Genomic DNA, 72,089 nt, shown 5'->3' with positions numbered 1-72,089 from the left:
GGGATATGTGTAAGGAGGAAGATTTGGGTTCTTCTTTGCAAATTTGGTGGCTTCGTCCACAACCTACATAGCAGCTTGTCTTCGAATTTTGTGGTTTATCCATAACCTATATGATAGCTGGTCTACAAATTTGGTGGCTTCATCCACATATATGTTGGAGTGTTTGGATGGATGAGTTCTAGGGAATTCTTTTTTTAGTGTAGCAGTTATAGGTGGGATGTTTTCAAAAGAATTGCATAATTGTTTTACAAAAATTGTACTGCCATGATCATGTGCATAAATATTGGTTATTTTGAATGATAATATGTTATTATTGTTATTTGAAATGTTATAAGACTCACACTGAGCTTAAAAGCTCACCCCTTTAGTTTCATAACCTTTTCAAGTGATTCATGAACATAGGACTTGAATTCAGCTTATGAAGGAGCCTCTCAGATGTATTTTTAATAAAAGGTTTATGAACTATTGGGTTGTTATTTTAGACTTTGGACATTGGACTTTCATTGGGTTATTTCTTTTACTTTTTAATTTTTAAATTGCCACGCATGCATGTTTGATGAACTTACATGTATTTTGAATTATTGTTATTTAAGTTATTTATTATTTTTATTCTATTTTACATAAACTTATAAACATATAATTGTCTAAGTATTTTCAAAAGTTCATTGCGAAAGATTTTTACCAAAATCATTTTTTAGAATTAATTAATAATATTGTAAATTCCTTGTTTTAATTACTTAAGACAATATTTCAATAAAATAATGAACTTTTCAATATCCGTGTTTTAATAAGTGTTTTTCAAAAACAAAATTACTTAGTATTTAAATTTTAGAGATTGCGTAAAACAATTAAAATTAATTGTTTTTAACAAATAAATGTTTTCAACAATTTTAATGTGGCTTCTGGAATTTGGCCATAATGTCTAGGCTGGGTTTTTGGGGGGTTACATGTCCTTTGTACTCATTGGCCTGAAATGACACCCTACACACTCATATAGGTTATTAGTTGTTCTCAAGGCCCGAGTTAGCCTAAAAGGTCATCGGAACACTAAAAAGTGCGTAAAAATGCTTATTTTGTAATAATTTGAATATAGACTAATAAAACTGATAATGCATTAAACGATACTAAAATGGCTAGAAAACAAGTTTGTTAAGTGCCGAAAAATACTTAAATTGCCACTAAAATTTGTGGCAAGTTAGTGGCTATGTAATCCTTCCTGATAAGGACATAAGCGAAACGGGATCGTAAGTTTCTCCAAGTCGCGGATTTGGCCTAGGGATCTAAACAAATGAAAGAGGACTTGGAGTTTGATACAACCTGAAACACAAACACTAGGTTAGGTTTAAGAATTAAAAAGCGTAGCAATTAAAACAAGTAATAACAGATAGAAAAAGAACAAGGAATCCATGGCAAATATTAGAAATAATTAAGCAAGAAAATAGCATAATAACAAATAAACGAAACAAGATAGATGAAAAAGACGAAAGGTAGCGTGTAGAAGTCCTAAGGAGCCTTGAAAACCAGTTGAATCCACAACCCTTCAAACAACTCTAATTTGCCCTGCAAGAAAGAAAACTTTGCTAGAAAAAACTTGAATATAATCCCCGCAATCTAAAAAGATTGTTAACTCTTTTAAAAGAAAACTCAAAGAGAATTTTATTAACTCAAAATGAATAATGAATGAATTGATTAATTGTGTAAACGAAGAGGCCTTTATATAGGCTAGCTAAGTATATTAAAGTAAAACTCTCAATTATATTAAAACACTAATTAATCTAAATAAGAAGCAATTTTAAACTAAACTTTCTTGACATAAAACTCCTAAAAAAAACCCAAAATTTGGAATAAATAAATAATAAATTAATAAAAATTAATAAATACAATATTGGGCTCATATATAATAAAAATTAAGCTTAAAAATCAAACCCAATATTATTTAAACTTGAATTAAAAGTCCAAAACTCATAATTTTCGTAATAATCTTGTCCAAAAATTTTGCATGCCTAACCTTTACTAAAACAATCATAACTTGAGTTGCCGAACTTGAAATCGAGTGATTCAAAATGCATTGCAAAAATAAGAGACTGATATTCAATCTATATGCAAACATATTGACCCGTAAATGCCTAGACCCCTTCCAAAAATGCATCACAAGTCAACTAATTATAACATGGCTAGGCATGAAGGCTTGAATGGTGTCCTTGAAGTGTATCGCATAAGCTTGTTAACATATTCCATATGGCTTGTCATCATGGATTGAGATTTTAAGTCCATGAACAAAATTGGTCCATTCTAATTCATCCTTGCTCCGTATTGAACTCCAAATCCTTTGTATTGGATCTTTAACGTTTCTTCTTAAAATTTCTTCGTGATAAAGTCTTGAATGAATAAGTTGAGTTTGACTTCAATTGTTTGGATTTAGATCTCGTGATTGGGCCTTGAGGGAAACTAAGCCCATCATGTCCATGGGCCTAAAATTGGGCCTTGAGACTCGTATAACTTCCATTCTTTATAGTTTGCCTTGAAGTGTTCTTTCTTTCTGTAGAAGAAACATTTAAACTTAGATAAGTCTTTCGGCTTCTTGGTTCTCTTACTTTCCACTTGAGGTGGCCCAAAGGGTGTTTCTTTTAACGTGTTTTCCCTTCCCTTTAGAGGAAGAAGCAATAGCTAAGTTTGCTTTTGCTTTTCGGACTGACTGATCAGTATTCAACATCAACTCATAGGATTGTAATTCCTTCATGAGTTATGTAAGCATCAGATTTTTATTCTCAAGGATAAATGTGGCCTAAAAGTTTGCAAAATCCTTGGACAAGCTTTTGAACACTATCTATATTTGCATAATCTAATTCAAATTGGCCTCAATATTCACAGCCCCTACAAAGTATCCTATAAGAGTGGTCTTATGGTCTTTGACTGATTTTAAGTTTTTGTTGGGCATTCATCAAACTAGTAACAGCCGATTGTCGAGCCAAGATAGCTTGGCATCCGAACATGTCTTCTGTAACACCCCTATCCCGTATCCATCGTCGGAATAGGTAAAGGGGTATTACCGGACTTGAAACTCATATCCGAACAGTAAAAATTTTGAATATTTTTTTTATAAAGAACGTTCCTTTAGGTAAATACTAAAGACAGTCAGGGATACAATTTAACTTCTATAAGTACACATTCAAAAGATGCCATTTTCGCATGGCTTATATACATTAACCAAAATATTCTTCGGCCACTGGTCTATTCTTTACATGCCATAAAATAATTCAAAACATAACAGTAACAAGCAGTGGATAGTGATAGTGTGACTAGTTGCTGACGATCCCTGAGCCTGTAGCTTCCAAATGAGATCTATAAAACAGAGGAAACAAAGTAAACGGAGTAAGCATTACAATGCTTACTAAGTTTTAAGCAATGTCAACAGATAACAATCAAATTATAACATAGTTGTTCGTATTTTTATTTCACTCTTCCTTCGGGCATACCATCCCTTTACCGAATATGCACATCTCATCATATATAATAGGCAGATAAATTCTCACTTGATAGTGATCTCTTATAAACATAGGTACATTACATGTTTTCACCTAACTTTCCACATTGACCAAACGCACAATAATCATAGAACAGTCTTATTGCTTTACTCACATATGCATCACATAACGACCTTGTGATTTAGTCCAAATCAAGCTTAAATATAATCTCAAAATACATACCTGACCAACTTAACGCATTGAACGTATTTATTACCAATTGTTACTGTGAAGTCATATAATCTTATGCTTTACTCGAATCTTTAGTGAAACCTTTAGCTCGAATAGTCCCCACACGTAGTTATCGGGTCTTACCCGGACAAAATCTACACACGTAGTCATCGGGTCTTACCCGGACATAATCTCCACACGTAGTCATCGGGTCTTACCCGGAATATATTTCCAAGTTTCATGTACATTTAATCACATGTTACAACATTCACATCGACTATCATATTTGTAATTCATTTGCCTCATCAAATATCTAATAATACACACCTTTCACATTTGGTCATTCGGCCACAATATACACACATCTCCTACATATTTCACACTAGCCATTCGGCTTTACCACATACATATCTCATATATATTTCACATTAGCCATTCGGCTTTACCACATATACATATCTCATACATATTTCACATTAGCCATTCGGCTTTACCACATATACATATCTCATACATATTTCGCATTAGCCATTCGGCTTTACCACATATACATATCTCATACATATTTCGCATTAGCCATTCGGATTTACCACATATACATATCTCATACATATTTCGCATTAGCCATTCGGATTTACCACATATACATATCTCATACATATTTCGCATTAGCCATTCGGCTTTACCACATATACATATCTCATACATATTTCGCATTAGCCATTCGGCTTTACCACATATACATATCTCATACATATTTCGCACTAGCCATTCGGCTTTACCACATATACATATCTCATACATATTTCACACTAGCCATTCGGCTTTACCACATATACATATCTCATACATATTTCACGCTAGCCATTCGGCTTTACCACATATACATATCTCATACATATTTCACACTAGCCATTCGGCTTTACCACACTAGCCATTCGGCTTTACCACATATACATATCTCATACATATTTCACATTAGCCATTCGGCTTTACCACATATACATATCTCATACATATTTCACATTAGCCATTCGGCTTTACCACATATACATATCTCATATATATTTATCTTGTACATCACTTTCAGCAATATCTTATAAGCAACTCAAACAGTTTCATCAATGTTTACAACAAATTCACATATTCACTACAAGCTATTTTCCTGAGCAATAGTCACTAAATTATTTGTAACTGGAGCTACAAAAATCAAAATTAATTGCCGTTAATTTTCCCTGAATATAGAATCATATATCTTCCATCCATAAAATTTTCAGAATTTTAGGTTTAGCCAATCAATACCAGATTTTTCTTAAAGTTTCCCCTGTTTCACTGTTTGACTAATCTGACCACTCTTCACTACGAATCAAATTTCTCATTGTACAGAATTCAAAATATGTTCTATTTGATTTCATTTGAAACTAGACTCATTAAGGAGTCTAAGCATATAAATTTTATCTTATAACCATTTTTGTACAAATTATAATGATTTTCTAAAAACAGAACAGGGGATTTCGAAGTCATTCTGACATTGTCTCACTCAACTTTAAATATCTCTTTATAGGAAATTTCTTTGCTTACACGGTCTCTTTTATAAGAAACTAGACTAATTAAGCTTTGAATACATATTTTATTCAGCCTATAATTCCACACCAACAATTTATAGTGATTTTCTAAAATCACGTTACTGCTGCTGTCCTAAGCAAATTATTACAATTTGCTCTTAAATTTCCAAGTCCAAACACTTATGAACTTACCATTTGAGTTTAAGACATATCATGGCCACATCATATCTTATTAAATCAACTCATTATGTCCTATTATGATTGAATTTACTCAACGTTTAATCACTTAAAACTTACCTCAGAAGTTGCCGAACGATTACGACGGCTATTCGATCACTTTTTCCTTTCCCTTATCCAACTTTGATCCTCTAGGCTCTTGAGCTAAATCAAACAATTTACTTCCCAAATTAAACATAGTCATACGACATCCATATACATTTTATACTAGCCGAAATGTACCATCAAGATATACTTTACTCAAATAATTTACCTTGGCCGATCATGGATAATGTTTTGTAGCTTAATAAATTTAACATACATTATGTATTTATAATATTTGTGCAGCCAATTATCCATGGTCATACACACACAATCAAAAATAAATACCAAATTTTCATATCCTTTATGCCCTAAGCCGAATACTCTTGTCATGTTCACCTACATTTTTCAAGTACAACATTCTCATATTCGGCATTAGTATCAAGCATAATAGCCAATTCTTCCCACCTTGAATCTATGCATCTATTTAATCATAGTTTGTTCAAGCACTCATACAACAAGATACATCCAATTTAACAAGAAACAAAAACCTTATTTCTCCATAGCTACTATGGCCGAAAGTTCTAGGCATCTCAATACCGAAATTTTTAACATGGGTTGCCTAAAGAACTTGGTGATGAGTTCAAATTAATCTAACATTTCAAGCAACTTAACACATCCATATAACTAAAAATTCTAAGTTTAAACACAATACAACATTTTAGCACCATGGCCGAATACTTCATGAAGTTGTTAAGACCCATCCTTTTTATTAAGCACTCAAACTCAATCATCTTCATGCCTCATCACCACAACATCAAACACCAACCAAGAAGACAACACCCATGGCCGAGTATCATCTCCATCAAATAGCAAAAGAATTTAAACCAACATCTAGAAATATGCATGAATTTCATGGAATAACATCAAACATACCTCTTCCTAAACATCAACCAACCCAACATGAAGCAAGAGAATCCTCTTATTCTTCCTTCCTCAAGTCACGGCAATGGGGGAGCATGGATGAGACAACTTTGTTTTCATCACCCCTCCCTTTTCATTACTTTATTACTAACCCTTTTATTTTATTATTTCTAACATAAAACATTAACACAAAATGTTTATAATATGCTTTAACCCATGGCATGGCCGGCCATTACCTAAAGTTTTGGGTAATTTGACATGCAAGGACAAGCATTTTCTAACATGCATCAATAGGCCACTTTAACATTTGCCTAGCACATTTCTAAATTTTCTCACACAAGTCCTATTTAATAAAATTCACTTACAATTAACAAAATTCAAACATGAAATTTTTATGACTCGGTTTTGTGGTCCCGAAACCACTTTCCGACTAGGGTCACATTAGGGGTGTCACATCTTCTACTTTGTCTAGAACCACTTTGTCATTCTTACAACTCTTCAGTTGCTTATATAGGGTGTTGGTCATGTTTACCAGCATATAGCAACAAGATATCATTAGACTCTTCCCAGAGTTTTCTAGCCTCAACTTGATTGGTTGGAGGGCACTTATTATCAAGGATTATTTTTAGTTTCTCAAATCTCAGGACAACCATAAGGTTTCTTTTCCATTCCTTATAGTTATTTTCGTTCAGTTTGTTCTTAGTGAGTATATTTAATAAGGGAGTAGGTGTCATTTTCAAATTAAAAATAAAATATACATTCATTAATATCTCTGTATTGAACAAATATTTTGAAAAAAAAATTGCATCTTACGATATGCATTAAGATGATGCATGGGTCTAACATTAAACCTTGAAAACATTTGTAATTTTTTGCAACGATAATTCCTACACTAATTGAATCAAGTCACCATAGGGTAATCTTGATCTACTAGTAAGAAAATGGATTTCTATTCAATTAGAACATGAACTTAATTCCTCGAGTATTCACATGTACTAATTATCATTTAACATTTGGCCATCATTCTAAATTAAGTAGAGCTTTGTGGGAAGTTACTTAACTAGAAGATCTTGAGTGTATAATCATCAACTCAACACCTATCACATCATGTACATCAAATAAGTCATCATGAGACAATCTCACTGAGTAACATGATGTGACTAGTTGTCCTCTTTGAAGAAAAACTTCTTGTTATATTGCATAATAATACCTACAACAAGGTCGACCAACTATCATATGATTACAAGATAATTCTTCTTACTTTCATGAAATCTCCTCAGTGAGATCCACATGACAATCCTATCGTGGGGTACTTAAATTTTCATGCCATCACAAGAGACCATTGATGGAGGCTGTAGGTCTTGTCTAGGTACCTTCTCCCACTCAATCTTTTAAAAACATGCAAGGTTTTTTTCCCTAAACTATATGGCATGCTTATCATACATATGCATGAACATACATTTACAGTCAAATAAATATCATCATGCTATCATAAATAAAAGCATAAAATTAAAATGACCTTGACCAATTAAAGTTTCCATTATTCCATTCTAGAAAAATAGTAAAATTACAAAAATCACCCCAAAGCGTACTTTGGATTTTTTTTTTGCCACTACAGGTTTTCATTGTCATACCGGTCCATGTCGTCATGATCATTGTGTCATCTTCGTCACCACTATTAGGCTACCTTTAAACTGCCTTCGACCATCGTCAGACCATCGCCAGACCATCGCCAACCACTGTCGACCGCCATTGGCCATCGTTATCAACCACCATCGTCAGCATCTGTTGTAGGCCCCTACCATCGATCACCACCGGTAGCCTCTACTGTCGGACCACCTTTAGTCTTTTGCCAGTTTGTCTAGGTCGAAATTGCATTATCACGATCAACCTAGATGCATCTCAGTTCTCAGGATTCCGTCGAAATTATAGGTTACATAAATCTTATGTTCGTTTCCAAGTCACATAAATTATTCAAAAATAATCCTGCATAAATATAATAGTCCACGATCTAATTACATTCAAATTTCTAGGAATCATAATTTTGGTAAAATTAGTTTATCATATAAAAATAATAACATACATTCATTCACATACATACCCCTAAGCATGCTGATAATTACAAGAATGTTACATCTTATCAAAACTTAATCACCTGAATAAGAGAGAAAATTTCAACATCGGTTTATACTATAAATATAGCACAAGCTAGCTCTAATACCAATTATTGAAAGAAATCTCTGTTCAAAAACGGTTTTCTTGCTCAGTAGAAAAATAAAAATTTGAAAATCGAGCCTATTTGTCATATTTATAGCAATAAACATTTCCCGAAATCACAGTTGTGTTTTGGGCTAGACGAATCCTTGTTGTTCCTGACTTTCAACTGAACATCCTTCTTCGCTAACTTCATATCACGAACTACTTCGAGTGAGGACTCGAACAACAAGAACCAAAAATAATTTATTACTTTCATTAGTAAAATAATTCTCTTAATAGAAACCGATAGAAATTATTGTTCCTAGAAAGTATAATTTATTCTAATAAAATAAATTTTCACTACTTTCTTGCGAAATAAAAAATTATGAAACTTATGTGGTAATAGCTCTACCAGTGCCATCTATTTATAAAAAAACAGAGAGATAGTCCTGATTGAATAAGTATAACACAAAAAATATTTATTTAATAGAAAAGCACTCTCCTAGTAGAGACACCCTAGATAAAAACTCTAGGGTTGTAATCTAACATATGCAAAATGAGGGGAATTGGGCCTCTCATTTATTGGGTCCAATTATTTGTGCCTCCTAGACTTTTGATCTACCACTTTATAATTTAATCCAACCCAATATTTGTTTTTAATTCCCAAAATAAATATTAATTAGTTAATTAATTTAATTAACTAAATTACTTTCTCAATTAAATAATTTTCTCATTCCAATTCTAATTTCGTTAAAATCATAACGACTTTACCGTAAAATAATTTATGAGGAAATATATTTAATTTTTGTATTTAATAGATCTAATGACTAATTACTTTAGTTTCATTTCTAAACTTCAATTATTTAATTAAAATTAATTAAATAATAATTCAAAAACCTTAAATTAATTATCAACTCATTTTTATACTCAGTGAGAAAATGCATTCATTTGTGAAAGCAATCCATTTCTCTAACTTTATTATTCCTATTCATTTTTGTTCATTGGTTATACATGCAATTTATTTATGGTTTCAATGAGCTAATGGAAAGACAGTTTGGACATATATAATTAAGGCTCAAATAATTTATAGTTAATTTGCAACTTTTCGCCTATTAATTATAAACTTATTTAGTCAAAAAGTCATTCTAGTATAGTATCGTGATTAAGCTCTCCCTAATTACTTACCATTATGAAAGTTACTTAATCAGTTCTCGTCCAATGACCTTATCATTACTGTGTTACCCTTATAAGATATCTTTAATCTCTTTGAGATAATCTATTTATCTCGCGGTAATCATTACATCTTCTCTCATGAAAAGTCAATTACTATCAAATAGTAATTAAGTCATTTGTCACAAAGACAAACGACTCGTGGCCACGTTTGCTTTTCATTTATCATGTAATGCTAATGAGAGGATATCATTTACCTGTTAGTTGGACTATGAATCCCACTATTGTGAATGATGCTACATACTTCAGAAGTCATATACCTAATCCACAGTTTTCGGTTCTTTATCTATTTGAACTCAGGCTTTTACTTACATCAAAGTATACGAGTCACGTATACATAGTTCATCATTCACACAGGATTACGGTATGTCACACTATGAATGTCACAAGTGAATAAATCCATAAATAGATCTAAGATCTATTATACTTGGGTCATGTTCGATGTACTGTTAGTCCAATCAATCACATTTATGTCTCTATCTTTTAGGAGTCATCCACTCTAATGCTCAAGACAAAGTATCTCCATAATTGGACTTTATAGATGACATATTAGTCTTTGAATTAATTTGCGCATTTCTAATTAGACTAAGGACATATTTAGGTTTATCTACTAATGCAAGTTGTCTTTTTGTATTACGATCCGACCACGTAATACCACTTAGTTTTAGTTAAACATTAGATAACCAGTGAGCTAATATTTGCTTCCATTTTACTTTACGTGCAAAAACATTGAAGGCAATATAAAAATGTATTAATATAATTCATGGATGGTATTATTAAACTAATTTTTTCAAAAAATACAAGTATACAAAATGAATATACTACAATTAGGGCACCAGATCCAACAGTTTAGAGGTAACTTCTTAGGCAATTGATTCTGCCTCAGTAGATACCTTATCGATAAATCGTCCCTCAGTGGATCTTCTCCACGAAATAAACCTCTCCTCGGTTTGTTAAGAGTTCTCTCCAGCTCAGGATCGAATGGCATGAATGCATTGTTGCTTCGAGTCATACACTGAAAAAAGAACAACAAAAGAAACAAGAACAATTAAATAAATTAAATAAAAAAATGAACTGAACATAAAAGAAAACAAAGTGTCATATCTATAAATTTATGTTTCACTAATTAGCTTCCCTAACTAAGCATGCAAGAATCATAAAAAACCAATCGCCGCACACAAAATCTCCTCGTCAACAGTGCCAACAACTTGATCGCACCACGGTGTTCCAACATTGAGCACAGAAATTTACACAAAAGATATAAGAATTGAAATGCAACTTTCACTGCAAGTGTCAAAAATCAGTTGTAATATTTCTAGTGTTTACAATGGAAGATTGAGTATTCTGAGGATCGAACCCAAAGAAGACTGGGTGACAAAATTGACCAACAATGATCAAGAATGCAACAAGAAAGTGTAGCTAGTTAAATTCTAAATACCATAGTAAGGCAAATCATAAATGAGTAAATTATGCTAAAATATAAATTAGGACTAATTTGCAATTAAACCAATTTCAAAAAATTACCAAATAAGCAAACGATATGGTTGACTAACATCCATGTAAACAATTAATTCTTAACTTAAGGATCTAGAAAATCTAATATTTCTAATTGGTCCAATTTTACCTCTCAGCCACCATTTCGCCTAATTAAGAAATTTAATCGAGTTTATCTCTCGACCTTACCAAATTAAATTAGGCTAATCGAATTAATACTCAATAGGATATCCTCTCGGTCTCACCTATCTAGATAATTCCTTAGAGTCGTCAATTCTAGGTTTTCAATTTCATTTGATTTAGTCCAAATTTTATGATCTAGTCCCTAAACCTTAAATTAATTGATTAACACGTCAATTATCAACCACAAACAAAATTAGTTCATACCTTTAATTGATTGAATCAAACTAATCAATTTCATGCGAAATCAACCAAAAAAATAATAGAAAATAGGTAAGGTTTAGAAATACTCAATAAAATTGATGAAACCCTTGAATTGACAGAAGGATAATGTTTTGAATCCACGAATATTGATAGCTCAATTGAAAAATGTGAAATCAAATAAAGAAACTATGGAAAATCTATTGAAATATTACAACAATTGCAATAGATACAAGCAGGTCCGTATACTTTTTGCCAAGAAAGGTAAAAGTGCAAAATATTCTAAAATAGTATTTTCTAAAATCTAACCTAAAAGAGATAGTACTAAGAATCTATCAAAAATTCTCCCAAAAATGTGACATGAAGTATCTTTTATAGTTCGGCACAAATTGACTTCTAATTGACAATTTTATCCTCACTTAACACTTGACTTAAGCTTTATTGGGCTGGAAATTGCCCATTTGGTGTAGCGACATTGCCATCAGGTGACTTGATTTCTTAAACTTTGGAGACTATGATCGATGTTACAAATTGCTAGATCAGTGTTGTAACCACAAAGGTTGGTGTCGCGATATCATGTCCTTTATGTTACGACTTTGGAAGGAGTCCCCTCGATTGTGAATTTCGTTTAATTCCAACTCTTTGATGGATGGTGAAGGCATTTGTTTCGTGACATCAACAACTTGATGTTACGACCTTGATTCTAGTTTAGGCCTTTCTTGTAACACCCCCAACCCATATTCGTCGCCGGAATAGGGCTACGAGGCATTACCGATCAAATACAACATACGACATACATTTCTCATACATGAATCCATTATCACATAAAAATTAAACAAACATAATCATAATGTCCCTTATAAGGCTCTACGAGACCTTAAAACATGCTTGGAAAAGGTTCGAGACTAAACTGATAACATTTGAAAATTTTGGGAAATATAGAAAATTTTCAAGCATAACGGGATCACACGCCCGTGTAAACAGGCCGTGTGCCTCACACGACCACCAGACATGCACGTGTCACAGGCTTATTCCCACCTATCATTCATATATCTAAAAGCATTCATTTGGCATCATTTTCACATGCAATAAGCAACCAAAAATGACCATTTCATGCACATTTCATGCCATTTAAATCAATTCATTTCATTACTCAAATCCATAACCAAAATCATGCCAAAACAATATACCATAACCTTAACTTCTATATGCATTTTCTCACCATCTTATCAACTAAATCATGCCACAAAATATACCAATTCATCATCTTATAACTAAGCCACAACATGCCATTTCTCAACCATTATACATCATTGATAATTTGCTAATTGAGCAACCATATAACCATCACAATATTCATACCAAACATGCTAAAACACAAGGCAATATATATACATCATATATAACTTATCAAACTTATGATTTAAGCCAACTTAAAAGGTTATATACACACCAACATTTACAAGCCAAATCTCATGGCTAATATCATCATATCACTAGCCTATACATGCCATATACCATAATTACAAAGCATCCAAAAATACCAACAAGTAGTCGATAGTGTGATGACGATTCCTGACGATCCCCGATGTTCGAGCTAGCTTCGATAATCTATAAAGTAGGGAAAGAACACACAAAGTAAGCTTTAAAAGCTTAGTAAGTCATATACAAATAAAATTACCAAATGATTCAACACTATTTCCATCAAATAGGTAAACTATGAATAAACACATATAAGTTCACAAACCTTCCCAAATGTATACATACTCAATTTCATAAGTGAATTAATCAAATAATTCCCTTTTCAATACTTGTATGAATCTCATACGTACCTGAGTCACTTAACTCATTTACTCATTCCTTCTTGACTTGCGTTTGTCCGTTGAACCTTTCAGAATCATTAAGGATACTCAGAAATCGCACATAGCTCGTACAATGCCATATCCCAAATATGGTCTTACATGTTATCACATATTGATGCCAATGTCCCAAACATGGTCTTTGTAACACCCCAAACCCGGCCCAGACGTTACAGCCGAATTCGGCGTGTCACATTGAAGTGTTTTTCGAAAACCATATTTTTATTGAAAACCCTTCTTGATTAAAACTCATTGGAGCGTTATTGTTAAACTCATGTTTTAATTAAAAATCTTTGAGAAGAATATTTTCGTTATAGATTAAAGTGAATGGAAGCTGTGCACCAGGTAGGAAGCCAGAAAAGAGGAGGTGAGTCTATTGGACTACTTAAGTACCAAGCTCTTCATGGATCCAATCCTAGACATGCACACATCCATTGCCACACTTAAAGCATATTACTTGTCCACGAACAACAAATTAAGTTTAAGTCCATTTAAAATATTTATTTCCTTTGAAAACATTTATGTTGCGGAAGCTTTACTCGGTAATCGTGATATTTTGAAAATAAGTAACTTTTATAAAACGCGCCCTAGAGCTAACCAATTTAATAACCCAAAATATTAAAAAAATAAAAATAGCGACCTTATTACAACTTAAACCAGAATAAAAATAATCAAAATAATAAATGCGAAACTTATTTTAAAGAAAACAAAAACTTAATCTTCGTGGCCACTCTGAATCCCGCCCAGCTCCAAGTCCACCAACTAGGGCTCACCTGTAAGGATGGAAGAGAAAGGGGGTGAGTTTGGAAAACCCAGTGTGTAAAGTATCCCAACCAGAGCCCAAATTAGTTCAAGCTTTACTGGGCCTAAACCCTATTCAGAAATCAGTGTTAACTGGGCCTTAGCCCATATCAATATTAATCTGGGCCATAGCCCCTTATAGTATCAGAGTATATTGGGCCTAGCCTATATCAGTATCAATCTGGGCCGTAGCCCTATTACAAGTCGAGATATACTGGGTCTTGCCCATATTAACACAGTTGGGCCCATTTCAATATAGTTGGCCCATAACAAAACAGTCTCATATGATTAATGCATGATAACCCCATCCAACCCTGCACTTGCCTCCGTCCATCCTTACACTTCCTGTGGGGAATAAATCACCCACGCCATCCCTACACTTATAGTGTTAGCACCGGTTGCGGCATTAACTATAATCCGCAGCAAAGCTGCTTATATTAGAATATGTGGCACAGCCACCAGAACGGGTTCTTCCTCCATAACAAAACCCAACCCCATGCAACAGATATACATGTCATGGCATATAACAAACAGAATCAGAATATCATGCATTTCAGTCAAAATTAACCCTAGGGGTATAACGGTTATTTTGCACCTAGGGGTAAAATGGTAATTTTCATACTTAAGGGTAGTTTAATAAAATTTACTATTCTAGAATTTACATACATATTCTAACCATTAACATATTAACAGAAGCACTTACCGAGTGTTTTTACCGAATTGGGCCCGTTGGCCCACTAACTCGTTTACAGCCCATTAAGCCCAAATATACCGAAGTGCACGAAATTGCGCACTCTGCAATCATACTGCGTGCGATTACCAAAATTAACAACCAAACCACCTCACAAGCGCTCGCACGCTCGCAAGTTCACAAATGCCAGCTTTTCCACTTTTCCACTTTTCCGCTTTTGTCGATCTAGTCTATGAGTGGGTGTCGTTTACACACCTATTTTTTGACGAAACGTTGACGAGTTCCACACACGAGTTGCCTACAATCAGTTACTAACACGTTAAACTATGAATCCATAACAACTTAACACATCAAACCCTTACCATATTTGGCCCTTAACACCTTAGGCACTAAAGTTCTTACCTTTGCCTGAAAAATGGAATAGATCTAATTCTGGTCGTTCCAAATATCCAAGCCCTCGATTAGTAGCCTTTAATCCACACTAGAGCAAAACAAATCAAATAACACCACTAAACCCTTTTAGTTTAGTCGACAGGCACCCTTTGCATATAGGGGTTTTCGGTTTTTCTTTAAATCCCGAAATAAAGAATGAAAGTAAGATTCTGAGTACTTACCACCAATGATGTACTTGTCAAGAGCGTTTCAAACACTTCCCCAATCTCAGATCCATAGTGAATCCAATCTTAGAATGTGAGTAGAGAATAGAACTAGATATTAATTCCCGAATCACTAAAATATGAGGCTTTTCGGCTTTTGGATCTATCCTAGAATAAGGCTATTGCGATCTAAAAGAAAAAATAGGTAACGATAAGTTCACCATCGAAGAGACAATCAGTAGAGGAAGAGATGTAAGATTAGAGGTTCGGTCTTTTGAAAGATTAAAAGGAAAGGAGATATAGTTTCAACCAAAGGAGTAATCGGCAACCAATATTTGAGAAGAAAAAGTTGTTTTAAAAAGAATTTGGCTTCGAGGAAAGAAAATAGAAAATGAGAGAATTGTTCAGCTTTTGGGAAAAATAGAAAAGAAATAAGATAAGATTAGAATAAAATAAATTGCTTTTCCAATTTTAATTCCTTCCTTATCTCCTTCACTCATGGCCAAATTCAAAGTTTGAATTTAATTCAAACTCTCTGCTGCTGAGCAGCAGTCCGCCGCTCAGCCGACTCCTCCTGTTGCTGTAAGCGTTTCAATCTCGTACGGCCCTTCCCACGCACGTACAGCAAAAAGAAGCACCCTCCTGCACATAACACTGCTCGAACCTAGGACTTCCAGGTTGCCCAACATGCTGCTGGCCACTGGGATTTCCGCCTTCCACGCAACTCGAGCCATCAACCTCCAGAACACTCACCCACCCTGCTTGCCGCTGCGACACACCCTCACTTTTGCTATATTTCGACTGCATTTACTTATAAACCTTATCTGCTTCAGTCACGGGCTCCTTAAAAAAAAAAAACAAGTTTCGCTGCCCCCTACCTTCGAACTCGTGACCACTGGGTCTCCTCAGCTCGCTGCTGCCACTGCACCAAGGTGCTCTTTATGTTAAATTATACTCATAACTCCTCTTAACCCTTATTCTAGGGGCGATCTGCATATTAAAAAAAACCCAAATTGCGCACGCCGCACCTTGAACCCAGGCACCTCCCACACCTTCCTACTGTGCTTAGCCACTAGGCCAAGAGCTCCTTCATGCAGTAATGCAGCCCAAATTATTATTAAGGCCTACTGCCCAGATTCCCTAAGGTAGCATAAAATTAAAATTTTTCTAGAGTCTTAAACACCAAAACAACAATACTTTTATAAATATATATATTTTATATTTTTTTTCCTATCTAATAATAATAATTATAATAATTTTATAAATATATCTAATAATAAAAATTTCAAATATCAATACTACAGTAAATAATAATAATAATTTTCATAAAAAATTTTCAAACATACATGCAGTAATATTTTTCTAATAATAATAATTTTATCTCATAATACTAATTAAAATTTCTTAAAAATTTAAAGTATCCATAATAATAAATATAGTAAAAATTTTCTGGTAGTAATTCAAAATTTTTTTCTTAAACGGTAACATTTAAAAATTCCTAATTATTCAGGTTTCCTTCTATCCGAATCCCAGCCTCAAAGCCTAACTCTTCTAGGCCCCAAAAATCGGGGTGTTACAGTCTTACACGAAATCATATAACGATGCCAATGTCCCTGACATGGTCTTACATGTAATCACATCTTGACAATCCTAATGTCATGACATTTGTATCCTATACTATTCCTAGGGTTCGTACGGGACTTTCGATTAACATTATTTTGTCGATACTTGCTTGTATTTGCTCGTTCAACATTCATAGCAATTCAATGACAAATAAACATTTATAAATTAATTTAAAGACATTTATTTGTATATGAACTTACCTCGTATATACGATGAACGGATCAGATCGACTACTCGACAACTTTCGATTTCCCCCCGTCTAAGTCCGATTTTTCTTTCTTGATCTATATGAACTCAAAATTAGCTTATTTAATCACTTATTCATTCAATTTCATCCAAAAATACCTATTTGGGCATTTTTATACTTTAGCCCCTAAAGTTCCACATTTTTACAATTTAGTCCTTGCTTAACAAATACACAAAATTCACTCAATTCAATTTAACCCATGCTTGGTCGTGTAACATCCCAAAAATCAGGGGTTAGTAGAATCGGGTTTGTGAATCGAGGGAGAGTGGTCATGCCTTAATTTTTTAAATTTATCTATGCATTTTTTGGAAATAAATGGGGTATTGATTTGTTGGTCATTAGTGAAATGTTCCTTGAAACCCATGTTCAAATCCCTTCTCTCTCACAATTTTTATTATTTTGTAAATTTTGCCTTAAACCCTAGTATGTGACATGCCTTGTTTTTAAAATAAATATTGCAAAATTATTTCAAGAATGAGGAAAAATCCTAATGGTTAAAAGAAATATGAGAAAACATGGAAACTAAATGAGGTCCCAAGTTCGAATCCCTTCCCTTACGAAATAATTAAATTTTGCAAAATCCCTTATTTTTTAATGTGTGTGTTATCCATACCCTTGAACCCTAAGTATAAATATAACTTTTTATTTTATTTTTCAGCCTTTAATTCAAATTTTACCTACCCAAGCTGTTCACCCTTTTCCTCTCCTCTTTTCTTTTCAATTTTCTTTCTTTCTCTCATTGTTGTCGTCACCTACACTTAGTTTTACCATCTCTTTCTTCTTTTTCTTTTTGCCACAAGATTTTTTTAACATATTTTCCACCATATTAGTGTCATTTTTCCTCATTAAAATCAGCCCCAAATATGAAATCTTGAACTCCAAGATCGATCCCGAACATTGCCAAGAAAGTGCCATTGTCGTTTCTCTCGACTAGTTTAGGTAAAGTCTCTTCTCTCTTCAATTTCTTAGTTAATCTTGTCCATTCAAAACCTAAATTTCCAGATCTATAATTTGGGGAATTTTAAATGATTTCAAAGGTATTTTTCCAGATTTTAATGCGATCTCAAACCTTTTAAAATTCAGCCCCAATTTTGGCCATCGCGAGTGGTGGTGCATGCACTTATGGGCAAGAAAAGGGGCTGTTTTGTTTCTTGGTTCTTGCCTATATTTTTCCAGGATTAATTTGAGTTATTTAACCCTTCTAATCAGATTTTAAACCCATTTCAATTATGGAAAAACGTTCTTTATCGATTGGCCATTCGGATCCCACAAATCATAAAATGTAAGTGCAATTAAGGGTAACTAGTTTGCTATTTCGACAAAGTTGTTGGGTAAAGGTTATGATTTGATTAAATAAAGGAATCTAATCATTAATTAGCTACTGATTTTCCAGTATATTATTGAATTAGGTGCCAACCCAAACGACTCAAATCATCCGTAAAGGTGAAGAACGACTGTACATACAGTTTGTATCGATACAGTGTAAGGAATCTAACTAGTTTGGATTCATAAAATAGTTATAATTTCAAAAATTGGTTTGAACTCATAAGTGGGTTTTTTGGGGCTGGTTTAATGGTAAATTTATTGAATTCATACTGAATTTTGGTTTAGGTTCATTTAAGGAATTATTAAGGAAAATTGGAAGATTTGCTAGTGTGCTGTGAGGAAATGAAAAATAAGGTGTGGGTCCTAAATTCATAATTTTTTTAAAAAATGTTAAATATCATGTTATATATGATAAATTAGCTTGCTGATGGGATTGGCTTAATATCCAAATTATTGATTTCGTGAGTGGCCGAACCAGGTATGTTTCGAGCCTTAAAAGATTGAAATGTTGGAAAAATTGCTAGTTTGATAGTATGGATGTTTAATTGAGTTTATAATTGCATAGTTGAGTTATGAGATATGAGAATGTTTAACTGAATGATATAATGTGTTGAGATATTAAGCTTATGTATGATTTAAATGCATGAGATATTTGTTATATTTTGTATTGAAAAGGGTGTTATTTATGCACAATGAAAATCTGTAAAGTATGTGAAATTGAACAATATTGATTGATACGAAATTGAACGATATTGATTGATACCAACTCAATGGTAATTTGAAAGATTGGAACATTTTTTCCATTTACTGAAAGTATGTGATTATGTATGAGATTGTGTTACATATTGCATATGTATTGGGTTGGGATTTTGTGGTAGACAAAGGAGTTCCGTGGAGTATTGGTGGCATATTAAGTCCACATTATTTGTAGTCAGTGCACTGCACTTGGAGTACCGAGGGGATTGGCGATTTTATCGCATATTACATGTTATTAGCGATTGTATCACACTATTTGATATCCGGTAGATTTTTTGTATTATTGATTAATTGGTGGTTTTACCACATCGAGCTATGCTCATAATGTTTTGGAGTTTGGCAGACGGATTCTGGGGAACTCGTGGTGTGTAGCGAATGGTATGGGTAGGAACCTTGTTGCATTGCATCATGTGCATGACATATTCAAATGTTATTGATTTATGCTATGTATTGTATTTTGTTGTACTGAATGGTGATTGTTACTCGAATGAATGATGTCCCATGTTCATATATCATTTGACATCAATTTGATAATGGTTATGTAATGATATGAAATTCAAATGATGGTTTTGTGTTCTTCTGTTAATGCTAATATGTTTCAATGTATTCGGTATTTATGTTTTTTTCCGTTTAAATAATTATTCGACTCACACTGAGCTTTTCATAAGCTCACCCCCCAATAGTGATTAACTTTTCAGGTAAACCTCAAAATTAGGATAGGACTTGGCATCCAGAAAATCACCTTGGACCTCAAACTATTTTTGATAAGTATTAATCAGTTTCTATTGATTTTGGTTTGTAATTTTTAATGACTTCTGGTCTATGGCTTGCTAACTTTTTTTCTGGGATTTTTGCATGCATGAATTACTCAAGCATAAAAACCGGATAATGCATTATATCATGCTTAAGTAAAATTTGATATTGTTCCTTAGTTTCCACTACATTGCAAATGAACAGTTTTTGAAAAACAAATCGATAAGGCTACTACTTTTCCAAAATGACTTGAAAAATGGTTTTTCCGTTGCAATAATTTAACATCGAGTTTGTTTTAAAGAAGAGCAACAAGCAAACGATTTTTCTAAAACAACTCTATCAACAATAAAATGAATTCTAAGCATACACGACCTAATTAATGAATGTTTTTAAGCTAACTCAAAGTACAACTACAATTTTCTCTAAAATGAGTTTATTTAAGGTCTTCAAAAGTAACGTAAGTTAGCTTAGCCATTTCGGTGGCTAATGTAGACTTCTCAATCTAGCCATAACGTCTAGGCTGAGTTTGGGAGGTTTCAGGCTGATTTACCATAGTGCCCCTAGCAACCCATATTTTTCATTTATTTTACATTTCAACCCCTCAATTTATAATTTTCACAAATTAATCCCTAATTGGCATTTTTACTCAAAATCACTTAATAAAACTTGTATAACTATCAACAAATATTCATTTTTCATCATCAATCATTCAAAAGCTCGAGCATTCATCAATGACAATTCAAAAAATCACCAACAAACTCAAAAATTAAGGCACAGGCTAGTAAGAACACGAAGCAACGATTACAAAAACACAGAAATCATCAAAAATCAAGCTCGAAACATCCTCAATCAAGAACAACAAGGGCCGAACCCTAAAATGCTTCCAAAGCTTCTTTCTCTTTTAATTTTCGGTGAAGATGATGATATTTAGGCTTATTTTAACTTTGTTTTTATTTATTATTACCTTATTAATCAAATACCAAATTTATCCCTAATTAAAACCATTCATTTAATGGCCATTTATGTCAAATTCCACTTTCAATGGTCTAATATCATCATAAGGACCTTTCATTTAATCAACCTTAGCAATTAAACACAATTAACATATAGAATGCAACTTTTACATTTTACGCGATTTAGTCCTTTTCTCAAATTAAGCATCCAAACGATAAAATTATTTCACGAAACTTTCACACATATATAATCACATGCTATAAACACCAAAAATAATTTTAAAATAATTTTTTCAACCTTGAATTTCGGGTTTCGAAACCACTGTTCCGATTTAGCTAAAACCAGGCTGTTACATTTCTACTCATTTTCACACTAACCAAGTGCCTGAAACAAGCTCAGTTTAAAGGTTAAGATCCTAATGGCATAAACTTGCCATTTTTTCCAAAAAATATATAAAAACACAATAAAAACTAAAACTAAACATGAAATCTAATAAGTACAAAAATGTAATAAAAAACACTATTAAATTCTTGAGAATAAACTCTTCAAGCATTTAAAGAACTTAATTAACATTTATAAATACGACATATAACCCAACATTAAGGGTGTTCAAACAGTTGGTTTAGTTAATAACGCAATTGAATTACTATTAATCGAATTTCCCAAAATGTAAAAATCTTTAAATGTTAACAGAACCGAATTTTTTTTCAAATACATTAACCGAACCAAAATATTTCGGCTAATTTGACCGATTAAACAAAATTTATATGTTTTTGTCTTTTGGTTAAAATAAGTATAAAACATATAAAAAAATACATTGGTAATATAAAAATTATATCATATAATATATATTATTTATTTTAGTTAATTCGGTTAATTACTTAATTTCAAACCGAATTAACTGATAACTGAAATTTCAAAAACTCATTAAGCAACCTCTGACCGAACTAAATTTGGCCACCAATCGATTAATCGCATTAGGTCGGTTCGATCAGTTTATTCGGTTTTAACCAAACTATGAACACCCCTACTCAACACCAAGATGCCTCAAAAGCATTCAAAATGATAATAATAATGTGTATAAATGGAATGTGAATTAAACTGACTCGTAATCCAAATGTAGCATCACTTATTCGGGTTATTGGATTAATTTGCGTAAGAGGGTGTTAAATCTAGGAGCCAACTATGTTGTTCTTGACCATGTATGCTTTCAATTGGAAGGGGAGAATAAAGCTTGAGTAGTTAATTTTTTCCATGAGGCGAAGTTCATTATTCTCAATGCTATAGCACCCCAGAATAGCTTGTGGACTTGGTTAGACTTTGGTGTCAAATGGATTGTGATGTAGATGTCTCGAAGATTGAAAATAAGAACTAGACGATGTGTTTGATCAAATAGTTTGATCTTTGCTCCCGAATGAAGAACAAACACCAACACAAAGTTTCAAGTACTGGTTAGAAGTTTTTCTATAGTGGTGACATTGATCGCTCAGTTATGTAGGATTTGCATAATTTTTTCTTCGTTCTTTTGATTTTAATTGTTGTCATTTTATTTTCTATTATTCTATGCGTTATATTTGTTATTTTTCCATTATAGGTACCCAATAAGGATGAGTAAAGAAAGACAGATCAAAATCGGCCAAAGAGACGCCATGCCACAATACTACAACTTGGGGGCATGAGGTCGTGACATGTTAGTGAGGGCACATTTCAAATAGTGAGTTAAGTCGCAACTTGAAGGGGTATAACATTGCGGCTTTTTGTTTTGATGACATGACATAATGGATTGCCCGTGCCTTTGGATGTTGCATTTTTAATACGTGAAAGGGGAGAACACTATGATGTTGTGTTCAAAATTCAAATTTCTTGTAGCGCTGCAGTTTGGAGCCAATTAAAAGTATTTGCTTTCATTTTCTTTTTATTATCTCAATCGTTTCTTTTTATTTTCCTTTCTTTTCTTTTATTCTTTTCTCATTTGAAACAAGGTTATCTCGTTTTATCTTCCCTTTTGCCATTTGTGATTTTTCTCAAGAACCAAAAGAATGATTCTCTTCTTAACTACTTTCCCTAATGTGCTATCCTTCCATCTCACATCTCCATTAATAGATAAGTTATTAGCATTCATGTTGATTAATGGTGACTTTTGGGGATTCCATTATTGATCATTGCTTTAGAAATTTATCACTACTCTTATCTTTTCTTGCATATGCTTGTTGCCTTTTAAATTTCTAATGTTGATTACTAGGAAATATAACTAAGATTTACTCAAATTAGTGATTTCTAAAAAGAATTTAAGCATTGATCAATTGTTCTTCTTGTACCTAATGGCTTCACACTAAAATGATAGTAATGCTATATTCTCCTTCTAACTGGTATCTCCGTAAGAGTATGCCCAAAGATCAATCATGAGATGGTTATAATAACATATTTGATTTACCATGTTTATTAATATAAGGCATTGCCATTATTATTTCAGTTTCTTTTCTGTGTGTATAAATAAACTGTTTTATAATAATATCCTGAGAATAATATGATTATTCTTAAAAGGTCCTTAGTCAAGTATTATTGTTGAATAGGACAACAATAATGCATTAAGACTAACATGTAGTTGATTGATGATAAAGAGTTGTCATTGATATGGAGTGTCAGAATCAATGCATGAATATGTGTGTTAGAGAACAACATATTGGACTGACCCGCTATGAGTATGTTTCTTAGATTATTATGTAATTGTCACAACATTACTCATAGTGATTAATATGTATATGATCCTCAGAATTGAGATCATCATTATCCCAACATCGTTAACTGTATATTTTGATATAGTCAAACGTACACCGTAATTGGTTATTTTATAAAGGCTGATGTTGGATATACCACAATCTATGTAGAGGGATATGGTTGATCAATATAGGATAAGTCCCTCCTACATAATGGGAGTAATATCTTAGGCCACTTGATTGAGTGAGACTAGGAATGCATGGCCATGCTCAAATAAGTTGATATGAGATGTCATACTTATTTGTGTATCATAGTCTACTCAAGGTATCAAGAAACATGGGATGGACTATGCAAGTGTGACTATTCCATGACTTGTGTCCATTTCAGAGATAAAGGACTTAAGGATTAATGCATGAAAGGTTAATCACAAAAGGTTATGTCGAATCATGACTTCTTGTAACTTAAGTAACAATAATGCATTGCTAGATGCCACTCATTATTTGTAACATTAGAATCGTTCTAGTATTACTGCTAACGTTACAAGAACCTACAGGGTCACACTCTATGGTTGAAATGAACGGAATAAAACATAGTTGGTATTATGTTTGGTTGTCACATGAATTAAATTAATTATAGAATTTATTTAATTGGGCAATCAAATATCGAACATATTATATGTACAAGGATGTTGTACACATAAGGAAAACATAATTCTATTAATATATAAATTTGGTTCGTATATAAATTTAAATAAATATAGTTTACTTAAATCTTTATTATAATTAATGTAATTATAATTTTCGGTTAAAATATTATTATATTTATTTATTTTAATTATAATTATTATGTTCGGATTAAAATTTAATAAAATTGAGAATTCGTTATATACATACCAATTATAAGGGGAGTTATATATAGAAAGGGAAAAAAACCCTAAAAAGTGAATATATATACAAACCCGAAGTTTTGCTACTAGGTTTAGCAGCCGTCAAGCAAAATATCTCTGAAAATAGTTTTGGGGATCTTCCGTTCATTGTCAACTGGGTGGATTACGTAGAGGTCGGGATCATAAAGATTGTGGCTTGGATTCGAAAGCAAAATAGTATTCTCATTGTCGAGGCTTCACTGTCTACTTAGATCGAAGTTTGGGTAATTTAGAAACCTTTTTTCACCCCTATTCGTTCCTCGCACATGGATCCATGGTTTGGATGGCTGGAATATTTTTTTTTCGGCTGCGCTATGGGGGTACGGGCGTTCCAACAATCTCCACATGGTTTAAATTGACTAACGGAAAGCCCTCAAGCTATCCATTCACTCTCGCTCAATTAGTTGTCCCACCTCTCAGTGGTTGACGTTTGGCTCAACTAATTTGATTTAACACGATAAACTCTCATTCTGGTCTCATCTATCTATAATTTCCACATAGATTTGTCAAACCTAAACTATTAAGCATATCAAATCAGTCACACATTGCATTAATACCAAATTCATATAAAATAAAACATTAACAACAATCTAAACAACCAATCACATGAAGAGTTCAACCCATAATCATATTAAGCACATCAATAAAAATGATTACCATATCAGATTTATGAAATTGAATTAAAGGAAAGTCAAATTGAGTTTAGATCTGCTCATTCAAGAAAAAGAATCCTCTCTCATTGATCTCCATTGAAGTTGGTCTCTATTCCAATCCCGTTGCCCATCAGAACTTATAGTAAATTGCAAGGGTTTACAAATGGAAGCTAGAGAAATGAAATTACAAAAGAAATAAGAAATGCAGAGAAAACACTTCAACAAATCAAATTTTTTATTCTATCTAATCTTTCCTCCTATTTTTTTAGCTATTATAAGGAGCAACATTTATATTAATGATTTAAAAATAGTTTAATTACATTTTCCCCTTAATTTGAAAGAAAATTGAAGCTCAAAAAGTCAATGGTTAGGTCAAAATTTCCTAAAGTTACCCTTAGTAACCGCTCTAGATCTTGCAGTTATAATGGTCTTGTCAGTACAACGTCAAGCTTGTTGTCCTGACAACGATGGTCTGTAACACCCTATACTCGTATCCACGTTGGGGCGGAGTACAAGGCATTACCTAACTTGATTTCATGCACACAACCAATCTCAAATTATCGAGACTCGATCCAAATTAAAACTTTTTCAATTTCTACTTTAATCTTCTTATTTTGGGCCTACGTGTCCCAAATCGATCGTTGATAACAATTTAAAACCATTCCGGGTCCTTAAACCAACCTTAAGAAATTGTCTTTAAAACAGGGCACACGCCAATGTGGAAGGGTAACACGCCCGTGTGACCATTTCGACATGGTCGTACTGATGGCCAGTGGGGCTCACACGACCTAAGCACTCTGGGACACGCCCGTGTCCTAAACCCGTGTAGAATTAATTTCTAATTCACACCTATAGGGGTTCTCACACAGCCAGACACACGTCCTGTCAATGGACCGTATCCCTCACATGGCCACGACATGCCCGTGTTCTAGCCCGTGTATGAAAACATGGACATTCTATTTCTGACGTCAGCATGCTCAGGATGTCACACAGCCAAGGCACACACCCGTGTGCTGGGCTGTGTCCCTCACACGGCTGAGACACATGGATGTGTCTCTGCCCATGTATTTACTACCATGCATACTGACTTGAAATTTTTACATGCAGGGGACACACGCCCGAACTACACGCTCAGGGGGAAGACCGTCTGTCACACACAGCCTAGACACATGCCTGTGTGTCTGCCCGTGTGGACAATATAAGGCTATTTACCAAGCCTCATTGCCACCCTTACATACCTAATTCGTACAAATACCAGCCAATACCAAAACAAGCACAATTCATATAACCAATTCAGTCACATTAGACATTCATTTAACCATGGTAATGTATCTTTTATAAATTCAAAATGAATATTAACTATCATTCAAAACTTAATACAAATTGAAGGGTTTCCAACCAAGCCAACACATTTGGCCAATTCTCAAAGACACAAAATAATAAAGTCTAAGTCCTATACATGCCATATTAAAAAATATAAATCCAACTATATCGAATACTTTGGTTGATAGTGTGATCGATATCTCTGACTTCTGTGATCCTTGAACTAGTTAGGCAGCACTGTAAGGAAATGGAAAGAAAATGGAGTAAGCATAAAAGCTTAGCAAGTTGAATATAAGTAAATATACAACAACAATATATCAAAAATCAACATGCTCCTAATACCAAGGTAGGCATAAGTATAACTTACTCATTACCGTCCACACAAATCACAAATTATATATAAATTAGGTACCTGTACCACTCACAACACGGTTATACTTTCCTCGTTAATGTAAGAACATAACTTTCACCATTGAACCATTCGGAATACTACCGGATATTCATTAAGCCTCAAACGTGGGTAAGGTACCGATGCCATGTCCCAGACACGGTCTTACACAAGCTCATATCTCAAGCTGATGCCATGTCCCAGACATGGTCTTACACTGACTATCATCTCGTAGCCAATGCATATCCCAGACATGTCTTACACTGGCTTACGTCTCGAGGCCGATGCATGTCCCAAACATGTCTTACACTAGCTTTCGTCTCAATGTCGATGCCATGTCCCAGACATGGTCTTAAATTAGCTCTTATAATGTGGCCGATGCATGTCCTAGACATGTATTACATTAGCCCACACACAAATGACTCAAATGCCATGGTATGAATATCCGAGGCACTTCCTAAGGTTCTAACGGGAATTCTACTATCTCGATTGTCATTAAACATTCTCAATTCCACAGTCAAGCAATTCATGCTATAATAATTCGAGCATATATAATAGCAATGTAGTTGTAATATTTACATACAACTTACCTCAGATTACAAAATATACACGACTAGTCGGTTTAGTTGATTTGCATAGCTTTCCCCCGGTCTAGGTTCGGATTTGACAATTCTTGATCTAAAATAGCATAACACACTCATTTAATCACTAAATAAAATTAAGCAATTAAAAATTCATATCTTCGGTAAAATGACCGTTTTGCCCCTAGACTTTGGCAAAATGACTATTTTACCCCTATGCTCAAAAATTATTTTTTATCGAATTTCTTTGCATCTTAAGTCTAGATGGCCTCTTTTTACTCTTATAGTAACTCTAAATTCTTTCTATTTCACACATTTATTAACTATTTTACAACTTGTGCAAAATAGTCATTTTAGGTGTTTTCATGCTAATACCTTTCACAAAAGTTGTCTATTACACAACTAAAACTAATATTCTTCCATAAAATTTCAGAAAACACCCTATATTCTCTCATGGTAAAACCCTAAACTCTTAATCATTTTGCAACATATACCCCTGATTTGAAAGCTCATGCTTTAAGGGTCTAAAAAATGCAAAAAACATCAACAAAAGGTATGAAAATCACTTACTTATAAGGATGATAAGTTGCTGAAAATTTTGAAGTTCAAAAACCCCCAACAATGGTTGAAAATCAGTTGAGAAAGATGGAAAAGGGATAATATCATCTTTCTTTATTTTATTTCCTTTTTAGTCAAATAAGCTACCCAATTCCACCTAACCTTGAAAATTGTCTCATCTTTTTCTCATGGCCAACTATGCTATCATAATAGGGTCTAATTACCCTTTAAAGACCCCCAATTTTTCTTCTCTAGCTATTTGACACCTTTAACTATCAATTTAGGACTTTTGTATTTTATGCGATTTAGTCATTTTTTGCAATTAGGCTCGCAAATGTTAAAATTTCTCCATCAAAATTTTCATGCACTATATTAAACATGCAATGACTCAAAAATAATAATAAAATAATTTATTTGACTCTGAATTTATGGTTCCGAGACCACTATTCTGACTAGGCCGTAAATCGGGCTGTTACATGGTCTATTTCATGTCTTTAAACAAAGAGAGTGGTGTCACATTAAGGTGTTTTTTGTGATCGCAACAAGACATAGATCCTCCAAACTTCATAGCCAAGTTAGTGGGCATCTTATCACGACAAGATTGTTTTCATGGTCCCGACAATGCCAGACACGAGGTCTCTATGACCAAGTCAGTAAACTCATTGTCCCGACAAGGGTTCTTTTTGTCCAATCTTCCAAGCCACTTTGTATTCCTCACTATGCCATCATATGTTTTGACCTACAATGCCAATTTCACACAAGGTAGGTGCAACTTTATACTTAAATAACATTAAGATAGGTGCAACTTAACAAGTAAACATTAAGATAGGTGCAACTTAACAAGTAAATGCCTATAAAGAGTAACAAAATTAATAATAAAATAAGAGTTATACAATATCTAAACAATAATAACAAAATAGAAGTAACATAATAATAAAATATAACAATAAAATAATGGAAAACCAACAGGAAAATAGCAACTTTTTACATATCCAGGACAAAACTCTAATAAAAAACCTTTACCCAAAATCCAAACTAATTTTTAAATAAACTTTTTTTTTGTCTAACCATTTTTTGGATTTATATTCTTATTAAAACACTCTGACTTTTGAGACGAGCTCTTGTCTAATTTAGGCTCATTTATTTACTTTAAAGCGGGTTTTTTACAAAAATAAGATAAAAAATAAAATAATACTAAAATAATACAACTAAAAAAGTATTTACGAAAATGGTACATTTTAGGGTGGTGCCGCCTATGGTAGTGGCGTGACCACCTTGGCTCCGACAACTTCTGTCATTTTCTGTTAAAAAAAGCTTAAAAACGAAAAAAACAAAAATCTAAAAAAAAAGGGATTTGCCTGACAGTGGGTCACGCTTAGGGGAGAGACGGCACCAGTCATGCCTTCCTCATAAGCGGCACCAGTGCTGCTGCCATGGAAGAAGAAGAAGAAAAGGGCAGCGGAAAAGAAAAGAAGAAAAGAAAAAAAGAAAAAAGAAAGAAGCGATAGGGAAGGAAAGAGAAAAATAAGGAAAAAAAATAAATAGAAAGGAAAGTTTAGGGTTTAGGGAAGAATAATTAAAATTTTTAAAAGGTAATTTTTTTGTTATAAAATTTAATTTATATATACAAATAATAAAGAAATATTATTATAGAAATATTACAAATTTATAAACTTAAATATTTACATATACAAATAACATAGAAATATTATTATCTGTAAATATTTAAGTTTATAAATTTGTAATTTTTTTCTCTTAGTTTATTCAATAGAAATATTATATGTATAATTGTATGTATTGTTATTTTAAATGTCGGTATAATTTTTTTATGTTATTTTAAAAGTTGATATAATTTTTTAACTCATAATTTAGTATAGTGTAATATTTTGCAAGTTAATTGTACAAGATAAGTAACCAATTTGTAATGATTAATTACAACAGATAATTATAACATGCCAAGTAATTTAAGTTACATAAAAAATATACCAATCAATCTAAAACACACATAACAAATAAATTACATAAAAATAAAACATTCCTTGTACATAACATAAATAGGTTTTTTTACTCCAATAAATATTAAAAATAAATTATAAATCAATAAAAATATAAAATAAATACAAACATACCTTAATAACTCTTTTTAACCAAATAATACCTTATAAAAATAAAATTAAAAATTAAAAATTAAAAATTAAAAATTAAAAATTAAATTCAAATTAAATCAACAATAATAATAAAAACAAATTAAATTTTATAACAAAAAAATTTATATTTTTAACACTTTAATTATTCTTGTAAAAAAACAGAAAAGAAAAAAAATTACAGCAATTAAAACACGGGTTTAATTATTCTTTCTTAAACCCTAAACTTTCCTTTCTATTATTTTTTTCCTTATTTTTCTTTTTCCTTCCCTCCCTCTTCTTCCTTTTTTTTCTTTCTTTCCTTTCCCGCCGTCCTCTTCTTCTTTTTCTTCTTCTTCTTCCATGGCAGCAGCACTGGTGTCGCCTATGGGGAAGGCGTGACCGGTGCCGCCTCTCCCCTAGGCGTGACCGGTGCTGTCAGGCAAATTTTTTTTTTTTTCAAATTTTTAGTTTTTTTTATTTTTAACCTTTTTTTTAACAAAAAATGATAAAAATTATCGAAGCAAAAATATTCACGCCACAGCCATATGTGGCACCACCCTGAAATGTACCATTTTTATAAATATTTTTTTAGTTGTATTATTTTAAGATTATTTTATTTTTTTATCTTATTTTTTTAAAGCGCATGCAAATATAATAATTCTTTTCGAGAAAGAGAGCAGCAGCATAGGAATTGAAGGATGTAAAAAATCACGTGAGTGGGACCCAGCAGTCAATTGGATGAGTGGGGACAACAAACATGAACCAGTAATACTCTGTCATTCCTCAGCTTTTTTCTTTTCTTTTTTTCTTTTTCCCTCTCTATGAGCCTGCTCGGAATATTTCTTGTCTTCTTGTAAGTTCTTTGCTATCTCATGTCCCAGTTTCAGTTTCATTTTCTCTTTTGGTCTTTAACATTTTCAAATCCTTTATATATTATCTCCATCTTCACAATCACTTATTGCAAAGTATAAAGCACCTATTTCATTTTTTTTGGTTGAAAAATGTTTTATGGCGGAAGGAAAGCATCAAGATCTCGCTCTCATTACTCATTATTGCTCCACATTATGTTTTTTTCTTTTTCCTTTTTATGCTTAATGGTTCGAATGATCACAGTCTCACATTGCCGCATTTACACTGAATAATGCGAGCTTTTGACTCTCCAACGATATTGCATCTCACATTTCTCCATTTTACGTATTCTCTGCTCAATATTTTACTATGAAGTTTGGTGAGTCTTTTCTTTCACAATATTGTCTCCCTTAATCTCTTCCTCTTTTTGCGGGTTATAAATTAATTACGGAAATATTAGGTTTTAGCTGTTTAGTATTCAACAGATCAGTTGTTCTCATATGTTTTTTTTTTACTGCGTATGATTCTTGTCTGCCTTTTCCTTTGATTTATTTTGTTATGTTGTCCGTATTTCAACCTAATTTGTTCGATTGGAGTGAATTACTATGAATCTGATGTACTGATTGCTTTCTAATTGTTAAAAATGTGTTATAAAAGTTTCTAATGAGCAGCATTTGGCTCCAAGGACTCTTGTTTGCTTCAATTGTTTGCTAGAAATGAACTTTTTGTATATTGTTGATATGAGATTAGATTGGTTATTCCCATTGTTTTATGCACCTGCTGTCACTTAAATTCCACAAATCAAATATGTATACATTTATATCAACGGGGAACTATGAATTGTATGCAATAATTCGTGTTATTGTTGAATTGCTTACCTCAAACATGTAATGAGTCATTGTCATTAATGGTGACATAATTGATTCTATAAGCATTTTCCATTTATTTCTCTATATTTTGTATTCTAATTCCTTGAGGATATGTTCAGCTCCTGGTTGGTCTTTCTAAATTTTCCATTAGAAGCCTGTTCAGAAGTTTTCTCTCTACTCTGAGACATTATTTTTAGAATACAAAAAAGTCTGCTCCTGAAGGCATCTCATTAAAATCACTGTTGTTTTTTACCTCATATTCCTCAACTAATATCTCTAATGGATACTGCTGATTGTGTGTGCCTGATGTGGAGCAAGTATTCTCAAGTTAAACCCCCAGAACTAATCTGAAATCTCAATAAAACTTCTCCAAAATCTCACCTTTTACGACCAGTGCTTTGACATCTAGATTGCCACAGAATTATCTTATGAGTGCATGAATTGACTCAGGCTCTCAACAAAGTGATTTGGTGTCGTCCCCTGAGCAAAGTGTAAATGGAAGTTTCAGAAAGTTTGCATCTGGTCCGTATGTAATTTTAACATCCATTTGCTAACAACTAGTAGGTTACAAATTTACTAAATTTTTCTTTGTGATATCAAGTTAAGCCTATATTATTTTCATTTTTGTACCATATGCCCAGTTGTGGATCTGCAGACATTTTACTAGAACCATTACAACAATTTCTCATAGAACTAGAAAATGATATATCAGTATGATCCTTGATCAAATACGAACAAGTACATGTAATGGTCCTTGATTACTATGTTGTCTATAATTCCTGCAATCTTGTTTTTGCTTAAGTTCAGGGCAAGGAATAAATTTACTCCTAGAAAAGAAACTTGACTATGACAGAAAGTTGCATTAGCATGTCATGTTTCACACAATAGAAAATATTAATATAGGAAATACATCCATCAGATCTAATTAACTTGATATTGCTTGCAAATCTTAATATCAGGCATGATTTATGTTGTTAATTTCACTTGTTACTTTCCTTGTTTCTGCAAAGTAAATATAATGCTTCATTTTTACCCTTATCAAATTCTTGGAATTTTTCCTTTTGTACTTCCTTGATTTTGAAAGTAGAAATCAAGCTTTAGATGATTTTTTCCTTTCTCCTTTTCGATCTCTTTGGGCATCCAGCATGTTTTCCTTTATATTTTAGTATTTAACTTTTTGTTCTTCTCAAACATACTCCACTGCAAAACTAGAAATCTGGGATTAATGCGAACTCTAACAAATAATATGGGTCAGGTTTTGTGCGAAATGATTTAGACTCTTCTCCGGGGCAGAGCTTAGATGGAAGTTTCAGAAAATCCAACTCTGGTTAGTTCCACAGCTTCCTTTTATTTGATTTTCTCTCGAGTTGTAAAAATTATGTGCTATGTTGTCTTGCTCAATTGTCACTGTGCATTATGAACTTATGGTTTTAGGCATGGCTTAGATGTGTATATTATGCTGTTCTTTCATTTAAAAGTTCATTAGTAAAAATGTCAGACTGGGCACGTTGTGGATGAATCAGTCTGTACTGCAAGTTTCAGCCAGCCTCATATGCAGTCAAAATATCTAGAAAATCATAAAAATAAAGCACATTAGAAATACTTATAAACAAGCAAAAGGTGGCCAAACCTTGTACCATCTACCGAAAAAAGTTTCAAGTTGCCAAAGAACCATATTTAGAACTTAGATGTAGTGATCTGGAGTTCTAATCAGCACTCGAATCCTTGAACACAAAGAGACATCTCCTGGTTATAGCTACTCAATTGTTTGGGCTCCACATTATCAACATAGCAACCTTCTGAAGGTGGGATAATAAACTAGTGGCCAGTTTGTTTCATAAATAAAAGATGCTAAAACACTTCTCTTTCTCCTTGACATAAACTCACAACGGAAAAATTTTTTCCTTTTCCTTTTGGTTGTGTGGGAAAATAAAGAAAAGCTAGAGCATGGTTGTGGGTGTAGCAAAAGCTTCAAATCATACTTTATGGTTCGCCTTAAGCAAAGTTTTGTGTCCTTGCGTAAATTACAATCTTAATTACTTCTAAATGCAACTTTTGCAACCCTCATAAGCTTCAATCAAGTTTCTCTTTATTTAAGATTTAATCAATTAAGTCAAAGTTAATTCAAATCTTGGTTCTAATTTCAGGAATGTTACTTATTATGTGGCCCATTGGACTTCCAGTATGCTAACACTGAATATAAATTATATTTCAAACTATAAAAAAGGAAATTAATTTGTTCTTATAGGTTAGGGGATGTATTAGCAATGCATTAGGATCTCTTGCATATTGAAGAGTCAAGGTAATCTCAACATAACCTATTAGTGCTTAGTCTATCAATATAATTCAGTAATCTCAACATAACCTTTTAGTGCTTAGTCTATCAATATAATTCATTCTTTTACCATATTTCTTTGATGTGGTTCTTAGTTTCCTTTGTGAATTCTGGATTGTTCTTAACATTTTGAATTTATCATTCTTTGTTGAAAGACATCACCTAATTGAGCAAAAAACAATTGAAATATGTCTCGTTATTATCACCTGAAGTGATAAATCCTCTAGAAAGTACTAATTAATTTCCACATGCTTCATGCAATATCCAAAATTATCTTATTACATCTTTTATTAGGACTATTCAAAAAAATCAAAGTATGATGGTTCATGGACAAGATAACATGGCATCAAAGTCAGAAGACTACCACTTACATGATTGACACATAAAAACAATTCTAGAGATACTTGAGTAAGCTAAGAAATGGAGTTCTCATAGAAGCAAATATTTAGTTACTTGTTCTTATTATTGTTACTTGAATTTTTATGGTTTCCATGTTAATGTTGATGCAATGTGAAACAACACTGGTATTAAAATGAAATATGCATCCATCACATCATAAAAAATGTGGACTTGGTCTTCTGTGGAGTGGGAAATCTGAGCAACTAAGAATTGAAAGAAATTCACATAAATAATTGGATGAATAGGGTTTTGGGTTTTCCAGCAACATTTCACTAAAATTCTCTTATTGATAATGAAAAACCAATCCTATTAATATTCTAGTAGAGTATTTATACTAAGACTTTTACTAATAGTTCTATTAACCCTTTAGTAGAATATTTAAACCGTCACATTAAATATTTAATAAATAAAGTAAAACACTAATAGAATCAAATAAAATAATGTAAAATACAAACTTTAAATAATTAAACCAAATTTGATGCTCTTGCATCATTTTCCCCTTGTTGAAAAAGAAAAAAAATGCCTACTTCAGTTGCAAAAACTTTAATTGCCTCCACATAAACTTCAAGATCAAGTATCCTCAGCTCATCCTCTACAATCCAAGTAATTTCACGAGTTGGTCTTCTCAACCAGCTTAATAGGAATTGCCTATAGGCTTCACTCTTCCATGATGTCACCTTTTTGACATTAAGAACTTCTTGCATAACCTCACTTTTGCCTTGCAGGAAGTTCACTAGTTCGGTAACAACAATCATGTTTCCTTCTTTGAATTCTAAAGTGGAACCTCAAAATCTAAGCACAGATTTGGCCATTAATTTGGGTCTGGATAGCAAGTGATAAGACACACTAGATCTAAGATTAGAATAAAAATGAAAACCAAATAAAAGAGAAATAAATCTTATGATTAATGTGGTGATGGGTGGCCTTGAGTAGTCTTTATTGGTCCTTCCTGATATGAACACCTAAATGAAGCACAAGTTATATTTAATAATCAAGAAAATAAATTTGATTTGGAAATAAACAAGAATGAAATTGGGCTTATTGTTGAGTAATTGTGTAGCACCCTTCACCCATCCTAACGTACAACACGAATAAGAGATGCCACCTGTAACACCTCATACTTGACTTGATTGTCTTGTCTAAGTTACGGAATGCCACATTTTTTTGCCAAAGCAACTACAATTCAATTTAACCACGTAAATGTGTTATTAATCATAATACTCATTCAAAATATGTTACATATTCATTTTCGGGTCCTTTATAAGCTTACGAAAGCTCTTAAGGTGACTTGGGGTCGAATAATGACTAAATTGAAAAGTTTTCAAAAATATCGGGTTGGCGTTGCGACTTTAGGGGTTCCTCGTCGTGACACAACTTACTGACTTGATCTCGTTGCAACGTTAAGGGGCCTGACGTCACGACGTGACCGTCTGTTTCCAAATGGTTTAAATGATACCAATTAACAATGACTTAATAAGTTGACCAAATTCATATTCAACTTGTTTTTAACACAACATATACATCCAATACCTCAAATATTACATTAAATGTTTCATCACTAACCAAATCATCAAATTAATCATTCAATTCAAGAACAAGCCTTAACAAGCCTTATCATACAAGACCATTCTACCATTTGAATCATTCCAACTTTAGGCATTATATATATGCAAGTTTAACTTTTCAAATATTATACTCATTTCAATTACACAACTCACCATTGAACATATCAAAATTAACCATTTCTAGCATTAACTATCCACATAATCATATAATATACAAAATCGACTCACAACTTAGGTACATGTCATATATAGAAATGAAAATGGATTATACAAATATTGCTGAGTCGAGGATCGTTTGCTGAATGTTGAATCACACCTCAAAACTTCGAGATTTACCTAAACATGCGCACGGAGTAAACAAACCGTATGCTGAGCGATAAAACTCAATGATACTTCCATGATTTAAGTCAATAAAACACAAGTATTAATATAATGCATTTAACCAATTCAAATTTACTCTTTAGCCATATCACATACACATACATGCCCAAAATTTTCAATATCATATGAAATATACATATAACCATTTTGTACATCAATTCATTTGATATTAACATTTAAACTTATCATACCATATCATTCAACATTACAATAGAATCAACCAAATCATATCATTTGTTAAGTGCCAATTTTTATACCATTTAAACATTTAAAACCATTCATGTATCAAACATTATACCTTTAATATTAAGCTATCAATTTTCATGTTCAATCAATATCATTTAACCATTTAACTTGCTATTCAAATATCTTTCTGGAGTTTATTAACTCATTCGTATTGAATTCACCCTTAGAGCTTGATTCTAAACGGTTCACATAATCTTTTATATACTTTCTTATCGTAAATTACATATATGCATTCATATAGTTCCTTATTATCACATCATTTCATATACTATTATCAATTCACAATTTTATACCATTTCAATTAAAATCATACATTATAGTAGTTTACTAAAATTTGGTTTATTTCATTTTTCAACGGATTCAGATACATGGTTGAACTACACCACACTAAGATACTCGTATGAGCAAAACTACACCACACCTACACACCAAAATGCTAAGCCTGTAGGCATCAAATGCATATTCATATGCAAGTGCATCTCTCCACCACACCAAGGTTTCCGTAGAAACAAATAATACTTGATAATCCGCAACAGATGTTTTGTGTCGATATAACCTATCATAATCTTCATATCATCACATATCCTGTACAAGCGTGCATATGACCTTATTGGTATGTCAATCCTGTACTTACTTTTTACTAAGTTAAAATTGGCATAATATATTCTTATTTGCATTATCATATTTTGTAATCATTTACATTTACCTATCATACCCTATAATCAGTCACATTTGCATGTTCATACCCTATGTATTGTACTATCACATAATAATTATTTATCTCATTTCATTTTAATTCATCATTAGCATACAATATATCTTATCTTATAACATGTTTCAATCCATTCTTACATTCAAATCATGTCCCACTAAATTATACTACTTTCCATTTTATTCAATTCAGTCAACTATCTCGATATTCAATATCAATCATAACAAATCAATTCATATGATTTTTATGAAGTCATCTCGATGCTCAATCATGCAATATGACATGAATATGTAAAGAAATAAATTGATCTCGAACAAAAGCATAAATCGTAATCTCGCGTCACTCATTGGCGACTCTCGCTTTTCTTTTTCCTCTCAACAGCCCGTCATCGTCTTTTACTACAATCAATAATTCAATAAATAAAAAAATATAAGATTTTATTCAATCCACATTCAAATATAAAGCCACACATATTTTGCATTTTGTTTTATTTAGTTACTAAACTTGAGATACGCATATCTTTCGATATTTAGCTTTAGATCAAAATTTAATTGTACATTCTCTCATCAAGGATCTTATACTTTCTATTCCTATCATAATTTCATAATAAGTTTTTAATTTATTTAATTTGGACTCTAATGTAACAAAGTTATCAATCAAGCTTATTAAGCTTTACAAGTTAGTCATTTTCATAATTTAAACTTAATATCTATCAATTTCAAGCCTAATTCATTATTTTCTCACAAAATAACATCTTACTAAAATTTCAACAATTGAATAGATTGATATATGAGCTAGTTAAATTAAACTTTCACGGGCACAAATCTATAAAAAATTTATGAATTTAACTTTGTTATATTATAATTTTTGATGGTCGAATGTTAAAACAATTGAAGAATTCTCTGTTCTTTTCTTTCGAAAATGGAACTATCAAACTAAGAAAGAAGATGATGCTCATCTCCACTAACTTTAATTTATATAGTTAGAATAGTTGTGAATTAAACTAAACTAATCATGATTACTTATTTAATTAAGTAATTTTTTAATTATAATTTGAGAACTTTAAAAACATTTTAAAATCATTTAGAAAAGGTTTGAGAGTGATAAAAAATGTCCAAAGACCCAAAACAAGCTCTTGGAAGCCAAAACGGGTCAAAACAGTATAGTGGGAGACAATGTGGTGCATACTGTTGTTACATTGCATAATGTCGTAATGTTGTCTTACATGACATCACTTATTGTAGGCTTAATGTCGCGATGTTGCAAGAGACGATGACGCGACATTGTGCTAGAGCAAACAATAAACTCTTTACATTCATATCTAAACACTTTCATATCATTTCAACAAATCCTGAACCAATTTAAAACATATTCTGATCTCATTCTATCACTAATATAACTCATTAATATATTCAAGTATAACAAAAAAACTCATTTCGGTAAGGAAACACTATAAAAGGGTTTAAATGCACTTGAAAAATTTCAAATGTTTATGCCACACTTAATCTCTATGTACATGTCGATATCTTATTACAAAACCTTCTAAATTTAAACAATTTGACCTTAAGCGGTGATGTGATGCTTCTAAAACAAGCTCCAAGCTTCTCGGACAACCCCCTTTACCTACGCGTTTAAACAATTAAAGTGTTGAGCTCGAACAACTTAATAAGTACTCAAGGATAAACCTACTTATTCCATTTCTTATTAGTGTTGAACCACATTAGGAGTATTTATTACAAATTTCACATAAATCACATTTAGGAATATCTAGCGGATTCATTTCTCATACCATATTATAGGGGCTCAACTTACTAATTATTTATCATTAAGCAATCACATTTCCGAATTCAACTATATAACTCTTAAAAAATATTTAATTAAACATATGTTCTTTTTTTATCAGAGTTTGATGTATTATATAAATTATTTCCTTTCATTAAGAGCATATAGAAAACAAAGATTTCAATTTCTATCTTCATTTTATGGTCCTTATAAACATTTCTTAGTTAATAGCTTTTCTTTTATTGTTGAATACCTAATTTCTCGTCGTATTTAGCTTATCACAATTTCATTTATGCCACAACTGGCCGGAACGAGTTATCAAAATATAATCATTCTTAGCATACCAATTGTTCAATTTCGTTTCACTTATTTATCTTAGTCCTTAGTATGTACCACTTTATTTCAAATATAACTTGTATGCATAGGCAAGTCTTACTAACAAGATTTTAATTCATTTTGCCTTTAGTAAACTCTAGCAAAAGGACTCAAATGTATAGGATCCATCCAAACACTAGAGAGCACATAAGTGTTAATCCTCCAAAACACCAGAGAACACGTAAGTGCTAAGGTATCAAAGAACGCGCATGATTGTGGAGCCCGAAGGCAACAAAATTCCAGATGATAATAGAACTCTAAATCACAACAAAATTCCATATCATATCAAAACTCAATATCAGAACAGATCTTCATATCATAACAAAACTTCATATCTAAACTATATTGGTATGACAATTGTATTCTAATTATTTCAGTAAGTTTACTAGGGCATATTAAGTTAAGAAGTAACGTATTTCAATTAAGGTTATTAACACATTTATTGATCATACATAGTCGTTTCCAGAATTTTGCAGGATTCATAGGGTTCGGAGTATATTTAGGCAACCCCCTTGTCTAATTCAACATATAGGCGCCAAAGTGCTTTCACGTACACATTCAAATCCATATTAACTTAGGCCTTATAAATATGTTAATTATTTATATTGTGGTTTTCATGAACCAAAGATAACAAATTCATTTATTTATCAATATATTCATAGCAATTTCTGAGTTGTCATAAACTCAAATATACATATTTCCACATTATCACATATCAAATCTCATCTAATGTACAAAATGGTTATATTAGCATATTAATTTTTAAAATGACCATGGTGACATATTAACTTGCTTTCCATATTAATACCACATTTCATACATAATCACATAAATCAAATAATTCTCATTAATCATTCTACATGGAAATCACACTTTCATAGAATATTTCTATTTAACACTTAACTTATAACCAATGCTTATTTAGCCAAAATTTTACAAACCACCCTAACAAATAACCAATGCTTATTTAATTTGTATAAAATCACTATATGACCGACTATGGAAGAGCCTTGGTGTAATCATCCTGCCTTGGTTGTATTCTTTCAAAACTCTTCAAACTTAGCTATTAAGTAATTTCAACATGGCTAGCTACTACATGGACCATTAGGTTAATGCAACTTGATTCATTTATGGGCTTCATGGGCTGCGACACTCCTAATGGGCCTTGAGTTGCAAAATCCAACAAAATATGAGTTTTAATGGCCCAACATGGGTGTCATATAATGGGCCTTTACCTCTAGCCCAAAGCTTAAGTCCATATGACCTAGTAACATTATCCAAAATTTTCCTAAAAACATAGAAGTTTACTACAAAAATTCCAAGATGCAAGAAAAGCTCAAAATTTGTAAGTCCTCAAAATTGAATTTCGTTTTCAGTAGTTATTACATCTTACCATGTTATATCTGACAAACTTTTGTATTGTTTAAAAACTTACTTGGATTGTACAAAAGTGAGGTTTGTAAAAAATAATAATAACATTTTTGTGCACCAAAAATGGAAAGGTTCCAAAATGGTAAGTTCCTAAGAGTAGGAACTGCTAAAAATAGAACTTTCCCATTAGGGATGCATTTGTTGGTCAAATCTGTAAGAGAAAACAAATAACAAAAAAATCTACCATAATCAATGGAATAGTTGGCAACAAGAATCAAGGGAATATGAAGGATTTGACTAAGCTTAGTCTATGCAAATTTGAAACTTTATTTTTTCTAGTAATTTATTCCTTATAATAATGGAATAAGCAAAGAAGTTTATTTCTAATGTTCTTTTGAGGTTTGAAGGTTTCCTCTCAAGAGTTTTTATTAGCTTTTTCTTTTCACCAAAAGTTCCTTCAAGAAGGACACAATGCTAACAAAGATAAATCCACCCTCTTAGAGGAGGATATTCCAATTCATTTCCCAATGGCCTAGTCTTATTCTTGTGCACGCAACAATTTGGTATCCGAGCCAAGTGTCGGGGGAGATTCAAAATGGAAGACAATGGTGGACACACATACAAAAAACTGAAGCTATTTAGAAGAGTTGTCCAATCACATGTGAAAGTCCTACATCTACTCAACCAACAACCTAGGGGTGTGTTAGCAAGCTTGGGAAGCAATGGAAACCATCTTGTCTGTGATGACAGACGTATTAGGGTTCAAACATCAACATTCATTCCCAGGTACACCAAACTTGATTTTCCCACCTATGATGGTATTAATGATCCATTGGGTCGGTTAAATAGTTGTGAGCAGTTTTTGAATAACAAATGAACTAACGAGGTTGATAAGGTTTCATTAGCAACCTTCCACGTGACATGAGAGGCCTAGATGTGGTTTTACAAGATAGATTAAGAACCACCAAGCCTATCTTGTTTTATTCAAAGAATACTGCCATCTAAGGTTTGGTCCACCATTGAGGAAAAACCCCATTAGGAGAACTCTTTTAACCTTTGAAAAACTAGCATAGTTGATGATTATTTAAGGCAATTCCAAGTGCTCTAGCTCAAGCCACTTCAGTTCAATCATGCCAGCAAATTGGTATTTTTAACATAATTAAGAGTGGAAGTAGAGCTTCAAAGTCCCCAAAATCTAGTCACATTTTTGAGTTTAACTTGTGGTTTTGAAAGAAAATAGCAATAGGCTCTATCGAAGGAGAAACACAGTTAGCCAAGACTTAGACAACATCAAAGGCCATTTTCACACCATTAGTTCCTACAATGCTGCTGCAAATGTAGCAAGAGCAAAATCAACCTAAATCTCGAGGACGGGCAACACCAGGGAACCAATCTTCTAGTGCTTGACATGGGCTAAAATGGCCGAAGACAAGGCCATGGGGTTGTGCTTCAATTGCGATAAGCCCTACACTTTTGGACATCAATGAAAATGACTTTTTTGCTAGAAGTAGAAGATCGGGATCTGGAAGAGGATAAGCCAAACTCTTATGAAGTCCTAAAATCTCCCTTCATGCGATCATCGGAGTTTGACATTCAAAAACCATGCAATTGTTAGCCCAAGTTGAGAATTACCCTCTCACAATTCTAGTTGAGTTAGGCAGCACCTGTAATTTTCTAAGTGAACAAGTGATTGAGAAATTAAGTCTTCCAATGAACTAAGAAGCAGGATTGAAGGTGATAGTAGCAAATGGTGCTAAAGTACTAAGCTTAGGAGTTTGTAAGTTGGTGAACTTCAAAGTGGCCCAAAACTCTTTTAATGCTAATTTTTGTCATTTCACTTGATGGAATTTGTTTTCAAGGTTGAATACAAGGCATGGAAACTCAACCAGGTGGTAGATGCCTTGTCTTGCAGTGATGAAGCTGAAATCTTTTCTAATCCTTCAATTCCATTATTTGATGCTATTCAAGAGGAAACAAATGCCTCGAACACACTCAAGGAGATGCATACTGAAGTTGAGAAAGAGGCTCTTTATATTTGTTGAACCATTATAAGGGCTGATTATGTACAAAGGGAAGGTATAGATCTAACCCACTTCTCATGTTACTATTATAAATATCAGCTTTGCATAGTAGCACACATGAAAGGGTGGAATGAAGTGTCTTAACAAATTTATCGAGACTTTTATTGGAAGGGAATGAAGGCAAATATTCAAGCTTTTGTGGCTTCTTATGTCACTTATTAGATGAACAAAGTAGAGCATTTGCATCTAGCTGGTCTTTTACAGCCACTACAAGTTCCTACCCACATTTGGTTTGACATCTCAATGGACTTAATTGGCTGATTGCCAAAATCAAGAGGGAAGTCCATACCTTTTTTGTGGTTAGTAATATGCACATTTTATTCCTATGGCCCATCCATACACTACTGTTATTGTTGCTCACATTTTCTTTGAGTAGATTTCTCGTTTACATAGCTTGCCTCAATTAATTGTCTGTGAAGAAATGTCTCCACTAGCACATTTTGGAAGGAATTGTTCAAATTATGTGGCACTCAACTTACTTTCTCTTTTGCCTATCACGATAAACAAATGGCCAGGCGGAAGTTGTCAACCATACAGTTGAGATATATCTTTGTTGTTTTATAAGAGATAACCCACGAAGTTGGGTCAGATGGATTCCTTGGACTGAATATTGCTACAACACTGCTTTTCACACAACCCTCAAAACTTCACCTTTTCAAGTAGTTTATGGTCATGATCCTCTTTGCTATCTTACATTCTTGGGCCTACAACGGTTGATGGAGTTGACCAAGCCTTAATCAACAGAGATGAGATGTTGGTCATAATTTGACTTTTTTTATTGCAAGCTTAGAATCACATGAAGACCACTTATGACAGCCCACGGTGATCTTGAATTTTCTCTTGTAGATTGGGTTTGGTTGCATCTACAACCCCGTCAACAAACTTCATTGAAAGAACGTGTTCACTCCTAACTCTCACTAAATTCCATGGACCTTTCCAAATTGTATGACGAATTGGCCCTCTGGCTTATCAATTGGACCTTCTACCTAGTAGAGAGATCCATAATGTGTTTTATGTCTCTCGCCTCAAAGTTTCTAGTGGAGACCCCCTATTTCGTTCCTAGCTTGCCCCCACTATCGGATGACAAAATAATTCCCCAACCTCATCATGTTTTGTGATCTCGCCTTAATCGTGGAAAGTGGGAAATTCTATTGCAATGGCAAGGTATGATACTATTGATGCTACATGGGAAATTGTTTCTTAATTCCATAATGATTATCCTTAATTTAAGCTTAAGGACAAGCTTTTCTCTTGGAAGGGAGTAATGTTCAGGATGCATTTGTTGATCAAGTCTACATGAGAAGACAATAATAAAATATCTAGCAAAATCAATGGAATGGTTGGCGGCCAGAATCAAGGGATTATGAAGGATTTGACCAATCTATGCAAATTTGAATCTTTATTTTTGCTAGCAATTTATTCCTACAATTTTGCAATTTTATTAATGTTATTTTTAAATGATGTAATGCCTACTATATAAAGGCCATCAAGAAAGGGAATGGAATAAGCAAAAAAGTTTATTTCTAATGTTCTTTTGAGGTCTGAAGGTTCCCCTTTCAAGAGCCTTCATTAGCTGTTTCTTTTCACCATAGGTTCCTCCAAAAAGGGACGCAACGCCAAGAAGGGTAAATCCTCCCTTTTAGAGGAGGATATTCTGGTTCACTGCCTAGTGACTTGGTCTTATTCCCATGCACACAACATTTTCAAAATGGAAAGCTTCCAAAAATGGATGTTTACGGAAAATGTAACTTTTTCAGAACTCCAAAATGAATCCACCGAGCTTCATCCTTGCACTTTGAAACGTCATGCACATCATGAGCTTGTTCAAAATGGCTAGAAACAAACTCTTGAACTCAAATGAGTTTACCCTTCCTGAGCTCGTGTCAAATTCTTTGAGGTGCCCATGTTGAGTGGTATCACACATCATTCCTAACTCCTTATCTTTTGCCTTTTAAATCTTTCACCATTGAAAATACATTCAGTTTGTTGATTTTGGATGTAGCCATCTCCTTGTAATGCTAGAGCATGAAATTTAGTTTAATTTTATGAAGTTTGCGTTTTAGGTTTTTTAAGTCTATTTGTGTTTTACATTATTTTATTAAATAATTAATTTTTCATTTGATTAACATAGGTCTCTTAGTAAGAGTTATAGTTTAAATATTCTACTAGAGGATTAATAAGACTTATAGTTAATAGAGGGTTAATAGGATTTGTTTCTCATTACCATTAAAAAGAGTTTTAATAGAAGAAGGTTGCTAGATATCCCACAACCCTATTCCTTCAATTATGTTTGTCAATTTTTTCAATCTTAGTTGTTCAAATTTCTCACTCCATCATTGTGGCTAGTTAAGATTGCTATGTTCATGCGAAGAAAGCCCCATGGCTGCCTAAGAATGATGTGCCAAAGGAAGAAGCAAAAGAAGTGGTTTGCAATGAAAAAAATACTAAGAAAATGATATGGTTATTGATTAAAGTAGGCTAATATTAGGCTCTTTCCTAATTAATGAATTAAAATTATTTAAAATTAGTAATAGTGAAAATTGAGCATGATAAATTTTATAGGTATAAAGAAAATATAAAAAATTTATTTATATAAAGTAATAATGTGTTGTATATTTTTAAAAATATTTAATATGATGGAATCACGTACCTGTATTTCATTTTCGAAACCTTTTTAGCCTAACCGAGGAGTTCAAAAATTTAAACAAAAGACGAACTGGACACTTAGATGTATAGGATATGGTAGACGCCCATGGAAGCTATCCTCCAAGTATTCCTATACTTCGACCTATGATATCGGGTGCATGTTTCACAAGAGGCTTGCCAATGCCATGCACTAGTCTTTGAGCATTTTCGATGCTTTGTAATGACAACATAATTTAGGAATATACTTTTGAGATTAAAGATCTTACTATTATAACCCTTCGTGGTTTAATTTGGAGACCTTTATTTTCTATAATCTAAATTGTAACATAGCTCATGACAAGCACCTACATACTATCCAAACTATCCTATACTTCAACCTCTGAATCCAAGAGTTCCGTGTGTATTTTCAATACAAACCATTAAACATATCTTGAAAAACATCATATTGTTATAAAGATATCGGATTGATTCAAAAATTTCCGTGTGTATCAAGTAGAACTATCTTGCTAAATCTAACGGTTTGTATGTTAAACTATTATTCATATAAAAAAGTTATAAAAGTTTGTAAAATTAATTTAGTTTTTATCTATTGTAAGTAGATTCCTTCTCTAATATGGAGGCATATATATCCTAAGATGCTAGAGAACACTATATTTTTTCCTTTTAAGATGAAATATGACAAGACTGTTAGCTCGCACAGTCGTATTTGCATAAAAAAATGCATAAGCATACTTACATGCACGCACAAGTGCATGGATGGAGCCTGACAATTCTTTGGCCTTGCATCCTGAGCATTTAGCTCAATGATTGGTTCATGATCTCCCTGTTCAAAATAGTAGGGTTTGAATCCTCCTTTTCCTGAATAAACATAAAAAACTCTTTGGACTTTCCATGTTCAACCATAGAATAATTTGTCTGCAGTTTGTCCATTTTCACTCACATTAAACTTTTTCTGCATTCAATTATTACCCTCTAAATTAAAATTGCTTGGATTTTAATGTGATGTAGTTATCTCTACCCATTCTGTGTCCGGAGTTTCATCTTCAAGCAAGTATTTTCAAACTTCAAGAAGAGTCTACAAAGGGCTGAAGGACTTTGGAAGGAAATTCATAGACCAGGAGCTATTTAACCAGAGTCTTGATAATTGGATTTCGGAAAACTATGGTGTGGATCAAGTCACAGGGGAGCAGACAGTTTTAAAGCCCCTCTTTCTGACTGATGAACTACGCAAGCTTGATCTAGCATTGGAAGGGGTTTTATTTCAGCAACTATTCCGAATGCCATGTTCTCCTCTTGCTTCTAAAAGTGCAAAGGAAGATGTGTATCATGCTTTGGAAGACTTTCTTCATGTTATTGTAAATGGTCTGTGGCGTACATTTTGGCGTAAAAGTGGACCACCGCCATTCTCTCTATCTTGTTTCCATCATCCTGGATCTAAGTTTTATGCTGCTGAGAAAGCAATATTGAGAGGAAGGTTAGAAGAGCTACGTGGTTTAGCTTTAATATCTGAAAATGGGAATAATCTAAAAGTTCATTGGAACCAAGTAGTGGAGTTAGTCTTATTTAGACAAAACATACTCTCAGGAAATGAGTTAAAATTGTCAGTTAGCACCATATGTGAAGCCCTCTTTTATGGTGTTCACATACTTATTTCTAGGTGCCTGAGGAAGTCCAGAACCATCAGCGATGATTCTGTTTTTATTGTGGTTTTTGATTCTAAATTTGGTGCAGTGATAAAACTTGGAGGTGATCTTAGTAAACTAGAATTGAACACAGGTGATCCGTACCAGTCTATGGCTCATTGGATAAAATGTCATGCTGAAGTCCTCCTCTCATCAGTAGAGACAATTTGGAATAGGCTTGGAAATGCAAATTGGGGAGATCTGGGGACTCTTCAAGTATTGTTAGCTACTTTCTATTCCATTGTCCAGTGTAATGGACCACCAAGAAAGTCAATATCCTCATTGGCCTCAGCTCATAGCCTTCGTCTTCAGAAGCGTAGAATAGAATGCCGCCTAGCTGAGAATGAAAATGCCAAAATACCTTATCAACAGGATGGCTACCAACATGGAGAGATTGTTGAACTTGATCACAGTGATAATCCCCTGGTAAAAAATACAACACACTTGAAGCTTAGGCAGGGAGAAATATTGCTCTTGGAGGATCAGCAACAGGGCCAGAAAAGTTTCCAGATACAGGAGTCCTTCATAGGAGGCAACTATTTTCTCTATGGTGCTATTTCTCTAGATTACCCCACACAGTTGTTAACATTGTATGTTGGTGCCCATCCATCCAGACTCGAGCCCTCTTGGGAGGATATGAGTCTGTGGTATCAAGTACAAAGGCAAACAAAGGTACTAAACATATTGAAGCATCAAGGGGTTTCAAGCAAATATTTACCTGAAGTAATTGCCTCTGGCCGAATTTTGCATCCTGGTCCTTGTAAAAAGCAGAGTCCTAGTGGGCGATGCGATCATCCTCGGTGCGGAACTCCAATTCTTGTCACGTTACCAGTGGGCGAACCACTTTCATATATAGTTGCTAGGGATGGCCCATTTTCCTCTGATGATGCATTACGCTGCTGCCGGGACTGCCTAGTTGCTCTAAGAAGTGCAGCAACAGCCAGTGTTCAGCATGGTGATATTTCCCCTGAAAATATAATCCGTGTTTTCAACATGCAAGGTACTAGACACAAAGTTCTGTATATCCCAGTTTCATGGGGCCGTGCAGTTCTGGAAGACAGGGACAGCCCAGCAATAAATTTGCAGTTCTCGTCCTCTCATGCACTTCAGCATGGTAAACTTTGTCCTGCATCTGATGCTGAGAGCCTTGTGTACCTCCTATTCTTTGTGACAGGGGGCAGAATGCATCCACAGGATTCTATTGAATCAGCTTTGCAATGGAGGGAGAAAAGCTGGGCAACACGATCGATTCAGCAGCATCTAGGTGAAGTTTCGCCTTTACTTAAGGCCTTTAGTGATTATGTGGATAGCCTTTGTGGAACACCATACCCTGTTGATTATGATATTTGGGTGAAAAGGCTTAACAGAGCCGTGGACGGATCTGGGTCAGCTGATAGAGGTAAAATGATCGAAGAAGTTGCCATGACATTGAGACTGGAAAATGTGGCCGAGTCTTCAGGGACCTCTGGAGGTGGTACTTAATTTCCATTTCAAGCTGTTGGACCGGAGTTCCAAAGAAACGTTTTGTTTTGTTTTTCCTTTTTTGTAACTATCCTCGGCTGAGATTCAATTTATTTTATTTTATTTTTTAAATGGCCTGGCAAAAGCTATATATAGTCAATATTATTCCTGTTGTTAAAACTCAGACACGTGAGAGCGAATTAATTCATTACTTTTTAAGAGTTGCAAGGATTAATTCATCACAACCAACTGTATTTTAAGTAGTGAGCACAAACAATCCTGTATGCCCTGTTAGGGGCCTAGGTTCGCCCCCATCATCATTGCGTAATAATGACCCGTAAAAGTAATGATAAGTTATCTAATGGAGGCTAGGATAATGTTAGTTTTTGTAAGAGAAAATTAGAGTTAAGATGGGTTTTCTAGGTGCTGTGGGTACAGACTGCATGGGGAAAAGTGGAGGTACTATGTAATGTGGAAATCCCCTTTTATCTTGTAATAATGTTTTTTCTATGTTGATAGTAATATTTCCCTTTTTTGTGTGGATGAGCTTAGACAGTGTTTTAGGTTATCATCCCATCCTATGCTAAGCGAGAGACAAAAGGTATGAGGCAAATTGGTTGAACATAATTGGATGATTATTGATTGAGTAAATTTTATAATGATATGTAATTAAGGAGAGTTGGTCATGATATTATAGTGGAATGATTTTGTGAGTAAATAAATTTATTGTTAATAGAAAAAAAGTTGAAACTTAATTATAAAACATTTGAGCCTTAGTTATACATGTCTAATCAGTCTCTCTAATATCTCGTTGATATTAAAAATTAATAGCATAAAGAACAAAAGAAATAAAAATAGATGGAAATGATAAAGTTAAATAAATGGGTTACATTTGAAAATGAATGTACTTTTTCACTAAGCATGAAAATGACTTGGGAATTAATTTAAAATTTTTAAATTATTATTTAATTAAATAATTAAAATTAAAAAATAGAATCAAATTAATTGGTCATTATGAATCCGTTGAATATGAAAAATTAAATATATTTTATAACATATTCTTTTATGGTAAAATTGTCATTACTTTAACAGAATTAGAACTGGGTTGAGAAAATTAAATTAATTTAAATCAATTTAATAAATAATAATTATTTAGGGAAATAAAAAAGATATTGAGTTGGATTAAATTATAAAGTGTTTGGTTAAAAGTCCAGAAAGCACATATAATTGACTCAATACAAGAGAGCCCCCAAACACTTCTCCTAGTTAAACTAGGAAACTAGTTTCTCTATCAAATAAGTTTTATTTGTGTTCTACTAATTCAACCAGACTTCTTCGATTTCTCCTTATAAAAAGATGACACTAGTAGAGATAAAAAGACAACTTTGAGATATTATTATCCTGCCCGAAAATAGTGAGAATTTATTTTCTAAGTACAAATTCAATTTTCTGGGAATAGCGATTCTATTGGTTTCTATTGAGAGAATTATTTTTCTACTGAAAGTAAGAAATTGTTTCTAGTTCTGTGTTTGATTCGTGATTGTTCGAGCCCATACCTGAAGCGATTCGTGGTATGAGATTGGTGGAGAAGGTCATTCCGTTGAGAGTTAGAAACGTCTAAGATCCATCTCACACAAAGCACGGGTATTTTTCAGAAAAAAATTATTGCTATAAATATCATAAACCGACTCAGGTTTCAAAATTGTAATTTTTCGCTGTGGCACAAAATTGTTTTCAAACTAGTTTTTTTTTAACAACTACATCAAATTGTAAGAGCCACTTACTCGAAACATTTCCTAACTAGATAACATATATTTATCAAAATTAGGAAACAATCACAACTCATAATTATAAGCATATGTAATAGATGTTCAAGGACCCAACTAACATGTTTCAAGGTTATTCGGGGTCCAATTCAAAATCAAGACTCGAATCCAAACTTAGCTATCAAAGTACAATTGGATGTCTCGAGACATGAAGGTTGAGTACTAAGACATGCTTCCCCTATTTTGAACCCTTACATTCGATGTTCTATCTCAAGACCATGTAGTTCATGTCTCGTTACTAAGCTAACCCTGTCTCAGGACATGTTCACCATGTCTTGAGACCATTACCCAAAAAATGCACAAAATTGTCATTTTTGTTATTGATGTCTCAAGACAGTAGTGTTATTTTACATACAATGCGCATTAAAGCATTTTTAAATATACTTCAATACAAATCAAACTTAGGCCATCATGGAACCACATCATCAAGCATAAATTAGGTTCATGTATTAATTGGATTATGACCAAACGTGAAGCGATCATTAGTACGTGTGAATACCTAAGGAATCAGGTTCACATATTAATTGGATTATGACCAAACGTGAAGCGATTATTAGTACGTGTGAATACCTAAGGAATTAGGTTCACGTATTAATTGGATGAAAATTCATTTTCTTACTAGTTGATTAAGATTGCCCTAAGGTGATTTAATTCAATGAGTATAGGGATTATCATTGCAATGACTTACAAATATTTTCCAAGATTTAATGTCAGACGTATGCATTATCTTAATGCATATCGTTTGTTGCAAAAGGTTTTATAATATTTCCTTAATACAAAAATATTAATGAATGGATGTTTTATTTTTAGTTCAAAAAAATGACACCTACTCTCTTACTAAACATACTTATTGAGAACAAACTAAACGAAAATAACTATAATGAATGGAAAAAGGAACATCATGATTGTCCTAAGCTATGAGAAACTCAAAACATTTCTTGATAATAGATGCCCACGACCACTCAAAATAAGGCTAGAAAACATTGGGAGGAGTTTGATGGGATAGCTCGCTGTCATATGCTGGCAAGTGTGACCAACACTCTTTATAAGAAATTGGAGAAATGTAAGGTTGCCAAAGTTATTCTAGACAAACAAGAGGACATGTTTGGAGGCCAAACTGCCTTGGCATGACAGTCGGCTATAATTAGTTTGATGAATGCCCAACAAAAGCCTAGTACTCTAGTCAAAGACCATATGATTGCTCTTACGAATACCTAAGAAATTAGGTTCAAGTATTAATTGGATTATGACCAAACGTGGAGCGATTATTAGTACGTGTGAATGCCTAAGGAATTAGGTTCACGTATTAATTGGATGAAAATTCATTTTCTTACTAATTGATTAAGATTGCCCTAAGGTGACTTAATTCAATGAGTATAGGGATTATCATTGCAATGACTTACAAATATTTTCCAAGATTTAATGTAAGACGCATGCATTATCTTAATGCATATCGTTTGTTGCAAAAGGTTTTATAATATTTCCTTAATACAAAAATATTAATGAATGGATGTTTTATTTTTAGTTCAAAAAAATGACACATACTCTCTTACTAAACATACTTATTGAGAATAAACTAAACGAAAATAACTATAATGAATGGAAAAGGAACATCATGATTGTCCTAAGCTATGAGAAACTCAAAACATTTCTTGATAATAGATGCCCACAACCACTCAAAATAATGCTAGAAAACATTGGGAGGGGTTTGATGGGATAGCTCGTTGTCATATGCTGGAAAGTGTGACCAACACTCTTTATAAGAAATTAGAGAAATGTAAGGTTGCCAAAGTTATTCTAGACAAACTAGAGGACATGTTTGGAGGCCAAACTGCCTTGGCATGACAGTCGGCTATAATTAGTTTGATGAATGCCCAACAAAAACCTAGTACTCTAGTCAAAGACCATATGATTGCTCTTACGTGTGAATACCTAAGGAATTAGGTTCACGTATTAATTGGATTATGACCAAACGTGAAGCGATTATTAGTACGTGTGAATGCCTAAGGAATTAGGTTCACGTATTAATTGGATGAAAATTCATTTTCTTACTAGTTGATTAAGATTGCCCTAAGGTGATTTAATTCAATGAGTATAGGGATTATCATTGCAATGACTTACAAATATTTTCCAAGATTTAATGTAAGACGCATGCATTATCTTAATGCATATCGTTTGTTGCAAAAAGTTTTATAATATTTCCTTAATACAAAAATATTAATGAATGGATGTTTTATTTTTAGTTCAAAAAAATGACACCTACTCTCTTACTAAACATACTTATTGAGAACAAACTAAACGAAAATAACTATAATGAATGGAAAAGGAACATCATGATTGTCCTAAGCTATGAGAAACTCAAAACATTTCTTGATAATAGATTCCCACGACCACTCAAAATAAGGCTAGAAAACATTAGGAGGAGTTTGATGGGATAGCTCGCTATCATATGCTGGCAAGTGTGACCAGCACTCTTTATAAGCAATTGGAGAAATGTAAGGTTGCCAAAGTTATTCTAGATAAACTAGAGGACATGTTTGGAGGCCAAACTGCCTTGGCATGACAGTCGGCTATAATTAGTTTGATGAATGCCCAACAAAAACCTGGTACTCTAGTCAAAGACCATATGATTAAGGACTGCATATAACCTTGGGAACAAGAATCTGACGCTTACACAACTCATTAAGGAGTTATAACCCTATGAGTTGATGTTGAATTGCGATCAACTGATCCAAAAAGCAGAAGAAAACTTAGTGGTTATTGCTTCCTCGAAAGGGAAGGGAAAGCATGCTAAAAGAAGTAAGGGCTAAGTCCTCTAGCCCACCTAAAGTGGAAATGAGGAGAACCAAGAAGCCTAAAGACGTATCTAAGTCTAAGTGTTTCTTTTGCAACAAGAAAAGGCATTTCAAGGCCAACTGCAAAGAGTGAAAGAATTACCTACCACTAAGGGCAAAGAATGAAATTCTTTATGATAGAAATTTGTTTAGTCGAAGATTCGATATACCACTAGGTCATTGATTCTAGAGCCACTAATAATGTATGTGTTTCTCTATAAGGGTTCAAGGAAACGAAAGATCTTAGAGGTAAGAGTCTGTCATTTTAGACCAGAAGTGAGACAATGTGGCAGCTGAAGCAGTGGGAGATGTGCATCTTTATTTTGATCATTTCAGAAAGATTAATTTAAAAGACGTTTTCTATATACCAAGTTTTAAAAGAAACTTAATTTTTGTTTCATGTTTATTTAAAGATGGCTTGAACGTGACTTTTAAAAATAATGTTGCAATATTTAAATGTAACACCCTTAACTTGTCTCCGTCGCCAGATTAGGGTTACAGAGTATTACGATACAATTAGAAACAATTAACTTCAATCATATAAAATTAATCAAATTTAATAATAACATTTAAATATGCATTTTAATTAAAATAAATATACACTTACAAACCATAAATCGAGCTTACAGGGCCCTAAAAATAGTTTGGGAACATTTGGGATCATTTTAAAACAAAAAATTATTTTAGAAAAATTGAAAAATTTAGGAAACAATGGTCACAAGGTTGTATGACATAGCTTAGGCCGTGTGGTTTAAAAACATGGACTTAGGCCAACTGTGTACAATTCAAACTATGGGACACACGATCGTGTCCTAGCCTGTGTGTTCGCCTGTATAAGTATTCGCAATAGGGTCACATGGCCGTGTCATAGACCGTGTGCTAGGCTGGGTATGCACTTGAAGTTTGGTCACACGGTAATGTCGCTAGGTCGTGTAACTATTTAAGACCTTGTGGTTCATCCTGCACTTAAAATTTAAATAACACACGGCCATGTAGTGTGGCTATGTGCCAACAGCTCGTGTCCCAATCCATGTGCTCCCTAAATAACCCTTAATGCAAGTCATTTCAACACTATTTCTTGCACATCAAACCAAACCATTTCAAATCACTTTCACACATTAAAAACACAAACATACTTAAACCATGCCAAAGTTAATCAACTTATATGCCTAACCAATATGCCATCACTTGGCACCCCAATTCATATACCAAATCAATTCAATTTCAATGCTAGAAGACTAATCTTAAACATACATCATACATACTATTTGACCATTTCATTCACATCCCAATTCTACCACAAGTCACCTACTTCAAAAGGGCATGAAAAAATGACTAAAGACACTTATTTACATAAACATTTACAAGCCAAAATCAATGACATATATATACACAAATAAGCTAGGCATAAGCTCAAACCATACCATATTAACAAAATATTATAAAAACTCCTATTACATGTTATTTATAACCATCAACATAATAACCAAAATCTACCAAAGTGAGACAGATAATGTGTATGTTCTCCGACTAGATTCCAACCGGTCAAGCTTTCCGACTGTAACACCCCTTACCCATATTCGACGCCAGAACAGGGTACAAGCATTAACGAACTTAAACACAAGCAAACATACACTTTCGAGCCATAAAATTTGGCATCAAATTCAAACTTTTTGCATTTAATCATAAGGTCCCTAATACAAGCCTATGAGGCCCAAAACGTGCTTTGGAAATGGTTTGGGACTAAATCAAGAACGTTAGAAAATTTTACGACACTTAGAATTTTTTTTTACTAAAATAGACATGCCCATGTTGGTAGGCCGTGTGGTCACACACGTCCGTGGCCCTAACCCGTGTAACTCTCTATTTGTCACCCAAGAAAAAATTGAAATCACACGGCCAGGGCACACGCCCATGTCCCGAGGCCGTGTTCTTCACATGGCTGAGACGCATGCTCGCGTCTCTGCCCGTGTGCTCAATCCTGAGCATTTTTTTTGCAACAAATTTAGGTGCAGGGGACACACGGCCAGATCACAAGCCCACGAGGCTGACCGTGTGTCACACACAGCCTAGACACACGCCCGTGTGTTTACCCGTGTGGACAATAATAAGGCTATTTACCAAGCCATTTTCCACCCTTATTCACACATACATTTACCCAATTCAAAGGCACAAAACAATACATACTCAGGCGACCAAAACATCCACATTCATGGATAAAACATATCAACTTTATATCTTTATCTAACATATTCACTACATTTATTAAGCCCTAAATCAAACATAAAAATCTCACATTCATTAGGCTTTATTCAATTACTATCTGGTTACCAAATTATACTCAAATTTCTCATCTCATCAATAGGTCACAATTCCAAACATTACAAAATCATTTCATAAATAAAATTTCCAAATATTTCATATTCACCAAGCATACCATGATCATATCACCATAGACATTGACATAGATATAAATAAACTTAGGCTTACAATCATGTTGCCACTATAAGCCAACTTACATGGCCAAATAACAAAACAAGCCTTTGACGGTTATAAGCCATTACATTGGCTGAAATCATATGGCACATATAACAAAATGACCAAGTCCCTATACATGCCATAAACTCAAAATACTTGAATTCATCAATACCCAAAATTGATAACTTGATAGTGTGATAGGATCTCCAGCGATCTCCAACCCGATATAGCTTAGTAAGTCCGCATGAAAAATAATAAGCAACTCTTATTAGGCATTTATCAAGTTCAACAATTTAAACACAAAATAATACCAATTGTTATAAATCTCATAGTTATAATTTTATTCAATCACGTGTTTACTCTATTAACTTATAAGCATAATTTAACATATCTTGGCATTAGCCTAACAACCATAATCTCTTTTTTGTAACATATCACAGCAATTAACAAGTCATTTCAAACCTCAAAGTAAACATGCACATTAATTATGAGTATTCACATTTTAAGTATATATTTTAACATTTTTCAATTGTTTAAAGCCCATATCTTCTCATACTTTCATAATCATTTTATTAAGCAATTATGCCAATCTTTCCTTTTTATCATGTCTGATGAATCACAATTCGTGCGAATAAAACATGTTATATCATAACTCAATTTGGCCCGAAAACCAATTACACAATCTCCAACCGAATTTACCATGTATTTCATACATTACAAATATAGACCAATAATCACAAGACTTTCACAAAAACATTCTCATGGAAACCATGAATTCACAATATCATAAAGTCAATGCTTATAAAATTATGTACATACCTGTACAAATTCGTAATACTTACATACTATTTCTCTTCTTTGACATATCCGTTAAATTACCCATTGAACCACTTGGAATACTAAAGGATATTTAGGAGAATACTAAAGGATATTTAGGAGCCCCGTACACTCAGTACCATACCAATGCCATATCCCAGATATGGTCTTACATGTAATCTCGTATCGATGCCAATAGCCTAGCTATGGTCTTACACGAAATCTCATATCGATGTCATATCCCAGATATGGTCTTACACGAAGTCTCATATTAATGCCATATCCAGATATGGTCTTACACATAATCCTCGTAACCCTAATGTCATGACATTTGTATCCGATCTATTCTTAAGGTTCAATCGGGATTTCACGTTTGGCGAAACTTTTTCGAATACATTAAAGGATTAATCACAATTTCATACAAAAATAAAACATTTACCACAATTATATCAATTAAGCATTTATAAATATATAATTTGATGCTTATTAAACACACGAAATTACCTCGACATAAAAATGACGAAAAGGGTCTAACCGTCAAATACTTGTTTTTCCCCCGTTCTATTTTCGAACCTCGTTTTTCTTGATCGCATTCACCTTATTTAATCATTATACTATTCAAATCAGCCCAAAATCACGTTATGGAAAAAATTATATTTTTGCCCCTAAAGTTTCACTTTTTTACAATTTAGTCCCTAGGCTCATAAAATGATTTTCATCAAATTTTTTCATTACCCAAGCCTAGTCAAATCTTTATTGTACTCATACCAGCCCAAATTTTTCATTAAATCACACTTTTACTACTTATTTTATAAATTTTACAAATAAGTCTTTTTAGGCATTTTCACAAAAAATCACTTAGCAAAATTCGTTTATCATACACCAAACATACATTTCCTACAATTAGACATCAAAATAAAAAAATATGAATAATGAATAAAATTTTAGACCTTGATTATTTCTTAAATTAGTGGTAGAAATAGATAGATCATGTTAGGAGGATTTAAAAAACATAAAAATCATTAAAAACGGGGCTAGAACGACTTACAATCGAGCTTGGAAGCTTGAAAAACTCTAGCCATGGTTTCTTCTTGGTACATTCCATGGGGTAAAAGATGAGCAAAAATTGGCTTTTAATTTGGCTTTTTAATTCATTTAATTGCCAAATTACTAAAATGTCTTTAATGAAAAACTTCAGAAACATACCTAACCATGTCCGTTTTTGTCCAAAAACTTAACCAATGGTCTAATTACCATTTAAGGACGTCCAATTTAAAATTTCATAGCAATTAGACACCTCTAGCATGTAGAACTCAACTTTTTCACTTTTTACAATTTAGTCCTTTTGACTAAATTTAGTGCCCGAAAGTCAAAATTTTTGAACGAAATTCTCACGAAATCATTCCATAAAATTGTAGATCATAAAAATATAATAAAAATAATTTTTTATGTCGGATTTGTGGTCCTGAAACCACTGTTTTGACTAGACTCAAAATCGGGCTGTTACATCAACGATCTACAGGAAAAGGAAACAACTAACGTAAGCAAATAGTACTTAATAAGCTCATATAAATATTAAACGTAAACTTACCGAATAAGCTCAATTTATGTAATTCATACATAATTCCTTTGACATGCTTAAGAGATTATCCATTTCTTATTTCAAAACCAACCTCACAAGTTAGTGAGTTCAATAATGAAACATCAAACATCCATCCATATAAAGGAACATATACCGGGAGCATATCCATATCCATAACATTCATCACATCTCTAATATGTAATGTTCATACCTTCAAAGCTCTTATTCCAACACTTTTCATTCCATCTATTATAATTTCATAACATTTTATATAATTAAGTTCATTCGTTTAAGCCTTTATTACCCATTAAACCAAATGAAACAATGTCGGATACACAGGAACCATGCTCACACAAAGTGTGCTTGTATCTGTAACTGTAAATGTATCTGTAATGTTCACACGAGCTATAAAGTGGGCATGCTCACACGAGCTTTAGGTTGGGGAGTTAAGGTACACGATGCTGCTCACACAAGCTATGGAGAATTCGCAACAAATGTAGGACCTTAGCCATTGGTAGGACATCTAAGACCAGTACCCAAAACCATATAACCCCTAATGACATGTCATTTGTATCCTAGGTATTCACAAGGTTCAAGAAGGATACATTATTTGCTTTGATTCCTTGTTTGATATAACATTTCATATACATATTTATGAAATTTACATTTTCCACAATTCGTCCATTGATCACCATAATTTAGTCTCATGAAGCATAAAAACATATAATAATCATTTAAGATATAACTAACATAATTATTCATTAACATTTAAACAAATATACAAATAATGAATTACCCATTATACGAATTTACCTAAACCAAAACAGTTGTAAAATCGAAGCCGACAACTAGTCCGATACATTAGCTTTTCCATGATTTAAATCCAATTAGCCCGTTTCTTTATCTAAATAATAGTTTTCATTCAATTAAATAATTCAAATACCATAAAATACTGAGATTCATATATTTGGCCCTTAATCGTCATTTTACACTTTTACCCCAAACTTTTACTTTTTATTCACTTTAGTCTCTAAACCCAAAACTATTTAAAATTCCATAATTAACCCCGAACACACTAAATCGATTTTACCATCACCTCAAAACAGTCCCTACACATAAAAATTACAAAATTCTCACTCTAAAATTTAATTATTTTCACATTGGTCCCTAAACTTAAAACTAACAAAATTTCCTTTATAAAATAGCCCTAATCAACAGCCAAGCTTATAAATTTATCATCAAATTTGAAAACCATCATCCACTCATCAATGGCATAATCCAAAACATGTGATATTTTTGTAAATTGGTCCCTGAGTTAGCTAGATTAAGCTACAACGATCACAAAAACATAAAAATTACTAAAACCAGGCTTGAAAATCACTTACATGCATGAACTTTTGCTAAGTCGAAGCTTCAAAGTCTTCAATTGTGTTTTTATTTTAAATTTTCAGTGGTTGAAAGTTATAGAAGATGATAGTTTGTTTATTATTATTTTTCTTTAATTTATGCTTATTTTTAACTTAATTACTATATTACCTTTAATGATTTCATTCAACTAACAAATTTCCTAACCCTTAACCGTCCATTTGTATTACCAAAGGTATATTTTCCTTTTAAATCCATTCACTTATAACAACTAAACCATTTAATCCATAAAATTACGTAGTGATTAACTTTTACACCTTTTACGATTTAGTCCTTTTTCTTTAATTAACTATCCAAGCGTTAAAATTTCTGGACCAAATTTCAATACACCTATATAATCACTCCATAAATATTTAATAAAAATATTTACAAGCTAGGTTTATAGAAACGAGGTCTCGATACATCATTTTCTAAAACCACTTGAACCTAATTATTTGTTCAATAAACAAAAATCATTAAATCAAATTTCAACGTAATTCTATGCTTGACTCGTAAATATTAAATAATAATATCTACAGACTCATTTGTCAGATTTGTGGCCCCGAAACCACTGTTTTCTACACCATTAAAAAACAGGATGTTACAACTCTCCCCCCTTAAGAAATTTCGTCCTCGAAATTTCTTACCTGGAATAAGTTTGGTTATTGTAAACTCAAACTCTTCTGTCTTCCAAGTCTAATATCTCTCCTCTTGTTTATTCTCGTTCAATTCTTAGAACTCAATGATATATCACTGTAATATATATCCTCCAAAAACTAAATTACCCGCTTCGACTGTCCGTCTGTTTGCGCCATAGCTTCGTGAATTTTGGATACATACAACTCAATTAGCTTTCAAACGAATAATCTGTTCTGACCGGAATAACAATAAAAAATATAAAAATGAGTCGTTTACATTAGACTGAAAATAATAATCCTAATCGATTTTCCTTTTCTCAACATTAAAGATAGTCCAGATACGGTATCCAACATCTGGCCTTCACATACCATCAAAATTATAATAAACCATAATAACTCAGACAGGACTTGATATTCAACTTTTTCATACTAGATATCTCAGTACAAACTCTAAAATTTCACATTTTATTCCCAACTATCAGTAACTTTGTCTCAAGTCATTTCACAGTTTGTCACACTTAACTTAATCAAATAGGCACTGCAATAATAAAATGTTTCGTATAATCTCAGAATTGTTCAATACATATATTTGATTTCAGAAATATAGACTATATCACAATCCGTACTGAAATTAGTGATCTGATCATTCTGAATCTATTCCAATCTAACTAACAAATTCAAATCTTTGCATCTAACAAATTCTCTGAAGAATAAACGGTTCAATTCTTATATCTGTACTAATCGAACGAGCATAATTCCAGGTTACCTGAGTAAAACATTATTGTCGATAATGAATTTTTTTCCCTGGATGTAAACTGATTTTGAATCAAAGCTTATGTTAATAGAGTTTTCAATTGGTCAAAAACTTTGTTGAGACTTATCTGATCAAAGAAATTTAACAGTTTCTTGTAATAAATTTTTCCTCGGCAACTGTACCGCGTGGTTTGTGCAAGTGTACATAGTCGTTATCAAGTAATAACTAAGTAAAACAGTTATCGTCTCCACATGGACTGTGTATGTTAATCAATTATTTGTAAAACTAATATTAACAATTTGGTAAGAAAACACAATATTCTTGTGGTGATTAATGATTAAATTAAATTAAATAATCTAGATGCAAAGTGATCTCTAATGCAAATTAATCTAAATGCAATGTATGCAATAGGATGAATGAGATGGGTTTAGCAGTAAATTCACAAACTTCAACAATCAGTAACATGAACAGGCTAGAATAATCACATCATTCAACTTAATTCATTTTCATCATGCTTAATAATGTTCCGAAAAGTATTCCATGGCAACTCGATCATTCATGAGCTTGAAACCAATTTTAATTCATTTCGGAATCTTTCACTTAGAAAAAAAAATGCATACTACCATGATCATAATTGACTAAGGGTTTCTTAGAATTCATGTGAAGTGATAGGGACGGGTTAGGTTTGAAACAATTTAATCATATAAATCTAAAAGTTATGCAAGGTAATAGTGCTCTCTCGATTTATTATGAACCTTTGATTTAATTGGGTTAGGATCTAAATTAAGCATGAACCTTTCAATTATTTGTGTCCATTAATCGCCTTCTAGTTAAGATTGATCAACTAATTCTAATGCATTCAATCACATTTTCATGAATGAAATACATGCTTGAGTTTAATTGAAAGCATGAACGATTGAGGCATAGAACATCATAAACATGATTTAAATGAACTTTATTTAATTGATGCAATCATTCTAGCTAAACAAATTTAAGCTACCATTATTGATGAAAAATAACAAAAAAATTGCGAGCATGATTAATATTAAAATTAAAACAATGATAAGGAAGAATAAACTCTAATTGATTCGGTATTTCTCCAGAATATGATTGTAGCAGCTTCCTCCAATTCTCGTGTTGCTCCTTCGCAAAATGCTCCTCAAGGTGGCTGACCAAAAGAGCATTTTCTCAAAGATTTGCTACCTAAAAGAAAGGGAAGATGGGGGTGGCTATGCTTGTAAGGGAGAAGAAAATGTAATGAGAGAAAAAAAAATGAGAAATGAAGAATGAATGTTAAGTGAAGGATGATTGATGAGGGATATAGAGGGTAGTATTTATAGTGGATGGATGGCTAGTAGGTTTGCTAAAAATAGCTTAAAATCCCTTAGGTTTCTTTTTCCCATGGCCGACCATAAATTGTGGAGATAGGGGGTTATTTAGTTGCTTGATTCATGCATGAAATCATGCTTGAATTAAGCAAAGGTGGTGGACGGTTTCCAGGGTAAAGCTTGTGTGCTGATTTATGATTTATTTGCAATTGTAAGGATCTCTAATAAATCTCCCAAAAATGGATTTTGAGTTACCAAAATGCCCTTACCGACTTGGGCTTTATTCTCTATTTTTTGGATGGGTTGAGGACCTAAATGCTTGCAAGACTTGTTCATCAACTGCACCAAATTTAATTGGATCAAATTAATTTCTTCATGACCCATTTTTCCTTGCCTTTGCTATCCATATAGAGTGAATTTGGCTCATGTCTATGTAGCTTTAATAAATAAGTTATGCATAAGTCATTGGTCCAACAGCAACAATTAAATCAAGATTAATATGTATCATAAAATAATTAAATTATGCACAAATTGAATGCAAAATAGCATAAAATTGTATTCTTAATTAAATCATGCCCATTATCTTAATATGAAAAAAATTCACCAAATTAATTATTAAATACTCGAAATTAATATTTTTTTAAGTAAAAAGGTGCCATAAACTACTAAAAAACCTATATAATTTAGAGTTTACACACCCCTAAACTTAATCCATTGCTCTTCCTGAGTAATGGAAAGCAAAAATTTAGATAAGACAATCTTGCAATAAGCTTAAATAGAACTGTTAAGTAGAATCAACTTTTGCACATAAACAAACATCAACAAAGTCATGCTCACAAACTCTTTTTGTTGACAAGTCGCTCATATGGAAACATTATTTCAAAATTTTATACTAAGTGAGGGAAAATGCTAACATAAGTCATAGAGTGCATGCTTTTCAAGGTCATACATAACAATTAAGCAAAACGGTCACAAGGTTTAATTTAGTGGTCTTCATATGTTGAACTTAGCAATTCCCCTCCACAATGTAGTTGACATAATTTTCAAAATTAATAGGTCTTTTATAGGGTTGTAATGGGGCTAGGCTCAAGGTAGGGGTAAAGAGAAGTGAATTTTTAGGTTCAATAATCTTAACCTTAACTTTCCTTGGATCTTTTCGAGGTACATCCTTCCTACTAACGAGTTTTACCACCCCCAAACTTAATTTGAAGCTTTATGCCCAACAATACTTCTCAATATTTTGAGTATTTATTTTGCTCTTTTTGCTTTGACAGTTGAAGAGAGTTTTTTTCTCTCTTTTTTTATATCATGGAGAACATATACATCTCTTTGAATTTTTCCTCGATCTTTGCTTACCAAGACAAGTATAGTTAAGATTGATGCAAAAAAATAGGATAAAACTTAAAAATATGGTAATATGGCTTATGATGTAGGTGATTAATAATAAAATAGGCTTAAAGGCTCAAACTAAAGTTTCAAGGGTCAAATACATATGGTAGGCTTGAAAGGCTCAGACGATCCAAAGAAAATGTGCCTATATCATGTTTAGATTCTTATGCCTACTAGGATTTCGCCTCAAGAAAGTTACTAAGTCAATTTTAAGGACTTAAAACTTCATGTATGTCTATTTCTAAGGAAATTAAATTTTCATGGAAAAAACTACATAAGACCTAAGAACATAAAAGCATTCCATACCTTAAGATAACATAAAAAAACTCAGATAAAATCAGAACTCATACTTGCATTTGAGCTGACTTATGAACAAAGAAAATTTTTAGAACATTATTTCATTTTAGCATACTTATGTGTAAACATTGAATCATACTTAAGAAAAAATTTAAAATTCATGCAAATATTACCTTACGCCCTTTAAAAAGAAGCAATGTCCTTATTGCGACAACAAAGTAATGAATGAAAACTAAACACCGGGTAGGATAGCAAGAAAAGAGAGGTGAGTCATGAAGACTACTTAAGTACCAAGTCTTTCTTAACAATCCAATCCTAGACATGTTCATTCACATTACCACACTACTTCGTTTTTATGAAGAGGCATTGAGTTTAATTTATTCATGTTTGCAATTCCCTATTTATTATGCAAAAGCAAAATACTAACTAAGAAAAAAAGTATAAATGCATAAAAATAAATACTTAAGAAAAAGAAATTTCCCCCATTTTAATTCGTGTGCTCGTCTATGTCTTTCTCCTTTCCCTTTTTGGTTGCACTTAGTTCCACAAGCCCTTCTTGTCATGTCTCGAAGATATGATCTGGAAACTCAGGAACAAAAGTGTTTAGAGATATTCTTAAAAGTATTTTGTATGGTATCATCTCTAACTTTTGCATACCTCTAGTAAGCTTGTTGTTGGTTATGCATGAATTTCCACATATCCATCGTAGTTTAAAATTTCTATTTCTTCAAAGTGCTTGAAGAAGTAGGAATTGGAATGGTCAACTCAGGATTAACACTTGGCTCCACTAGTTCAGCAACATTTGGTTCCACACTCGGTTTAGAGTTGTTTGGTTCCTCTTCAGTTTCTGCTTCTTCTATTTCATTTACTGAGTCACCTTCTGGTTTAGATTTGGTTGATGACTCATCAAATTCTGGTTCATTTCGTTTGATCTGGTTCAACATTTCAACTTTCTTCACTAACCTTTCAGGATCATGCCTTGTTATGCAACCTTGAACATAATAGCTCTTCAGATTTGCTTTTGATTTTATTTGGGCCCTCAAGCAAAGTGAAGTAGTTAATGATGGAAAGTAGGCACTTCTTACTTTTTTTCTAGCGTAATCTTGAATTTGCTTGAGTACAATTCTCCCAACATTAATAGACCTTTTTTTTTCATAATTGTATACAACAAAAGCATTCGTTCCATCGAGATGGTGGAACTGTGTGAGATAGGCATGAAGCTATATCGAACAAAGTAAAGTCATACATTAGCAACAGGGTTTAAATACTCCATTCGACAATAATGACTATTGTACTTCTTTATAATCCATTTGGATCCCCAATTTGTAATAACATTAAGTATTTTTTGAAGAAAATCCCAACTAATATTCGTCATCATGGTAAAGTATTCATCTTCTTCAACATCAGGTAAGTTAAAAAAATCATTAATGGACTTAAAAGTAAAGGGAACCTTCTTTTTATGAACATGAAATTCATTAGCATCTGACGTGGTCAAATTGGTATAAAAATCTCGCACTAATTCCTCTTCAAGCATTGATCGTGCATCATAAAATTGATTCCAATTTAAAGCGTCAATTGTTTTTCGAATTGAAAAAGGCACAATCATCTTGTCATTGCTTTCCAAATTGAAACACTTTTTCGGCATCAAGGGTTGATTTTTGAAAAAAATAGAGAAATTTCTACAAAGGAAGAAGGAGGAATCGACATGGTGTGAAGATGCAAGATTTGTGGCAGTGATGGAATTGAGACGGTGACAAGGTTGCTTTGGCGATAAGCTTGTGATGCCGACAAGGTTGCTCTGGCGATAGGCTTGCAGCAGCAAAAGGGTTGCTGCAGCAATAAAGAGGTTTTGTGCTAAGGAAGGGAAATTCTAGGAAACTTTCATGATTTGAGGCTGACGACAAAGAGAAGAAAAGTAGGTGGCTAGGGTTAAAGCTAATTGCTTGAATGGTGTGAAAAATATGATGGCAAAAAGGGGTTTATATAGTAGTAAATTAGGGTAAATTTGTACCAAAAATGAAGCTACAAGGGATGCTTGGATGGAAAGGCATGGAGGGAAGGAATGTGGCAACAAAGATTAGGGTTTTGAGGGTTTATGAATGGAAATTGAATGAGTAATTTCCTCCTCTTCACTATTCTGGGCCTCGAGCCCAAACTGCAATTATTTGAAAATTTGAACTGAACTAGAAGAATAAACTTATTAGTACTTGGGCAAATTTTGACCCTCTTATTAAACATAAAAAATTAAATTAAAATTAAAAATTTGTTTCGGATTACTTCAAAAAATTTCTTCTCAAAAAATTACATTAAATTAATATCTCAAAAAATGTTAGAAGGGTCATAAATGGTCCCGCTTAAGTTTCAATCTCCTTAGACAGATTTAATTTAATATAAAAATTCAAGAAAAATAATTTCTAAATATGTCATTTACTAAAAATAAAAATATGAAATATCATGGGTCTATTACATTGAACGAGGTTTCCACTCACTCAACTTTGTCATCCTAATAATGTTTGAGACGTTGGCCATTAACTTTAAACGTACCTCCATTGTTGTCACACAATTCTATGGCTCTAAATGGATAAAATTTGTAAATGTTATAAGACCCCTTCCATCAAGTTTTGAGTTTACCTAGAAATAATTTTAGCCCTGAATTGAACAATAATAATTTTTACCTTCTCTAAATTCACCAGGTTGTATACGACTGTCATGCCATCTCTTAATCTTTTCTTTACACATCTAAGCATTCTCGAATGAAAATAACCTCAACTCCTCAAGCTTATCAATCTGTAACATTCTTCTCTCAATTGCTTACTTTAGATCCAAATTTAATTGTTCCAAGGGCACGTGAGCTTTACTTTGCAACGCAAGCAACAAGTGACATGCATTTCCAAAGACTAATCGATAAGGAGTTATTCCTAATGGTGTCTTAAAAAAAATTCGATAGGCCCATAAAGCATCATCGAGCCTTTGAGACCAATCTTTTCTATTAGGTCGAACCATCTTCTCAAAGATACCTTTGATCTCATGATTTACACGTTCAACTTTCCCATTTGACTGTGGGTGATAGGTAGTGGAAATTTTGTGTTTCACATCAAGCTTTTCAAGCAACCACTTATGCCATTTATTTACAAAGTAAGATCCTTCATCGGTAATTATAGCTCTAGGAGTCCCAAACCATGTAAATACATGCTTATGTAGAAATCGCACAACAACCTTAGCATCATTTGTTGGGTTTGTCTTGGCTTCAACCCACTTGGTTACATAATCCACAACTACTAAGATATACTTAATGCCATAAGAAGAAGAAAATAGGCCTAGAAAATCAATGCCCCATACGTCAAATAATTCTACATCTAAAATGTTTGTCAATGTCATCTCGTTCCTCCTTGATATGTTTCTGGTCTTTTGGCATCTATCACAATATGCATACGCATTCTTGAACACTGTCGGCCAAAAGAATCCTAATTGTAAAAATCTTTACTGCAATGCGGCAACCATCAAAGTGTCCCCCACTTGGAGATGAATGACAGTGGTACAGGATCTCATTAATCTCATTTCCAACTACACACTTTCTTATTATGTTATCTGCATATTGTTTAAACAAAAATGGATCCTCCCAAAAATAATACCGACTATCATGAAGGAAATTCTTTCTTTGTCAGTATGTCATTCCTTAAGGTATTATTCCACATGCTAAATAATTCGTATAATCAGCAAACTAAGGTATTTCATGAATTCGAATTACCTAAAAAATATGCTCATTTGGAAAATTCTCATTAATTGGAACAAGTGAATGAGTTACATCGTTTTGTTCCAACCTCGACAGGTTATCAGCTACTTTATTTTGAACACCTTTTCTGTCTTGGATCTCAAGGTCAAATTCTTGGAGTAAAAGTTTCCATCGAATTAGCCTTGGTTTAGCATTTTTCTTCATGAGTAAGTATTTAATGGTCGCATGATAGGTAAATACTATGACTTTAGTACTTATAAGATAAGAACAGAAACTTTTCAAAAGCAAAAACTATAGCAAAGAGTTCTTTTTTAGTTAATGTGTAATTAATCTAGGCTCCTATCAAAGTTCTGTTTTCATAGTAGATAGGATAAAACACTTTGTTTCTTCTTTGACCCATCACAACTCCAACAGCAAAATCGCTTGCATCACACATCAACTCAAACGGTGAGTTCCAATCAGGTGTAACGATTATTGGGGGTAAGATTAACCAACTTTTTAACTCTTCAAAAACTTCCAAACATGTTTTGTTAAACTCAAAAATGGTGTCTTTCCCTAATAGCATACACAAAAGCTTGAAAATTTTTGAATAAAATCTTTAATAAACCTTTAGTAAAAACTGGATGGCCTAAAAAACTCTGACCTCCTTTAACAGTGATGGTGGTAGCAATTTATCAATTACATCCACCTTCACTTTGTCGACCTCAATCCCATTTTTTAAAATTTTGTTTCCTAAGACAGTCCATTCCTTAACCATAAAATGACATTTCTTCCAGTTAAGGATGAGATTTGTCTCTTCGCATCTTTTTAGTATCTTAGCCAAATTACTCAAACAAGCATCATAAGTATTTCTAGAAACAGAAAAATCATCCATGAATACCTCAAAAAATTTTTTTCTATCATATCAGTAACTATTGCCATCATGCATCGCTGAAATGTGGCAGCTACATTACATAAACCGAAAGGCATTCGCCTAAAATGCAAATGTATCGTACGGGCAAGTAAAACTTGTTTTGTGTTAGTCTTCCGGCTACAACTATTTGATTATATCCCAAATATCCATCTAAGAAATAATAAAATTCATTACCTACCAGTCAGTCCAACATCTGATCCATAAAAGGCAGCGAAAAATGATCTTTTCAAATAGCTTTGTTCAATTTTCTGTAGTCAATACAAATTCTCCAAATCGTAATCGTACTTATTTGAATTAACTCGTTTCATTCATTCTCAACAATTGTGATTCCACCTTTCTTTGGTACACACTGTATTAGACTTACCCACGAACTATCTAAGATGGGGTAGATAATTCTCGCATCTAACCATTTGATAATTTCCTTTTGAACTACCTCTTTCATGATAGGATTGATGTCATTTGCCCATCGACTCTACCTCGTTGGCCCTCCTCTAGGATAATCTTGTGCATACAAAAGGACGGGCTTATTCGTCAGATATCAGCTGTGGTCCAACCAATCGCCTTTTTAAATTTTTTTTAAAACTTCGATCAGCTACTCCTCTTGGTGTTCTGTTAGTTCTGCTGAAAAATCATAGGTAAAGTAGAACTGTTACCCAAATAAACATATTTCAAATGGTAAAGAAGTACATTTAGTTTGAGTTTTGGTGGTTCCTCGATTCACAACTTCATTTGTGTAAATTCCCGAGCTTCCAACTCTAATGGTTCAAACCATGCTGGTTGAACATAATTCCTCAGATTGGCTTCCACCAAGGTCATACTTTCATTACCTTCTTCATCTTCTAATGGTTCAGACCCCAAGGTTTTCTCCAAGGGGTCCTCTACAAAATTATTCTCCCATTCCATATAAACTAAAGTTTTAACTCCTCCATTCCGTCGAATCGAGAAATTTCATTGCTTTAAGAACATTAAATGTTACTTGATCATCTTGAACTCTCATGGTGAGTTCACTTTTTGCACATCTATTAACGTTCTTCCCATGGCTAGGAAATGTCTCCTTAAAATGATCGTCACTTTATTATCTTCTTCAAAATCTAAGATAATGAAATCAGTAGGAAAAATAAACTTATCTATACATACCAAAACATCATCGATCTTTCCTTCTGGGCATGCCAAAGTTTGATCTGAGAATTGGAGTGTCACAATCGTGGGTTTTACTTCACCTATCCCCAACATCTTAAAAATAGATTTGGGAATCAAGTTGATGCTTGCCCCTAGATTGCAGAAAACTTTACCACAGTAAGATTCTCTAATATTATAGGGTATAGTAAAGCTTCCAGGGTCTTTCAATTTCAGAGGTAGCTTATTCTGTAAGAACGTTCTACACTCCTTCGTTAATGCTACAGTCTCCTACTTACTAAGTCTCTTTTTCTTGGATAGAATGGCCTTAATGATCTTGACATAATTGGGATTTTATTCTAAAGCCTCCACCAATGGTATATTGATGTAAAGCTATTTTAGAACGTCCAAAAACTTCTTGAATTGTACCTCTTGTTTCTACTTATGTTGTTTGAATCTTTAAGGATATAAAGGTGATGGAACTTTGGCTTGGACTGGACAATTTTTCTGAGGAGATAAATCTGCATCTAAATAAGGTGTTAGATTCACTAGTTTAGATTTTACCTTATCAAACTTTGTAAGTTTTATCTCTTCTTGTGCAAGAATTTCAACTATTGGTACACTTTCCTCCTACTCGATATGTTCATCTTCAACCATTGCTTCCAAAGTCTTACCACTTCGTAAAGCAACTACCTAGCAATGTTCCTTACCCAAATTCCTTAAAAATTTCTATATCGCTCGGTAGGGCTCCTTGCGGTCGATTACAAAGCTCTGTAGCTAACTGACCCATTTGGTTTTCCAAATTTTTTAGTGTTGGTGCTTGGCTTTGGATTTAAGGCTTCATTCTTCACCATGTATGCCTTCAAAAAATTCTCCAAACTATTAGATAATTCAACTTGTGGTGTTTTTGGAACTTGTTGATTAAACTCTTAGGGTTGTCTTGGTCTATGTTGCATGTAAGTGTTATTCGGTCCATTTCCTTGGTTACTCCAAGAAAAGTTTCGATGGTTTTGCTGTGAAGGATTGTAGAAATTGGACTGTGTTCCTTGTCCATTTTTGTTTTGGTGTTGATTCCCTACATAATAAACTAACTCGGGATTTAATTTAAAATTCTTGAAAAAATGGTCATCCCCACAATATATGCAGGAAACAACATCAAATTGACTAGGTGGTTGAGCTGCAACATGATTAAAATTGTTAGTAGTAAATTATTTCAACATTGAATAGATAGAAGATACCTAAGCTGAGAGTGAAGTGAGTGCATCTACTTCATGCACTCCTACTACTCGTCTTCCTAAAACTGCTCGATTTGTCAGCCATTGGTAATTGTTATTGGCTATTCTCTCAATGATCCCATAATCCTCATTATAAGACTTCGATAAGGTAACACCTTTCGCAGAAGCATCTACCACCAACCTTGTGTGCGTGTTGAGACCATTATAAAATGTCTCCAATTGGATGCAATATGGAATCTCGTGGTGAAGGCATCTACGTAGTAACTCCTTGAATCTTTCTCACGCTTCCTATAAGGACTCATCATCCATTTGTTGGAAAGTGGTGATCTCATTCTACAGGTTAGCATTTTTGCTAGGTGGGAAATACTTTA

General features: G+C 33.1%; 1 protein-coding gene, 1 long non-coding RNA gene and 1 other non-coding gene across 5 annotated transcripts; all 3 read left to right on the top strand.

The window, feature by feature from the left end:
* The first annotated feature begins 18,262 nt into the window (after window positions 1–18,262).
* On the top strand, window positions 18,263–19,466 carry LOC121211328 (uncharacterized). Its single transcript, XR_005906633.1, has 4 exons — window positions 18,263–18,499; window positions 18,770–18,842; window positions 18,970–19,042; window positions 19,172–19,466. It is a non-coding gene; the product is annotated as an uncharacterized lncRNA (long non-coding RNA).
* An 11,946-nt stretch (window positions 19,467–31,412) lies between these two features.
* On the top strand, window positions 31,413–49,610 carry LOC107933528 (uncharacterized). 3 transcript variants are annotated; one of them, XM_016865765.2, is made up of 4 exons: window positions 31,455–31,849; window positions 32,790–32,861; window positions 33,595–33,666; window positions 47,241–49,610. In XM_016865765.2, exons 1-4 carry the CDS (start codon window positions 31,840–31,842, stop codon window positions 49,394–49,396), a joined length of 2,310 nt encoding a protein of 769 aa, XP_016721254.1. In that variant the 5' UTR covers window positions 31,455–31,839; the 3' UTR covers window positions 49,397–49,610. The 3 variants fall into 3 exon arrangements, with proteins under 3 accessions (XP_016721280.1, XP_016721268.1, XP_016721254.1); XM_016865791.2 differs by lacking the exon at window positions 32,790–32,861 and having other exon boundaries at window positions 31,413–31,474; XM_016865779.2 differs by lacking the exon at window positions 32,790–32,861 and having other exon boundaries at window positions 31,416–31,849.
* A 22,343-nt stretch (window positions 49,611–71,953) lies between these two features.
* LOC121211701 (small nucleolar RNA R71) lies at window positions 71,954–72,060 on the top strand. The gene has a single exon (XR_005906920.1). It is a non-coding gene; the product is annotated as a small nucleolar RNA R71 (small nucleolar RNA).
* The last annotated feature ends 29 nt before the right edge of the window (window positions 72,061–72,089 follow it).

The sequence above is a fragment of the Gossypium hirsutum genome, chromosome A12 (assembly GCF_007990345.1).
Source record: "Gossypium hirsutum isolate 1008001.06 chromosome A12, Gossypium_hirsutum_v2.1, whole genome shotgun sequence".
Taxonomy (NCBI): Eukaryota; Viridiplantae; Streptophyta; class Magnoliopsida; order Malvales; family Malvaceae; genus Gossypium; species Gossypium hirsutum.
The sequence above is the reverse complement of the archived record's forward strand: the minus strand, read 5'-3'. Positions and strand labels throughout refer to the sequence as shown.

Coding starts and splice junctions, on each gene's coding strand:
- LOC107933528 (XM_016865765.2), top strand. Junction 32,862..33,594: donor TTTCAGAAAGTTTGCATCTG/GTCCGTATGTAA, acceptor AATATGGGTCAG/GTTTTGTGCGAAATGATTTA. Junction 33,667..47,240: donor TTTCAGAAAATCCAACTCTG/GTTAGTTCCACA, acceptor AATGTGATGTAG/TTATCTCTACCCATTCTGTG.